At 35.7% G+C, this 72,089-nt stretch overlaps 1 protein-coding gene across 2 annotated transcripts; it reads right to left on the bottom strand.

Annotated features, from left to right (window-relative positions):
* Positions 1-25,535: 25,535 nt before the first annotated feature.
* LOC135076296 (octopamine receptor) lies at positions 25,536-67,907 on the bottom strand. Of its 2 annotated transcripts, none has more exons than XM_063970781.1 (3): positions 67,676-67,907; positions 27,365-27,440; positions 25,536-27,263 (listed from the first exon to the last, which is right to left on the bottom strand). In XM_063970781.1, the coding sequence occupies exon 3, from the start codon at positions 27,098-27,100 to the stop codon at positions 25,664-25,666; it is 1,437 nt and encodes a 478-aa protein (XP_063826851.1). In that variant the 5' UTR covers positions 27,101-27,263; positions 27,365-27,440; positions 67,676-67,907; the 3' UTR covers positions 25,536-25,663. The 2 variants fall into 2 exon arrangements, with proteins under 2 accessions (XP_063826851.1, XP_063826852.1); XM_063970782.1 differs by lacking the exon at positions 67,676-67,907 and adding an exon at positions 32,899-32,949.
* Positions 67,908-72,089: the final 4,182 nt, after the last annotated feature.

Here is a 72,089-nt window from a genome sequence, read left to right as displayed (position 1 = left end):
TTTTTTTTAGTCGCTCGTTTTATAATTCCCCATTTAAAAGTCGTTCAAAAGCCATCCTTTTGGTAAGTACAATATTTTTTCTCCTTTAGTGACTATAAATATAACAGTCATTAAGTCCCAGCTTCAATCATTTATGAGTACCGTAATTTGTCAAGTTACTATACAAATGATTATTGAGTTTCACGTCTTTTGTTCTTTGGACGAATATTTTCCAGGTGTCCAAACATCGGGTGATTAATTGACAGCTGTCAAACTTTTGTGAGCTCCGCTAAAGCTTGCAATCCACCACTATTGTTTTCTGAACAATTATTTGAGAATGTTCTTGAAGAGTTTTTAATATTTTTATTGTGTATTCAATTTTCAGTTAACGCCTGAATTGTAACTAAATATTTGGAAAAAAAAAAGTGTTATAATGTTCTTTTCTATGTGAGTATAGACTAGCTAGATCATTTTATTTGTATCGGAACAAAGAGCTGCTCTATCAAATGTTCTAGTGTCGGTGTCACCCTTTCACGAAGCAAACGTCGTACATTTTACCTGTATTTTACCATTCGTAAGAACGTTACATTACATAGACATGCTCTAGTCTATACTCACCTTAACAATTATAACTATTTTAGTGTCCCTACATTTACATACATACATTAATTCAGCGCCCCAGCCCCCCTAGACAAAACGCACTTTTTGATCGAATCGAAAATCGAATCCGTCAAAACTCCATACAAAAAAGGGGCTTTTCGACCACTTTTCGACTGGTTTGCGATTATAATTTGCACTTTGTCTAGACCCACAGTTCTATGTTTGTTAATATGTTTAATATACTTAATCTTGATGTGTTGTTTTATGACAAAATCAAATAATCTGGAAAAAAACCGATTAAATCGTTCGAGTGTGAACGCTCGTAGTAAACATTAATGTCTACGTATCAGTGGTAGTAAAATAAAAGTTTATCGCAGACTGCGTGATTCTAGCGAAATCGACAATTTAGATCGATATGAGTTAGATTAAATCGTCATCTCAACCCCTTATGTTCATAGTTTCAAATCATTCTCACGAAACCCCTCTTTAAGTAGGTATTTACGAAAATAAAAATAAAGAAAGTAGGTAGGTATTACTAGGTGAGGATAAAGTTTCATATACTGTTTAAATAAGTATTATCATGGCTAGAGATTGCAATCCGGATTATTCGAAATTCGAAAATATCTAAAAAATCCGGATTTTGAGGCTATAAAAAAATCCGGATTTTGACTTTGAAATCCGGTTTTTTCGAATATTTTACCCCAAAAATTTTATCATAAAATCATAAACCAAAATATCTATTGAATGCAACATGGATGCAAAACAAGCGAAGTTTTGATTGAACGCACCCGCACTTCGTCGCACAATAACGCGTTATGCCGCATGCGTAAGTGAATTCGCTAGTCGGCCAGTGAGTTTTATACGAGACGCTGATTCTGAAACACCATATCGCTGAGTTTTAGAGAGCAGCTAAATCGGCAAATATCCCTTGCAAGTGTAAGTCATCATCATCATCATCATCTCAGCCATAGGACGTCCACTGCTGAACATAGGCCCCCCCAATGCTTTTCATGTTGCCTGGTTGGTAGCGACCTGCGTCCAGCGCCTTCCTGCTACCTTCATGATGTTATCGGTCCACCTTGTGGGTGGACGTCCCACGCTGCGTTTTCCGGTACGCGGCCTCCACTCCAAATTCAAATTATTTATTGCATGTCACTCCAGAACCTTGCTGCCCCATCGGCCGTCAGTTCTGCGTACTATGTGCCCTGCCCATTGCCACTTAAGCTTGTATCCGTCGGGCTAGTATGTCAGCGACTTTAGTTCGTTTACGGATCTCCTCATTTCTGATTCGATCTCGTAAAGAAACACCGAGCATAGCCCTCTCCATAGCACGCTGTGCAATTTGAGCTTCTGTATAAGGCCTATAGTGAGAGGCCACGTTTCCGAACCATAAGTCATCACTGGTAACACACATTGGTTGTAGACCTTAGTCTTCAGGCACTGAGGTATTTTGGACTAAAAGATGTTGCGTCGTTTCCCAAACGCTGGCCAGCCGAGTTGGATTCGACGATTGACCTCTTTCTCGAAATTGGACCTACCCAGCTGAATCGTTTGTCCGAGGTAGATATACTTGTCAACAATCTCGAGAATTGAGCTCCCAACCGAAACTGGGTAGGGCGCAACATGGACATTGGACATAAGCTTTGTTTTCTCCATAATCATCCGCAGGCCAAGTGTAAGTAGAGATCTTCAACCTCGCCCAGCGGATTCGATTTGCTTACATTAATTTCATCTCGAAATGTGAATATGAGAATGGGGGTAATTGTGGAGAAATCCTTAAAAGAGTTCTAAACAGGTTGTTGGCTATACCGCCGACCATTTAGCTGGGTTGATGATGGAGTCAAGAGGTGACCATAGGAACTCTTAAACGAAACGGCGGAATCGCATCGAACTTGGGTTCGTTGGATTTGTCTTTTCGAGCACTTTAGTGCTAGATGATGCCCAGGGTCCTGATGATGGATTCGGGAGGTGGCCATAGGAACTCCTAAACGAAACGGTGGAAACTCATCGAATTTGGGTTTGTTGGATTTGTCTTTTCAAGCACTTAAGTGCTAGATGATGTTCAGGGTCCTGATGATGAAGTCAGGATGTGGCCATAGGAACTCTTAACCGAAACGGCAGAAACTTATAGAGTTTGAGTTCGTTGGATTCGTCTTCCCGAGCACTTTGGTCGTAAATAATGACCAAGGCCCTGAGATTGAAATACAACTTAAAAGTGTAAAATAAAATTATAATAAAAAAATTAGCTCCCCTAGCCTACCTGGAAATCTTTATAGACTTCGGACAGGTCTGCCGTAGTAAGGACAATCTGTTCAGGTGTCAGTTGGGGATTGTTGGATGGATCAAACTTGGAGTGCAAGTGTGGTTTTGTTCCCCAGTCGACGAAGCACATGATGTCGTGCCCTGTGTGCCCAAACAACTGCAAGCAGGAAGATTTAATGAAGGCTACTGACAACGCCACTCTTGTGGCGGAGTTTTGGGCTGACGCTGTGTAGGTTTGTTGTCGACACGACAAGAAGAATAAAAAAATATTTTATAGGTACAAGCAAGTTTTTATTCTGAAATGCAGTTGTACTAAAACGAAAAAACTAATGCAAAGTTCAAATAATTTCGAAAGCTTGTAGCGCAAACCGAAAAAAAGAGGAATAAATTCCATGCGCGATAATAAAATAAAACGCTTTTCTTCAAATACTTACATCTTTTTGAAAAAAACTACGTTTTATTTAAATTAAATTGATGGTTTAAAAAAAATACCCAATATTCGAAAAATCCGGATAATCCGGATTTGTACGTAACACAAATCCGGAAAACCGGATTTAAGAAAAATCCGGATTTTGCAATCTCTCGTAACCCGCCTGCTATTTTTGTTTTGTGACCCTTAGATCCCCATGAAAATACAACACAAAAGGGATGTTTCCTGGGTCAAAAAGCAAGAGTTTTAATTAGTCCGTCAGTTAACTTATCAAAAAATACTCTACACGTATTTTTCACTTCTTCAAACTAATGAAAATTTAAGGAGATAAAGCGCGCCAAAGTTCATAAGAAGAGGCCCGTGACGTCAATGCGTGACGTCACGGGCCTCGTGACGTCGTGCGAAACTTCAACGCACCATAACTATGTAATTATTTGTCTACACTTCTACACTAATATTATAAAGAGGAAAACTTTGTTTGTTTGTTTGTTTAGTTGTAATGGATAGGCTCAAAAACTACTGGACCGATTTTAAAAATTCTTTCACCATTCGAAAGCTACATAACTCACGAGTAACATAGGATAAATTTTATTTTGGAAAAAAATAGGGTCCCGTAAAATATTTGGGATTTTCATAAGACGTGGAAAAGCGCCATCTATCGTCATTGGTTAAAATCTTCTTGCGCCTGACAAAAATTTTTCAGGTACGTAAATATTCATGAAGGCAAAGCTGTCAAACGCCATCTATCGACATCATTAGTAAATTAGTAACTAAATATTACATGTACTATGAATAGCGCTGTTCGTAAATAATATTGAAAATTTAATAAATAAAGATATTTTATGTAACTGAACCATTCACTGTATGTACCTATTTGAATCATTCACTGTGTTTAAGCGAGCAAATCAAAGTGTTAATTAGTGACTTTTTACAAACTTCCTTGCAAATTCTTACTATGTGCCGCCATCTACCGAGATGAATATTAGGGTACGGTTCAGCGGCGGACAAATGGGATGGGCGCGTGGGCGATTGTAGTTAAATATGATAAGAATTACCTACTTCGTTTTTATTTTCTGTATGTAATTTGTTAATTTTTTGGTAGGGTCTTTATTTTAATTACTTAGGTTGGTAGGTACTTACTTATTTGATTTTAATGATAATTACTATAGGTACGTATAATTTTAGTAGAAAGAAAGGTCATTGAATGACTAAGTGACTCACTCACTCATCACAAAGTCTCAGAAACTACAAGTCTCAAAAGAGTTCTCAGGGGTTAATGGTCTATTCCACCTGGCTTTGATCACCAAGATGATCAAAGTGGACTCCAGTTAAATTATATTTTTAGTGTTCTTTGATCACCATAAATAAATCATACCTCTGAATTGTCACATACATGTCCAATTTGTTTATTGCGGTTTTTAGAAAATATCAAAAATGTTACAAAACAAAATATGTAGTACAACAATTGGACATGTGACTATTCAGAGGAGGTGTGATTTGTTTGTAGATGATCAAAGGACACTAAAATAATAATTTAACTAGAGTCCACTTGGCTCACCCAGGTCATCGTATCCGTGGGTGATCAAAGGCACAGAATAAATTCAAAGGACACTAAATTGTCGCTGTAAGTCCACTTTGATCACCTGGCTAATCAAAGCCAGGTGATCAAAGTGGAATACACCTCCTTTTAGAACGTAGGTAGTCACTAAGACGAAATTTTGCAAAATTCAACCCTTATGGGAGTTAAAAAGGGGGTTAGTTTGTATTGCAGTCCTCGGTTTTTAAAGTAAGAGACTTGAAAGTTACAGTGTATGCTCACTATGATCTCTAGATATTGTGGAGGTGTACATATACTGTTCGGTACACTGTGGTACTGTGTACACATCGGTTTGCCGACGATATTATGGTCATGGCAGAATCGTTGGAAGATCTTGGAACAATGCTCGAAGACCTTAATCGATTTTCCCAACAGGTAGGCCTGAGGATGAACATGGACAAAACGAAGCTTATGTCGAATGTCCATGTTGCGCCCTACCCAGTTTCAGTTGGGAGCTCAATTCTCGAGATTGTCGACAAGTAGGTATGTCTACCTCGGATAAACGATCCAGCTAGGTAGGTCCAATTTCGAGAAGGAGGTCAATCGTCGAATCCAACTCGGCTGGGCAGCGTTCGGGAAACTACGCAACATATTTTTGTCCAAAATACCTCAATGCCTGAAGACTAGAGTGTATAACCAATGTGTGTTACCAGTGATAACTTATGGCTCGGAAACGTGGCCTCTCACTATAGGCCTTATACAAAAGCTCAGTTGCACAGCGTGCTATGGAGAGGGCTATGCTTGGTGTTTCTTTGCGAGATCGAATCAGAAATGTGGAGATCCGTAAACGAACCAAAGTCGCTGACATAGCCCAACGGATTACCAGGCTGAAGTGGCAATGGGCAGGGCACATAGTACGCAGAACTGATGGCCGATGGGACAGAATAGTTCTGGAATGGAGGCCGCGTACCGGAAAACGTAGCGTGGGACTTCCACCTACAAGGCGGACCGACGACATCGTAAAGGTAGCAGGGAAGCGCTGGACGCAGGCCGTTTCCAATCGATCAACATGGAAAGCATTGGGGGAGGCCTATGTTCAGCAGTGGACGTCCTATGGCTGAAATGGTGGTGGTGGTGGTGGTACATATACTGAAATAGTATCATTAGAAATCAACTACGGGGGCTAAGGAGATAAAAGGAGGGTTGGAAGTTTATATTATGAAAGTCCTATGTGTTTAAAGTAAGAGAGTTGAAATTTTAAATGTATGCGCTATAGATGCTAAGAGCGGATTTTACGAAACTCCACCCCTAATGGAGTAAAACGAGGTCCACGCGTACGAAGTCGCGGGCGGCCGCTAGTTAGATTGACAAATAAAAATATAAGTGTCCAATATTTTTTGATATTAAACATGACGGACTAAAAAATTTTTTTTAGGAAACTAGCCTATTACAGGTATTTGACCGCAATCGCACCTGATGTCAAGTGTCAATTTTCTCTGACTGCTGCTGAATTGAGTCTAATTCCCGCCACTGCTGAAATCCAAGCTCGAACGTTTGGAACTCGTTTAGGTGGCAATAAATCAAAATTCTCATTTCACCGATTTGGCTCGCTGGATAAATCATAGCAATAAGGGATCCACCTCTGATCCAGCTCCGTTCGGTTCATTGACTCCGTATCTAATGATTCTTTAACCTTATTATGACTTGCTTCTTGAACTGAGCTTGAAGTATCCTTTCTGCAATCTTGCACTAACATAATCTTGTCAGGCGTTTCGTGACCTACTTGTAGTGGATTTTGTAATGTAATCTACATCTCATATTAATTGGGACCGAAGTGTTAGATCCGAAAAATATGGGAGTTATGGAGTCCCAAGCAAATTTTGACCGGGGCAAAATGCGTTTAGTGTAAAATACTACACGAAAAATGAGCCAATTTAATTAAAAGCTAGCGAAAAACGGCGTCAAGTAACTATAAGATTCTACTGAAACGTTAGTTTTAGGTCAAGTACGATTCAGTGAATCACAACAAGAAATGTATGCTTAATGTATAGTGTTTTGTTCAGTAATACCACTTGAAGCATAAAAATTTTCAATATTATCTTGTAGCCAAGATATTGCATCATATAAACAGACTTCTACTAATCCTAGTGAAAACCTATACATGGTGGAATTTTGTAATGCCACCTGGGGGGAAAGTACTCTAAATACTGTAGATAGAAAATTTTACTGGAAGAAAACATTCCTCTATTTTTGAAAAGAAAGAGAACTGCTTTGAAAGATTTTCGAATTTTTTTCGAAAATTCTCTACCATACCATACAATTTCCTGTAATAATTAAAATAATGTAAGATTTCATGGTTTTCCTTTCATTTGATTTATCAAGTTTGTTAGAGAGATTTCATCCTTATACTTAACCCTAACGATCAATGCAATAAAAAAACAGGGTGTAATTTTTATAAAATTACACGTTTGTCTCAACAGTGCTGCAGTGATTGGAATAAAATGATGACTGAATTTCAAACACGTTAAGTTGACAGCTGAAAGATAGAAAGCACTTAACTAATCGTCAGTTTAGAAGAAACAACGTGAAACAAAAGGCTTTCGAATTTGAGAAACCAATAAAGACGGTGCAGCTCCTGTTTGAAATGTAAAATACTGCGCCACTTCAGTTTCAATATCGGCATTCCAACGGAGTGAAATATAAATTTAACAGTGTTACCTTTGAGTTTTAATACGGAAAATGCAATGCGTTTTCATGGATCTTGTTTATACTGTAATACTGTAGGCCTATTATATTTTAAAATATTTTTATTATACAGAGTGTTTCGTGTAAGATGTCAAGCGAAAGGCAGAATCTGAGGGCTAGACCTGTCAATTTCACTTCCATGTACCTATGCTTAACGATTTTTATAGGTCATAATTAAAATTAAAAAAAGTCATAAAATTAACAAACATGACTCAGAGCCGAGGATTTCAAGCGAGATTAAAGCGTGCGTGAACTTTTGAATACGGATTATTTTGCAACAAAATCTATTATTTTCTTAGACACTGTCATATCTCACATCATTGTTTACGACCGCCATTTCTTTGCCACGGGAATTCTGGATATTCATTTTAATAAATCAGTGCCATCCATTTCCGGTTGCTTGTTTTTGCGACGTGGAATTGATGCGACGTTGAGATATAGTCTGCCAGGAAATTGATCTTTTTGTTGTATCAATAACAGTATTTACCTAACAAAAATGGTAAAAATGTATACCGGAAACAGCACGCGAAATACGGGGTATATGATGTAAAAGTTGTGTATCCAATACAGGGTGTAATTGACGAGTTGGTTGGTATCAAATAGCGAACTCGGATTACTTACACTAACTCTGCTGAACTTGATGATTGTATCCCAAAAACAAAAGCCGAACGATTTTCATTATTTTTTTATTTTCATTTTTTTTCTGTTGTGACGGAGTAACCGTGTAAGCCGTGTAACATGTAATGTATCAGATACTGTATCAAGTGAGTACATAGGCACGAGCCCGCTGCGAGCTGCTCGCGCGTGGTTCGCAGGGAGATCGTGACCCGCCGAGTGGCGGTATCACTGCGAGCACAAAGGCGGCTCCCAGTAGGATTCAGGAGCTCGCAGCCAGATACGCGATGACCGTGGACGAGCCGTACTCACTTGAAGGTTGGTTACGTTACATGCTACGTTACGTGCTACATGGCAGGTGAGTACCCTGCCTTAGAGGCATAGTCGACAGCACATCAGACTATACACTTTTGTTGCAAAATGGCCTGTATTAAAACAAGATAAGCACCATTATGTTTAGCTTGCTGTGCTGTCGTAGATAACTAGGTACCTAATAAGAAGTTGCACCATCTTATTTTGACTTTGACAAACGTCAAAAATCTGTCAAACTCCATACAAAAAGCACCGATTATTGTTATTGTTACGGTTAAAATAAGTTGGCCCTCAGCCTAAGGCTGGGTTGCACCATCTTACTTTGACTTTGACAAACGTCAAAAATCTGTCAAACTCCATACAAAACGCACCGGTTATCGTCATAGTTAGATAGTTACCGTTAAAGTTAGGTGGTGCAACTCAGCCTAAGGCCCAGTTTTTTGATTCATGGTTAAAATAACTAATTGTTAAATTTTGCTACTAATGGTTAAATATTAACAAAATGTAAACTAATAGTTAAAAAATGTACTAAAAGTGAAGTTAACCATTGTTCGAAAAACATTTTTTTCTGATATTTAACCACTAGTCATTTGACATCTGTCAAATTTGACCATTGGTTATTTTAACAACTGGTTATCTTTACAAATCAAAAAACCGGGCCTAAGTGTTCAAAAAAGTTAGTTACTATCTGGGGGCACGGCAGTGCCCCCACCAAGTCGAGCAAAAAAGCGGCACGGCCGTACCATCCTTTTCTCGAAGCAATTCAGGCCATTTTCGACCGCCTGTAACTTCGTTGTGGATAAAACTAGAAGGCTGAATTTTCATTAGCTATGCAGGCATTGTAAAGACACGGTATATTTAAAATTTCATTCAATTTGTACCAGTAGTTTAAGAATTATAACGGGTCAAAGTTACTTAATTTTGTCACTCACTGACTCACTGACTGACTCACCGATCATCAAAACTCTAAGGCACTTCTAGCAGACCTAGAAGCTTCAAATTTGGAATATAAGTAGTGTTTGGTGTATGAATCAAGGAAAAACTAAAATATTTGGGGGCACGGTAGTGCAACCGCCAAGTCGAGTAAAATTTTTCAATTTCGGTCCAGTTTTCTAGATACATAACTGCTGTCTACAAAATACAAAAAGAAATGAGATCCCATCAAAAACAATACTTGTCAAAAAAACCAAGTCTCGCAACTCAGTTGTTCTACGGTAAAAAGTTGTGAGATCCATGTAATACCAAGTCCAGGCCAGGAAATCTTTAACGTTTTACATAAATATATTGACTTGGCCATCGCATGAAAACACGTGTAAATTAAATTATTTAGTGCGATGGCCAAGTCAATAATTTATGTAAAACGTTAAAGATTTCCTGGCCTGGACTTGGTATTACATGGATCTCACAACTTTTTACCGTAGAACAACTGAGTTGCGAGACTTGGTTTTTTTGACAAGTATTGTTTTTGATGGGATTTACTATTTCAGAAACTGTGAAACCTGTGAAAATAGTTCTAATTCAAATTACGTAAACGATTCATCAGCAAAGAGGCTGAGGTTAACCCAACTTTAATTCAAGTAAGCCCACTTCAAACGAATCTCGATATATAGCGCGGTTTGTTTTTGTTAAAGGCTCTTTGAAACAGTTTTCCCTAATTCTGCGATGTGTGAATTAGCTTAAAACGACAGAAATAAAACGCTTTAGCACGGTGCCTTTACGACTTTTTCATTTTAATTCGTCAATCAAGGGCCATGGCATGGCACAAACGTTGATAGTTTCCCCCCAAAAAAGATTCAAATCCCAAATTACAAAATACATTATCGATATTCGATTGTTTAAACACTACATTGACTTGAGATTGACATTATTCGTATGTTACAAATTAACCCTTTAGATGAGCTACAGCCTAGCTCATAATCATTAGGTATGCGTATAATAAACACGAGGTTAATATTCGCGAATGTGAAAAACGTTTATTCGGAACTGTTTTATTTCAGCATTTGTTCAGCATAATACCTAATGGCCTTTTTACACATGAAATGGAACGGAGTATTAGTTTAAGTAGACACTTATGAGTCAAAAGAATATTTTGTTGCTATACCTAGTAAATGACAAAGCATAGATATTATAGCCAGTACAAGTGTAAGAAAATATAAATGAGCCTCCTTGGTAAACTTTGAATGCGTAGTTCCCCCATTGATAGTTGATATTGGTAATCACTGTCTAACTTACGCTATTGACAGTTATCATCAAATGTTATGGGCACCCTTCTGTGTACTACACTATCCATGGAAATTTCAATTGTTAACTGTTACTGAATACATTGTTGGGGGAGAAATGGCCAATACCAAAATATACATACAGGGTGGAAACGATAAGTGATCTCACACGATTATTTCTAAACTATACGAGATATCGAAAAACTGGTTACTGATCCTGAAAGTGCTTCACGAGCTCTTTCAAACGGTATCAGTAATAGGTTACAGAATTAACTGGATCTATCCGAAAATTCAATGTTTTTAGCCTCCATACTAAATGTATGACAGCCACACAATATTAGAAGTGTTAATTTTTTTATTAAATAATAAACACCTAAATTGAACTCCAACTTGCATTCTTATGTTAAATTATTCATGGAAATCATTGGTTTTAAACTTTACTTGCTATAATATTATCAAGTCATGAGTGCCATGACTGTAGCAGTACTAAATGTATGGAAGATGGAAACATTGAATTTTTGGATAGATCCAGTTTATTTTGTAACCTATTATTGGTACCGTTGGATAGAGCTCATGAAGCACTTTCAAGATCAGTAACCAGTTTTTGGATATCTTGTATAGTTTTTAATATTATGTGGTTTTACTAAATGTATGGAAGCTGGAATAATTCAATTTTCGCATAGATCCAGTTTATTTTATAACCTATTTATTGATACCGTTGGATAGAGCTCGTGAAGTACTTTCAGGATCAATAACCAGTTTTTGGATATCTTAGGTAGTTTAGAAATAATCGAGTGAGATCACTTATCGTTTCCACCCTGTATAGTTCAAAGACATTGAATGAAATGAAATGTCCACCCACAAGGTGGACCGACGACCTGATAAAGGTAGCAGGAAGGCTCTCGATGCAGGCCGCTACTAACCGTGCGATGTGGAAGTCATAGGGAGGCCTATGATCAGCAGTGGACGTCCTATGGCTGAAATGATGATGATTTAATGAAATTATAGTTAATTGACATTTTGTCTTTTTTAATTTAATTACAAATTATACAAATTGATTAACTATTATTGTTTTCGTAGCCAGACTATCGAATTACTATAGTTAATTGGAAACTAATCGCGTTTTCAAGGTATTAGAATGAAGTGTTCTTTTAGGTATTGGTATTTTAGTAATGGAATGACTGAAGTCAAATCGCCAAGGGAAATATTAATGAACGTTTGTAACGTAATAGCTTAAACAAATGCCCTAAAGCTTTGTTGTCTTTAAATATATCACTAACATGATAACGTGGAAAATTCAAATACTCGTACCTAGCTACTGTATCGAGAAAGTCTACACATTCGTATCTCTTATACAAAAGCAATCCGCTTTATTTCACTTACTTTTTTGTTATTCCAACAACCTGGATCGTCCAGGCCTTCCCGGAGTTCACGGTTCGCTATACATACTCGTACATCCATTTGTTGAGCTTACCCAGAAGGATTTTTAACCCGATTTTTTCAACTGAGAGAACAATAAATAAAAACATTCCATACTGAAAAAGTTTTTGTAGCAAAGTGATTTTTATGAGATGGGAAAAATATTTTATGGCTAGTTTTAACGGTGATTGAGGGTTAAAATAAAAATACTGTGACGAATATGAACAAACTACACCTTAAGGAGGCATACCTTTTGCGTTGTGTAGCGTATGCGTATTTTTTACGTACCGTAAAATATAATAGAAAGCTAAAAGTTGATTGACAGTCATTTATTGACCCTTGAAATATTTAATCAGTACAATATTATTAAGGCTTTAAAAATAAAAGACTTATGCCCGTTTTCACCATCAATCCCTAATTTTTAAGTGATCCTTATAACACGGGTAACACATAACAGGAATTTTGTTTTCATAGGGGTCACTTAAAAATTAGGGATTGATGGTGAAAACGGGCATCAATCGCACATTTTGTGGCCGTAAAAGTCAGAAACACTTGGAATGTTCCACGCTTACTATTCGATATACTTACCGTCCGTTTGCTTAGTGCGGAGTTAACCCTAAAATGTTTATCTTTACAGAGCCATTGCTTTCTTCGGAGCTAGTGCGAAACATTGGGCGGCTGATTTTGTGGAGTGCCTTCTATTTGCGAGATTGAGTGTGTGAAGGTTAGATGGATTCTTTATTTATCTGTATTGGTTTTGTACTGACTTACTGCAAAGGTTGTTGTTATGCGTGTCTACACGAAAACTAACGTTTTTCACCATTAATTTGAGCTTTACATTTTTGTTATGATTTTCATTTCAGGTGACTTTTCTGTATTTTCAGATTTTGTTCTGTTGGTAAGTCATAAACACTTATACATACATACGTATTAAAATCTTATTGTTTGTCATGAAGCCAAAAAAATAATTTTCAGTTATTTTTTACACAAGAATGCCTCTGGTGAGTGAGAGGCTTTACAATGATTATGCTTTCTTTGAAATATGTATTAAAAACTTTCCAAGAGTAAAAATTAATTTATTTTATTTCAGACCCCAAAAAACTGGCACCATTAACCCAGCTCCGAGGATGTTAAATTGCACTCAAGTTTGGTGCGCTCGATTTATTTTTATGGTCTCGTAATATCTTGATAATCAAGAGCTACTGAAGGTGAGAAGGACCTTTTAATAAATTTTCATTAAGTTGGATACCAAAACATTAATTATGTTTTCAATGAAATTTACCTGAGCTTTATTTGCACCACCTATCACCAAAATCATTATTACATTCTAAGAACTTCATAGCTTTGAAATAAGCAGACGTTGGTAGACAGCACAAAATGTTTAATTTTAACATTGAATTTAAGTTATTACATAGCTCTGATTTGATTTTACAGTGACGACAAGGGATAAATAAATTCTGAAATAGGAACATTCAATCTGAATAATACTAACCCATCATGATTCCAGATAAAATAATTTATGTATTCTCCAGGTCCGCATAGCGGTGCTTCCTGCGACTTTCAGCAAATCGTCGACCACCAAGTCACCAAAGCAGCCTGCCAACACTACGTCTTCTCGGTTTACCTTGAATATAATTAATAAGAAATATGTAGAGCTAAAATCATAATATTGTTCCAATGACCCTTTGCGTACAACGCTTCATCTTTAAAAATCTATTGATATATTTTCTAAAGGAACAGAAGGCAATTAAGTTAGTGTTTCGGTTCACGAAGTTCGGGATCGCTGCTGGCCCGCGAGGCTCTTAACGAGAAGTCTATGGCGCGAAAAACTTATTTCTGGTTCAAGTATGAAGAGATAGCGAAAACTTTACCTTTAGAAAAGAGTTAATAAACATAACTTTATTTTAGACTAGCGGCCGCCCGCGTCTTCGTACGCGTGGACCTCGTTTTACTCCATTAGGGGTGGAGTTTCGTAAAATCCGCTCTTAGCATCTATAGCGCATACATTTAAAATTTCAACTCTCTTACTTTAAACACATAGGACTTTCATAATATAAACTTCCAACCCTCCTTTTATCTCCTTAGCCCCCGTAGTTGATTTCTAATGATACATTTTCAGTATACAGTGTGAGTCACGTTAAAGTGTACATATGAAAATAGATGAAACTAGACCTATTTTTATCGACAAAAAAGTGGTCAAAAAATATTTGAGATTTTTTTTTAATTTTTTATAGATTTTTTTTTCTTTCAAGTACTTATTGTAAAGAAAACGTAATAACTTTTAAACTAAGAGGTATATCCTGATAAAATAAAAACACTAATAATGCTAAATAACAGACGATACTAAAAAAATACATAAAATACTCAGAAAATGCCAACAAATAATAAAAAATGATACTTTTTGAAAAAAATCTGCTTAAAAATTCGTGTTTTTTTGGTTATTTGATAAATTTCTCCAAAAAATGCCCCTATAAAAGGTGGTTTTTATTACTTTGAATTATTTTCTATCGTATTACCTTTGTAAAACCAAAAATCGCATGTCTCTATCCCTATCACAACATTTGCTATGATCGTTTGAACTAAGCCTCTCCGGGCACGCCATTCAACGCTTCGTTAACCACGAAACTGAAAATGGCTCTAGATTTGTAATTTTGATAAAGACAAGTTAGATTTCAAGTAAAAACAAAAGATTTCGAAGTAAAATAAGCATTTTAGTTAAAATTAAAATTGTCCCTACCTGTAGAGGAGAATAATGTTGTGATAGGCCTTTGTTCAAACTATCATAGCAAATGTTGTGATAGGGATAGAGACATGCAATTTTTGGTTTTACAAAGGTAATACGACAGAGAATAATACAAAACAATAAAAACCACATGTTATAGGGGCATTTTTTGGAGAAATTTATCAAATAACCAAAAAAACACGAATTTTTAAGCAGATTTTTTTCAAAAAGTATCATTTTTTATTATTTTTTGGCATTTTTTGTGTATTTTATGTATTTTTTTACTATTGCCTGTTATTTAGCATTATTACTGTTTTTATTTTATCAGGATATACCGCTTAGTTTAAAAGTTATTACGTTTTCTTTACAATAAGTAATTGGAAGAAAAAAAATTCTATAAAAAATTAAAAAAAAATCTTAAAAATATTTTGACCTCTTTTTTGTCGATAAAAATAGGTCTAGTTTCATCTATTTTCATATGTACACTTTAACGTGACTCACACTGTATGTACCACCACCACCACCACCACCATTTCAGCCATAGGACGTCCACTGCTGAACATAGGCCTCCCCCAATGCTTTCCATGTTGATCGATTGGAAGCGGCCTGCGTCCAGCGCTTCCCTGCTACCTTTACGATGTCGTCGGTCCACCTTGTAGGTGGAAGTCCCACGCTACGTTTTCCGGTACGCGGCCTCCATTCCAGAACCATTCTGCCCCATCGGCCATCAGTTCTGCGTACTATGTGCCCTGCCCATTGCCACTTCAGCTTGCTAATCCGTCGGGCTATGTCAGCGACTTTGGTTCGTTTACGGATCTCCTCATTTCTGATTCGATCTCGCAAAGAAACACCAAGCATAGCCCTCTCCATAGCACGCTGTGCAGCTGAGCTTCTGTATAAGGCCTATAGTGAGAGGCCACGTTTCCGAGCCATAAGTTATCACTGGTAACACACATTGGTTATACACTCTAGTCTTCAGGCATTGAGGTATTTTGGACGAAAAGATGTTGCGTAGTTTCCCGAACGCTGCCCAGCCGAGTTGGATTCGACGATTGACCTCCTTCTCGAAATTGGACCTACCTAGCTGGATCGTTTGTCCGAGGTAGACATACCTACTTGTCGACAATCTCGAGAATTGAGCTCCCAACTGAAACTGGGTAGGGCGCAACATGGACATTCGGCATAAGCTTCGTTTTGTCCATGTTCATCCTCAGGCCTACCTGTTGGGAAAATCGATTAAGGTCTTCGAGCATTGTGCCAAGATCTTCCAACGATTCTGCCATGACCACAAATATCGTCGGCAAACCGATGTGTACACAGTACCACAGTGTACCGAACAGTATATGTACACCTCCACAATATCTAGAGATCATAGTGAGCATACACTTTAACTTTCAAGTCTCTTACTTTAAAAACCGAGGACTGCAATACAAACTTCTAACCCCCTTTTTAACTCCCATAAGGGTTGAATTTTGCAAAATTTCGTCTTAGTGACTACCTACGTTCTAAAAGGAGGTGTATTCCACTTTGATCACCTGGCTTTGATTAGCCAGGTGATCAAAGTGGACTTACAGCGACAATTTAGTGTCCTTTGAATTTATTCTGTGCCTTTGATCACCCACGGATACGATGACCTGGGTGAGCCAAGTGGACTCTAGTTAAATTATTATTTTAGTGTCCTTTGATCATCTACAAACAAATCACACCTCCTCTGAATAGTCACATGTCCAATTGTTGTACTACATATTTTGTTGTGTAACATTTTTGATATTTTCTAAAAACCGCAATAAACAAATTGGACATGTATAATATGACAATTCAGAGGTATGATTTATTTATGGTGATCAAAGAACACTAAAAATATAATTTAACTGGAGTCCACTTTGATCATCTTGGTGATCAAAGCCAGGTGGAATAGACCATTAACCCCTGAGAACTCTTTTGAGACTTGTAGTTTCTGAGACTTCGTGATGAGTGAGTGAGTCACTTAGTCATTTAATGACCTTTCTTTCTACTAAAATTATACGTACCTATAGTAATTATCATTAAAATCAAATAAGTAAGTATGTACCTACCAACCTAAGTAATTAAAATAAAGACCCTACCAAAAAATTAACAAATTACATACAGAAAATAAAAACGAAGTAGGTAATTCTTATCCTATTTAACTACAATCGCCCACGCGCCCATCCCATTTGTCTGCCGCTGAACCGTACCCTAATATTCATCTCGGTAGATGGCGGCACATAGTAAGAATTTGCAAGGAAGTTTGTAAAAAGTCACTAATTAACACTTTGATTTGCTCGTTTAAACACAGTGAATGATTCAAATAGGTACATACAGTGAATGGTTCAGTTACATAAAAAATCTTTATTTATTAAATTTTTAATATTATTTACGAACAGCGCTATTCATAGTACATGTAATATTTAGTTACTAATTTACTAATGATGTCGATAGATGGCGTTTGACAGCTTTGCCTTCATGAATATTTACGTACCTCAAAAATTTTTGTCAGGCGCAAGAAGATTTTAACCAATGGCGATAGATGGCGCTTTTCCACGTCTTATGAAAATCCCAAATATTTTACGGGACCCTATTTTTTTCCAAAATAAAATTTAGCCTATGTTACTCGTGAGTTATGTAGCTTTCGAATGGTGAAAGAATTTTTAAAATCGGTCCAGTAGTTTTTGAGCCTATCCATTACAACTAAACAAACAAACAAACAAACAAAGTTTTCCTCTTTATAATATTAGTGTAGACTAGCGGCCGCCCGCGACTTCGTACGCGTGGATCCCGTTTTACCCCCTTCATCTATCTTACGCGGTTTAGATTTTTTCATACAAATGGTTTTTCCCGCTAACTCCCGTTCCCTTTGGAATTTCGCAATATCCTGTTGTAACTAAGCTTTAAGTTTACTAAGGGACCTGCATGCCAAATTTCAAGCGTCTAACTTAAGCGGTTTAGATTTTTCATACAAAAAGACTTTCCCGGTAATTCCTGTTCCTGTGGGAATTTCGGGAATTCCTTTCTTAGTGCACCTCTACGGTACCTAAGCTACGTCCCTTATAAATTTCAAGTGCCTACGTTTAGCCGTTTAGGCTGTGCGTGGGTATGTCAGTGAGTCAGTCATATAAAAGGAATTTCCCGCTAATTCCAGTTCCCGTGGAAATTTTGCAATATCCTGTTGTAACTAAGCTTTAAGTTTACTAAGGTACCTGCATGCCAAATTTTAAGCGTCTAACTTACGCGGTTTAGATTTTTTCATACAAATGTTTTTTTCCGCTAACTCCCGTTCCCGTGAGAATTTTGCAATATCCTGTTGTAACTAAGCTTTAAATTTACTAAGGTACCTGCATGCCAAATTTCAAGCGTCTATCTTACGTGGCTTAGATTTTTTCATACAAATGTTTATTCTCGCTAATTCCCGTTCCCGTAAGAATTTTGCAATATCCTGTTATAACTAAGCTTTAAGTTTACTAAGGTACCTGCTTGCCAAATTTCAAGCGTCTAACTTAAGCGGTTTAGATTTTTCATACAAAAGGATTTTCCTGCTAATGCCCGTTCCCGTGGGAATTCCTAAGTATCCTATAACCTGCCCAGGAGTATAAAGAATAATTGTACCAAGTTTCGTTAAAATCCGTCGAGTAGTTTTTGTTTCTATAAGGAACATACAGACAGACAGACAGACAGACAGACAGACAGACAAAAATTTTACTGATTGCATTTTTGGCATCAGTATCGATCACTAATCACCCCCTGATAGTTATTTTGAAAATATATTTCATGTACAGAATTGACCTCTCTACAGATTTATTATAAGTATAGATAAAAATGTAGAGCAGGTTTTTAATTTCAGTCTCATTAGGTACCTAATTGGTCTAAGTGTTTTTTATCTTGCCTCATCTTTCTTTTCGGACAAACAGGTCAATAACTCAAGCTAGGGGAGACTGGCCCAAAGCGGGCACTCCGCCTAAAGCGGGCACCCCCCTCTAAATTTACACTCATTTGCTCGACTTGTTGTCTTGTCTTGTTAACGTTATCCCCCCGCCCCGCCGCTCCCGCGGAAGTCGTATGCGCCACCTCCGAGTGACAACAACACGCGTGGACAGCGATGAACGAAATTCGTCAATTTTATTTGAAAAAACAAAGGTATGTTCGTTGTGTTTTGGATTAAACTGAGTGACGTACGTTATTATCAATGTATGCGTAATGTGTTGCACCTACTTTACCGTGTTTTAAGGCTATTTGCTTGAAAATTATTTAAAAGGAATTATAGTTTATGTTTTATGAAACGTGGTGTGGCGCAAAAGGCAAAGTGAGCAGGGCAAAATGAGCATGCTCACTTTAACCTCTTCATAGCCATATAAACTAACTTGCTTTTATTGTTAGTCCTCTATATTTATCGTGTAGGTATAGTCCGTTTTTCTTTGCTAGTCGAACAATGTAAACAATCTTTTTATAAATTTTAAAGTAATATCTGTGAAAAAAAAAAAAAATTATATGAAAAGATATCGGTGTTCAACGATGACTTACCTATGAAGGTTGTGAGCTTTATGTTTATCTTATTTTAAAACGAATTATTTCGTCAAAAAGAAATATTAAGATTGTTTACAATATTGGACAAGCAAAGAAAAACAGACTTTAGTGTAGACATTAATCTCTTATTATTTGACTTTTTAGATGGTAAATAAATCTAAAAGAAAATCACAAGGTTCTTGGAGTGAAGCTGTAATACTTCAGCTCAAAAGCTTCAAAATACTAGAAGATAATGATTCAAGACTGCATTATTCAAAGAGAGTTCCTTCTGATTAGTTTTATGTATTAATTTTTATGTTGTTTGATGAATTTTTATGTCTAGAATCTATTTTTTGGCAATAAAGAAAGTATGATTCTCATTCTGTGTTTGAATAGAGACATTCCTTATTATTCAAAGGTCAACATTACATAGTACAAATAAAAAAAAACTATTGCCCTCTGCATGCCCGTTTTGCCCGTGTGCCGGTGCTCGCTTTAGGCCACCCCCTCGGGCAAAGTGAGCAAGTGATAGTGTTTCGTATTTGAGTGTCTACTTTTTATATATTAGACAAATGAATTATTTGAAAACGCCATGTCAAACTACAATAAATGTAGTAACTGATCACGATAAAAACTTATTCCGTTTTGCTTATTCTGTGTGTTTTTTTCCTACTTTACCTTAAGGTGCCCGCTTTGGGCCAGTCTCCCCTACAACGTCCTTATCCTTACCAAATAAGGACTAAATACAGTGGATTACACTTAAGTCACCACCATGGAGAATACGTCTCGACAAATGAAGTTCTCGATGGGCTGCTCGTTGGACTCATGATCACAAGATGAAAGCTGGCTTCTGCCAGTTTTACTGGCTAGATGGTGGCGAGAACTTGTTCTTTGTTTGGCTACCTGGGGGGAGAGTTACTCCAAATAGTGGACTGGTAGGTTGAAATGATTGTACAATGCATCACTTTGGGAGTCGAACCCAGAATCTTCAACTCGAGATAATTGACAGGATCACTGAGGCCTGATTTCTTTCTCATCATCATCATCATCTCAGCCTTAGGACGTCCACTGCTGAACATAGGCCTCTTCCAATGCTTTTCATGTTGCCCGGTTGGTAGCGGCCTGCGTCCAGCGCCTTCCTGCTCGCTATCAGCGACTTTAGTTCTCCTTTCTTACTTACGCTAAATCCTGTTCTTTGCAACCAATCTCATTGATCAGCCCGACTAGGAAACAGTTCAGGAAGTCACTTAGCAAATTTCTGTCGTTTTCTCAATTAGATGGCTTTCCTTTTAACAGATTATTATCTTTTATTGGGCTATTTTTGATGGAAAAATACCTCAAAAAGTGTGCTTTGAAGTCGACGTTTTGTGTTTGATCCTTATTACGCTCTCGTGATACAAAATGTGTTTTTTTTGTGTCTATCAAGTTTTCTTTGATGTGAAAACATAGACGCTTTATAAAGGTAGATCTAATTAAGGAAACTTTTAGGTTACAAGATATCTATTCAAGGCTTCACTTATTACGATTACGTTAGATTAGATAAATATTTTTAAGGATAAGTACCACGCAATTTTGTAGACGTAGAATCTATCCAAATCAAATATCAATCGAGATAAGACCCTCGATATTTTATAACGGAGCTTGAGCTTTATAGTGTAGGTCAGGAGATACAGTCCACAAAACTACTCGTTACAGTCCACAAAACTACTCGTATGCATCATAAATTGAGTGAGGAAGATATACTTGATTGCATCGATTCTGACCCGGATTGTTCTCAAATATCAGAAGATATTAATCCTGACCATTGGCGTTGTCAGAATGTTGGTCAGATTATTATGTAAATGATATCCTTACTTTTTGTTTGAGATTAACTTCCCTTACTTATTAACTTACCTAAGTACTTGCTAATTCAGCACAAATTCATTTTTCTTAACCCATTTAGCCCTACCGTACCCTATGTGGTACGGTATCTTTTTGAAAATATTTCGAAGTACCAAACTGTTATTAATTTGTAAAAATGATTGTGACAGTAAGCTAAAAGTGATTATCTACACTAATATTATAAAGAGGAAAACTTTGTTTGTTTGTTTGTTTGTTTGTTTGTTTGTTTGTTTGTTTAGTTGTAATGGATAGGCTCAAAAACTACTGGACCGATTTTAAAAATTCTTTCACCATTCGAAAGCTACATAACTCACGAGTAACATAGGCTAAATTTTATTTTGGAAAAAAATAGGGTCCCGTAAAATATTTGGGATTTTCATAAGACGTGGAAAAGCGCCATCTATCGTCATTGCTTAAAATCTTCTTGCGCCTGACAAACATTTTTGAGGTACGTAAATATTCATGGAGGCAAAGCTGTCAAACGCCATCTATCGACATCATTAGTAAATTAGTAACTAAATAATATTACATGTACTATGAATAGCGCTGTTCGTAAATAATATTGAAAATTTAATAAATAAAGATATTTTATGTAACTGAACCATTCACTGTATGTACCTATTTGATTCATTCACTGTGTTTAAACGAGCAAATCAAAGTGTTAATTATTAGTGACTTTTTACAAACTTCCTTGCAAATTCTTCCTTACTATGTGCCGCCATCTACCGAGATGAATATTAGGGTACGGTTCAGCGGTGGACAAATGGGATAGGCGCGTGGGCGATTGTAGTTAAATAGGATAAGAATTACCTACTTCGTTTTTATTTTCTGTATGTAATTTGTTAATTTTTTGGTAGGGTCTTTATTTTAATTACTTAGGTTGGTAGGTACTTACTTATTTGATTTTAATGATAATTACTATAGGTACGTATAATTTTAGTAGAAAGAAAGGTCATTGAATGACTAAGTGACTCACTCACTCATCACGAAGTCTCAGAAACTACAAGTCTCAAAAGAGTTCTCAGGGGTTAATGGTCTATTCCACCTGGCTTTGATCACCAAGATGATCAAAGTGGACTCCAGTTAAATTATATTTTTAGTGTTCTTTGATCACCATAAATAAATCATACCTCTGAATTGTCACATACATGTCCAATTTGTTTATTGCGGTTTTTAGAAAATATCAAAAATGTTACAAAACAAAATATGTAGTACAACAATTGGACATGTGACTATTCAGAGGAGGTGTGATTTGTTTGTAGATGATCAAAGGACACTAAAATAATAATTTAACTAGAGTCCACTTGGCTCACCCAGGTCATCGTATCCGTGGGTGATCAAAGGCACAGAATAAATTCAAAGGACACTAAATTGTCGCTGTAAGTCCACTTTGATCACCTGGTAGTCACTAAGGAACGTAGGAACGTAGGTAGTCACTAAGACGAAATTTTGCAAAATTCAACCCTTATGGGAGTTAAAAAGGGGGTTAGAAGTTTGTATTACAGTCCTCGGTTTTTAAAGTGTATGCTCACTATGATCTCTAGATATTGTGGAGGTGTACATATACTGTTCGGTACACTGTGGTACTGTGTACACATCGGTTTGCCGACGATATTGTGGTCATGGCAGAATCGTTGGAAGATCTTGGCACAATGCTCGAAGACCTTAATCGATTTTCCCAACAGGTAGGCCTGAGGATGAACATGGACAAAACGAAGCTTATGCCGAATGTCCATGTTGCGCCCTACCCAGTTTCAGTTGGGAGCTCAATTCTCGAGATTGTCGACAAGTAGGTATGTCTACCTCGGACAAACGATCCAGCTAGGTAGGTCCAATTTCGAGAAGGAGGTCAATCGTCGAATCCAACTCGGCTGGGCAGCGTTCGGGAAACTACGCAACATCTTTTCGTCCAAAATACCTCAATGCCTGAAGACTAGAGTGTATAACCAATGTGTGTTACCAGTGATAACTTATGGCTCGGAAACGTGGCCTCTCACTATAGGCCTTATACAGAAGCTCAGCTGCACAGCGTGCTATGGAGAGGGCTATGCTTGGTGTTTCTTTGCGAGATCGAATCAGAAATGAGGAGATCCGTAAACGAACCAAAGTCGCTGACATAGCCCGACGGATTAGCAAGCTGAATTGGCAATGGGCAGGGCACATAGTACGCAGAACTGATGGCCGATGGGGCAGAATGGTTCTGGAATGGAGGCCGCATACCGGGAAACGTAGCGTGGGACTTCCACCTACAAGGTGGACCGACGACATCGTAAAGGTAGCAGGGAAGCGCTGGACGCAGGCCGCTTCCAATCGATCAACATGGAAAGCATTGGGGGAGGCTGAAATGGTGGTGGTGGTGGTGGTACATATACTGAAAATGTATCATTAGAAATCAACTACGGGGGCTAAGGAGATAAAAGGAGGGTTGGAAGTTTATATTATGAAAGTCCTATGTGTTTAAAGTAAGAGAGTTGAAATTTTAAATGTATGCGCTATAGATGCTAAGAGCGGATTTTACGAAACTCCACCCCTAATGGAGTAAACGAGGTCCACGCGTACGAAGTCGCGGGCGGCCGCTAGTTTTACATAAAAATATTCAAAAATATGTTTTAACAAGTGGTTTCGGAAATATTTATGAAATTCCTCGACAGAAAACAAAAAAAATATTTACAATGTATTTAAGAAGGTATAATTTCTTATTATTCATGGTAAATTATGTTATTTATCAATTTTATTTTAAAAATAGAGTACAATAGATATCATGACTACAAAAAAAAAATTATTGAGATTATTTTTATACGGTTTATTCCAGTCTAAAATAGGTGTACCATATAAGGTACAGTAGGTCTATGCATGAGCAAATCGTGTGAAAAAATATAATTAATTTTTTATTATTTTTATTTGTTTTAGGCAATTGATGCTTCACTTTATTGCCACAAATCATGAAAAACTTGATAATTTCAGCAAACATAAAGCAATTTTGGTATTTTTCTACTGCTGTCTTGTCAGATGACCGCTAATGATGATCAGACTGACGAAGATTTAGGCGATAAAGATAGTGTCAATGTAAATAATAACCCTCAGAGTTTTCTTCGATGAGTTTGCTAAATTTCCATCGTCGTGTTGCTAAATGCGATTATGGATAGCACTAAACGTAACAAATCAGAAGAAGCCAGGTCTTCTTCAGCTATCCTCACTAACTTCGGAGAAGGTAGGAAAAAAGAACTAAATGTGGTTAGTATCACAGAAAACGTCTTACAAGATATGCCAAGTGTGATACTAGTGATTATACGATTTTATTTTTATTTTATATCATACAAAAATAAATAAAAATCTTCTTTGAACAACAACTACGTTTTGCTTGCTTATAGACCTAATGTACCCTATATGGTACGGGCTCCTCACGGCCCCCTATTTATGGATTATTTTTTAAAATATTTTTTTCATGATTTTTAGGCTTCCCTTTGTAAGTTTTTGCTGAAAAATCAATTTTTATTTACAAAAATAATTATCGGTCTAAATGGGTTAATTACTTCTCTTAATTATTAAAAGTTGGTGGGTCATTCTAATTAATTTTAATGCTTTCTAAAACAACAGCAGTAATTTTGAATATGAGAAATGTTCGACTTATCTCTTTGCATACAAATGGAGGCATGTTTTAAACATGGCGGCGGGACGTGACGGCAAAGGTGTTCCATTAAACAAACAAACCAACAAACAGTTGAGTACTTTATTACAGTCCAGGAGAAACAACGAAACCGCAGAAATACTAATATCCCTTTTCAATAAGGGCTCAAATTATTTCAAAGGGATATAATACTTGAAAATGAACTACGTAAAAAAAATCTTAGTCTTATTTCTATTACGGTCGCCATTATAAACATTTCAGATTAGTATTTGACTTATTGTATGACTAGTAACTTTATACAAACATTCTATAATTTATTTACAACGGACAAAGATATGTATGTACATGTAAGTTTTAATTTATCGTCACAATCAGCGACTTTCGTTGGTACTATACTCGTTATCATTAAATTCGGTATCACGAAATCCATTATTTACAGATAATAAATACATGAACTCTAACTACTGTGCTATGCACGATGTAACCGTTAAATATTTACAGAATACAATAAAACTTGTAGTGCTACGATGTTCACTCTAATATTAAATGCTTTCACGAGTTACATAATGACGATATTTTATATACAACCACACTACATAAGCTTAAAACTTTTAAGACAGTCATTGAAATACATACATAGGTATTTATCTTAATAATTATCACTGATAAATTCACATAATCATATAACTACTAATGTTTCAAAACTTTAATTTGAGCAAATCAGCGGCTTTTGATAACTATACTCGAAGCACAAAACTAATTAATTTTACAGTCTTTGGCACACAACACATGCTTATTACGGTTTTATACAGAGCAGTTTCTTGAACGCGCGTCTAAAGTCCATATTAAATATGGTGTATATTAGAGGGTTAAGCGCGGAGTTCACGTATCCAAGCCAGGTAATGAAGTTGATGAATTTATTGGATAAGCAGCAGCTGGCGCAGAAGGGAATCACGAGGTAAATTACGAAAAAAGGTAGCCAACACACGACAAACACGCCCATTATGATCCCAAGGGTCCTGGCCGCGCGTCGCTCGCGCGTTAACGAGATACGTTGTTTTTCTTCGATGAACTGATAAACAGCGTTAGGTTGGTTCGGTTTTGCCCGCTTTTGGGGTTTCACCACCGGTTCTGCGGCTTCCAATAACTCGTCATCGTGTGTCTCCTTCGAATTACTCTCGGAAGACGTATTCCTATTCTCCATGTTATCTACCACATCTGTCACAGAATTCTCGTTGGACAAAATCGGTATGATTAATTTATTTTGTGACTTATCGTCCTTACTCCAATATCGCTTCTTTTGCTTTTTCTTAGGGGTCAATTTTCTCGTCCTCTTTTTCTTTTCATTATCGGAAACTAAACGTGTAACGCCTTGATGCTCGTTGTGGTTCGCTTCCGAGCTAACGGAGTCTTGGTCGTTCTGATCGCACTCTTTAGCGGTGAACCTATTCTGGCCGCTTGATATCGTACTGATTTTTGTTGCCTTGGCCCGGTCTCTTAACCTTTTCTTTGTGGCCAGATAAATTTCGAAGTACACTACTGTCATAATAACTAATGGTATGTAAAATGATCCAGATGATGAGAAAACTACGAAACCGGGTTGGGAAGTCAATCTACAGGGCGTATCAGGTTCGAACACGTCAGGCCAGTCGTTCCATCCGAGCAGCGGAGGGGAACTAATAACCAATGAAAGACCCCATACAATACCAATCATTAGGAGTACCCTTTCAAGTGTTCTCTTTTGTGCGTAATTTATGGGGTCCGTAATGGCCCAGTACCGGTCGAGAGCGATCGCGCACAGATTCAAGATGGACGACGTACAACACATTATGTCGCACGTTAGCCACATTTTGCACATATAAATCCCGAAGACCCATTGTCCTAAAATGGAGTAGGCTACGTTGAGAGGCAGTACTAATATAGCTACAGTCAAATCCGCAACAGCCAGCGAGACTATGAAGAAGTTTTGCACGATCCTAAGCGGTTTGTATGTAAATACGCTGAGGATTACTAGGATGTTCCCGACGATAGTGGAGATTATTATGAGTGTAAGTACTATGGCTGTGCAAATAGCCTCCCATTCGGGCACGGCTAGCGTGACGCCAAAGCTGCTCGGGTATTTGGGCTCGTCAGCGACGGCGCACGCGTCCTTATCATCGGCGATGACGTCATAAATCTCCGAAAAATTCACCAGAGTGAAGTTTGTATCAACGTGCGTGTGTGTCTGCCCCATTTTGCCGCAGTTTATGGCTACATTTCACGTGGCGTTATTTGCGAACACATTAAAGTTTAACGCGGTTCTTGTTTCCGAATACTTAGCCGGAGCATGCCCATAATATTTCTTCGTTTGAGCAGACGTGATATCTTGATGTTTCATCCTCTCACATGCCATTTTTCTGTAACAAAAACAAATTACCCTTTCATGTGTAATCGAGAAATATTGTGGAGGTTTCGTTGGAGTTTCGCATCGTATTATGATGAATTGCGTTATTATTACCGTCTGTTTGATTTCTTTTCCAAGAGCTCCCATTTACGTAGATGTGCTGTGTTCATTTTTCAGAGGGCGGTCGAATCTGTAACAAAAGTTGACAGCCGTTAGAATGGGTTGAGTATTGTAATAAAAAGTTGTTTGAATCGTTTTGATGTCGCACTTTTTGGCTTTTGATGAAACATTGTTCGTATGTACTCGCGCGGATGGTTTTGTTAATAGCTTTGGTTGCTGGGGGTCATAATAAAAACAAGTCCCTATGTGCAGTTGACAGGGAAGGGTCATGATGAGGGCAAACGTGACGGACATTCCAAGCAGCGACCGTCTGGTTTCATTCAACGCCGTACAATAACTTTTGAAAAAACCGATAATTTACAATTTGTATTTAGAGTGACGTATAAGTATTTTTACATGCCTAAATTGCTTACTATCTTCCTATTGCACTTTTTAAAATAACTACTTCTATTTTGTTATAAAAAAATACTAATATTCTAACTACCAACCCGGAACGACTGTAAGAAGGTTTAAATCATTTTAAGATAACCTACGACTTTTAAACATTTTGAAAAGCTTTACAGGCTTAGTTCCAAATCCAGAAGAGGATAATGCTTTTTAAATCTCGAAGCGTTGAGTCAAGGTAAAAGCTTTCAAAGGAAACGGAAACACGAAAGTATCGGTCACTTGGTGCTTGTTGGTCAAAAGCTAGAGAAATTTGTAGCTTCAGGTGAAAGCTTACAACTGTTAAACTCACCGTAAGTTGAGATTTCTTTTTTAAAGCAGCTTTGGAATTTATCTAATATTTATAAACTACGTAAAGTATGGTTTGAATTTTGTATTCGAATACGAGTTTAATAACGTTTAAAACCTTTACAGCTTGAAATACGTTTGACTTTTACATTAGTTCGACATCCAGCGTTGAAATTGCTTCAGAAGTTTTGCATTTCATCAAGTATTTAACAAGTCGTTGAACTTTCAATACATACTATACATATTACTTGAAGGGTAAAGTTAGGATTACACTGGCTAAAGAAATGATATAATTTGGCAAAAGTTGCAGGCCTGCCGAGATATCAATGTTATTCTGTATTACATCGACGTTGTCACCGTTTGTATTATGTGCAGTTGAATCCGACCTATTGTAAAATGTGAATAGGTAATAATCCTGTCTGTACAATTCGCTGAACTTTTAGTGCTAATCATAACAAAATAATTACAAAATATCTATAAGAAGGTTAATTATTTTCGCAACAATTAATGTTAAAAGTTATGAATTGTGGAATTAAACGTTGCATGAAAATTCCATAATTTCTCATGTTAGCGATAAATGTTTACCGAAGTAGGTATTTACTTAGGGAACACCAAGAGCAGAAGATAGTATAAAATATTTTAAAAGGTCAACTTAATACCAGCTTCCATTTTGAACTTAAAGCTTGAAGCTCACTGAGACGTGGCATTCTTCCATGCAACTAACTCCCATTCAACGTTGCAGTGCACTCAGTGTCATACTCGCTTCGGGAATACCAATACTAATAAACCAAGCACAATATGGGTTTATACTTTAAAAATACCTTCTTGAAATGCAGTTAAACCATGAAAAACGGAACAGTAAACCATCTTTAAAGCTTCTTATCAGAATTAAAAACTTTTTCAAACTAAGCTTTACCACCATCTGTCAAACTCCATACAAAAAGTACCGGTTAATGTTACGGTTAAAATAAGATGGTGCAACTCAGCCTTAATAACAGGAATGTACGAAACATGAAAAATAAAATTTATTTATTGTGATTTAGTAGGTACCATAAAACATTCACTAACGAAGGTGCCTGAGTACTCGTTTTGGAGACACGTTGAACTATAATAATTTTGATGGTATAGAAAAAATTCCTTTATACAGAAAATATTTTTTCCGAGTAAGCCAAAACATTATTTTTCCAAACATTCATATTTTTCTTTGTTGGGTGTCACGGAGATGTTTCTGGGAAAGCCGGAAACTGTTTTTTGTACTGTTTGCGTACGTGAATGTGTTACATATTTGTACGTGCTACATTGACCTTAGACTACCTACATACATTTTGCTCTGTGTGGATAATAGAAAAGACTTGTCTTGAATTAGGGGAGACCAAGGTGAGTTGTAAAGGTGAGTTGTGACATTGACGATTTTTGAAAACCTATTAGCTCGCAACAGCGCGCATTTGTAAGCTCGAGACTTGAACAGAAATCTACTATATCACAACTCTACTCTGTTACAACTCACCTCGGTCTCCCTTACTTATGTTGAAAGAAACAGTAGATTAGTGCCCGTTTTCACCATCAATCCCTAATTTTTAAGTGACCCCTATGTAAACAAAATTCCTGTTATTTGTTATCATAGGGGTCACTAAAAATTTAGGGCTAGAAAACAGGCATAGGTCTACTGTTTCTTTCAACTTTCTTAACAAGAAAAATTTAATGAACAAAATTGGAGAACAAACTACAAGCTTACAATGACATATTATTATGGAAAATCAACATTTCACACCCGATCTGAAACGAGAATGCCGTGAATTGTTTATACTTTATTTATTTATTCGAATGGTACTTGAAAAACAAAATGAAATTTGTTGGCGGTGACAGACTAGTACGTTATACAGGAAGGTTAATCGAGTCTACATATTTTATGTAGAGATAGTTCCTACCGTAACGTTATTCGTTTCAACGTTTTCGAATGCCTAAAAAAATATATTCCGTCATAAAAAGATTGGTAGAGAAATAAAACATTTCCTGTGATGCCCTTTCAACACTGAACGATAGAGTCGGAAATTCAGTAAAGCAATTCTAAATATTATTTTGAGGTTTCCCTATTTTTACTGAAATATTAGTATCCAAAAGCTCACATTTCTCGCAAACATGTGGTAACTGTTTTCTAGTGCTCGATCCTATCGTTACACACTTTTAAAAACTTTTAACTACTTATTAACTGCAAAACTCGAGTGGAGTGCTTTGCTTTCTGTATAACGATTCTGTGTGCCTACCATGAGTTTACTTTAGGTGTGCTCGCTAGCGACTGCGTAAAAAAATGACATTAATTGTATGACATATTGTGCAGCGCCCCTAGCGGCTACTTTCAAGAAACAAAATCTTCATAGAGATTTTTTACGTACTCGCTAGCGAGCACACCTAACGTAAACTCATGGTAGGTACACTGATTTTAACCTAATTACGTATTTGTTTTTAATTTACTGAATAGATTGTGCTGAAGTTTGGCACGCAGAAACGCAGATATAGTTCCAAAATACTGGACTGTCCTGTCGATGACATTGACAGTGGGGCGCCACCGTCAATACCGGATCGCTGGTTCAGATTTTTGCCATGTGGAAACCATATAGTTGAACGATGTTAGCGCCCCCCTGTCATTGAGTTTGGTGGGACAGTTCAGCGTGGGTCATCTATAGTTATTAGGACGTAAAGATCCAATGAGAAAGCATTTTCCAAAGTTCAAACTTTAATGTGGGCGAAACCACGGGCAAAAGTTAGTGCACAAAAAGTTACTGACATTAAAATGTGTAGTAGCTCACAAAATATTTAAGACAAAAACCAATTTGTCTATTACATTTTCTGCTTTCATTATCAATTTAGTCTTTCTAAATAGAATTAGTTATTCAAGCAATTGGCATATCAGTGGTTGAAATGATATTTACTCTGTGAATGTACAGTCCAACGCACCTACAATAGAATATAGTCCAATGCACATAATACAATATGAACTAGTATGAATAGTTTTGAACACAATTATTTGCTGAAATATGGAGCTGATAATGTCAGATAAATATTCGAGTAATTAATTAATTAACCTCACAGCAATAATGCGGGTACAAAATTGCTGCAAACTATGTTTTGGTTAGCCGAAATACCTTTATTGTTCACGTACTTCTGCCCGAGGTTTTGCCCACCCAAAATTATTCAGTCAGAGACAGAATGTTTTTTTTATAAACTAGCGGCCGCCCGCAACTTCGTACACGTGGATCCCCTTTTACCCCCTTCATCAATCTTACGCGGTTTACATTTTTTCATACAAATGTTTTTTCCCGCTAACTCCCGTTCCCGTGGAAATTTTGCAATATCCTGTTGTAACTAAGCTTTAAGTTTACTAAGGTACCTGCATTCCAAATTTCAAGCGTCTATCTTACGCGGTTTAGATTTTTTCATACAAATGTTTTTTCCCGCTAACTCCCGTTTCCGTGAGAATTTTGCAATATCCTGTTGTAACTAAGCTTTAAGTTTACTAAGGTACCTGCATGACAAATTTCAAGCGTCTAACTTAAGCGGTTTTGATTTTTCATACAAAAGGATTTTCCCGCTAACTCCCGTTCCCATGGGAATTTTGCAATATCCTGTTGTAACTAAGCTTTAAGCTTACTAAGGTACCTGCATGCCAAATTTCAAGCGTCTAACTTAAGCGGTTTAGATTTTTCATACAAAAGAATTTTCCCGCTAATTCCCGTTCCCGTGGGATATTCCTAAGTATACTATAACCTGCCCAGGAGTATGAAGAATAATTGTACCAAATTTCGTTAAAATCCGTCGAGTAATTTTTGTTTCTATAAGGAACATACAGACGGACAGACAGACAAAAATTTTACTGATTGCATTTTACTGGTATCGATCACTAATCACCCCCTGATAGTTATTTTGAAAATATATTTCATGTACAGAATTGACCTCTCTACAGATTTATTATAAGTATACATAGATTTCCGTATTTTTTACCACGAGAAGTGACAGATTATCCATTGATACGATGTCCGAATTAATTTGCAAGATTCAATCTCTCATTTTAAAAAATCACTAAAATATTTCCGATGTAATAAGGCTCATCAATATTTGTAGTCATTTTTAATTTCAGTGATTATCAGGTGCGATTACGGTCAAATACCGTACATAAAAAATATTTAAGTCTAGCTTTTGATAGTTGCTTAGTCAGTAGGTATAACCTTAAATATTTACTACTAGTAGGTATTTATGGTAAACTGCCATTAGACGAGCTCCATCAGAAGTCGATAGCGTTTAAATTTTCAACGAATATGCTAATCGAAACACTCGATCCACTGGGTGAACTGAAATAACATTATTTTGCTCGGCGAATACATTACGCAAAATAAAATACACCGTCGGAATAAGAAATTGTGGAAACCGTCAAAAAAGCTGTTGTTGAATAAAATACGACCTTTTATTGTTTATGTTGCAAATTTATGAGACGCGTCGCTTATATCATCCGTCGTTACTTTAAAAAGAGTCGTTTTTATCGAGCACCCATCGTTGAGAGATCAATTATTCAAAGTACATTTAATTTTTGCCTTCAATTGTTTAACATAGGAATCGATAGATCGCAGACACGAGTTTGATCTCAAATTGAGAACGGACATCTTGGATAGTTTAGGCATGATTCTCGGTATTTTCGACAACTTCAAAATTTCCAGTAAATTCAAATTAATTATAATCAGATCAAATTTATTGACAAATTGGAAACACGAATAATTCACTTCACTTCAAAAACATCGATATACCTGTCTATAAATCCACGAACAACACTAAAGTAACCAAGTAAAATCCACAGTCTAGCCATTTGTTCTAAAATCTAAATGAATATCGACACTTCACTTGGTCTGTGGCCACAAGACACCAACTTAGTCACTCACATGATTGGATTCGTCACTCCTCACTCCTCGGACCTGGCTCAATTGGCTTAAACGGCAGGGCAATTCAACAATACATGTTGAATCTTTATACTATGAAACTATTATAAATTATGTACTATGAAATGGTAGGTAGAGTTTATTTTTTTAAGTGATGGGTTCAAGGACTTACAATTACTTAGGAATATTTTACCATTGCACCATTAGGGTTAAAAAACCTACTTAGATAATTATAATTCCGTTACAAGTAAAATATTATGATCGATTGTTAAAATTATACAAAGCTTAATTTATCTGTTCTGACATCGCACTTGGTATGAAGCCTAATATTTAAAGCTTGAAAAAGCACATTGTAATTCGCTTAAATTGTGTTAAAAAATTGACCTGCTGGTTCAAAAATAAGCAACATGTATATACCTACTTCTTTTCTGCATTTATCTATATAAATGACCCATAAATGGACAGTCGGCCCAACCGGCAGCAATCTTCTCCATAATAGAGAAGTCGATAATCGCCATTTAGGTTGAGGTCGCAGGGACGAGTTCCGAACATTCCAGAACAAGATTGGTGGCCCTACGCTTGTCAGATCTTTAATAGTATTTTTATAAAATTACTATTTGTAGTCAGGTACATGAAATAGTAAATTCACTTTAAACGTACCTACCACCAATGGGATAGGCAACAGTGATAGTTTTCTTTGGAATTCTGAAATCTTTTGAAAAATAAAATCTTTATTACACTGTCTTCAGGTTCGGACTTGTAGTCAAGGACTCAAGGTTTAGACGTTTGGTAGGTATTAAAAATAATGAAAGTAGCTTTCTTTTAGTGAATGTCCTACTTACTTATAATAATTGTCAGAAATAGTAAGTATTCAGAGATTCCTAATATCATGACCCTTTTATAACAATGAAGGTATTTAACCTTTTTTGACCCTTTCTTTTCATAAGAATGCAAATGTGGGAGAATAAACATTATTTGCTTAGTACTTACAATATAATAGTTTGTTCATAAAATGAGTCCTTATGTTTAAGGAATGACTAAGTAAAATGCTTATTTGACGTTTATCTTAAATAGAAAGTAGACCTACTTACTATGGAGAAAATAGAAAAGAAAATTAAAGAAAATAGGCTTCTCAAACCTAATTTGGTGGAACAAGTCAGCAGTTTCTCTTAGGCTCGTTTGTTTCAGTGATAATATTCGCTATTATCACAATGTCTACAAAATTATCTCCAGGCTTAGCCAAGATGGGCGAATGGCCTAACCTAATTTATCATCATGGATGTAGCAAAGCTTTTAATGGAGGTCAGCATTATGATTATCTGAATCAGAATAGAGCATGATTTAGCAGACATACAAAGGAGGTTGAAAGATACCGATGAAAAGAACATTAGGCATAATCGAGTCCTATGATGAGACTAGATTCTAGCCAGTCACTATAGAAAAGGTTAGATTTGTTATTTACACGGTGAATGGTAATTTCAATAAACGATTCTTAACTGAAGCAGACCGCTAATATTTTTTTCCGGAAACATCAGCAGGTATTTGATTGCAACTACAAATAAACCAAACCGTCTTCAGGGGAAAAAATAATTGACTTTACCATAAGAATCTAGAAGTCCATTGCTGAATAAAATGCCTCTCCCTTAGATAGTTAGTGGGTTTGAGCTTTCCAAGAGCTTACATTCAGAGGTTATCCGCTAAGGACCTCCCAAGTTCAGCGACCATGGAGGTAGCCACTCAAGAACAAACAGTGTCGGTTCTACATCCTATATTGCCTACCTAATGATCTTTATAATTTGAATTACGATTAAATTACTGTCTTGTGATACAGACCTTGTTTTTATTACCATCGCAATTTTTTGCGTACCTAAATATAAGTTGTATGGAACAAAAAAAAAGCCTGAATAGAGTATGACTTGACATAAATTTGTTTCTTATCGTCTCAGCCCGAAACCTAAGCAATAAAAAAGAACTCAAAGAAGAAATATACACTTTTTATTGAGACGAACAGGATGCTAGCACATTTTATTATCTGGCTATTTTTATTCACTTTGATCGTTATTTTTACGGGGGAAAATATCGTTGTCGTTTGTCACACATGTAATATCACCTTGTCACGGTTCAAAGGTCTCGCCTCGGTTGCTCATTACAAGTATTTTCATTTCCGAGGTGAAAAGTGACATGTCATTAAATTTTACGCGACCGATTTTTTGCCTGTCGCGTATTTGGTTCGGAAGAAATGAGGACAGGAAGTATAATGATGCGGTTTTCGTGTTACATTTCATCATTATCGTTTCGGACCATAAACTTCCATTGCGGAACATAATCGTACGTTAAAGGGGTGATGGTGACTTTATCAGTCGATTGCGAAAACGAATGAGATGATAAATATCGATGCTTAAGTAACCTTTCTTTTTTAACCCGTAAGTAACACCGTGGGGTAATTTTTAGAATTCTGTTCTGTTGGATAACTTCATTTCTAGTTCTGTCTATGTTGAAGATCTCAAGAATTCATTTGTATTTATCTAGGTATTGTTCTAAATAAACATTTAATTAATTCATTAATGGTACTCCTACTAGTGAGAGGTTATTGTACACTGTACAGTCCCTACCTGTGCAACAGGCATTTCTTTCGAATCTTAGATTCGAATTAATGCCACTAATATAGACTGAAATGCAGGTATGTGACATAAAAACTTCAACTGATGTCATTTCATCCACAATCATCATAAATAAAATATCCCACCAAATTGACGAACAAAAGCTCATTATTCATACGTAATGCATTCTGTCACCGCTTTGATTATGACTGTAAACTTGTTTTAACACGTAACATTATTAATTAATGCGGCCATTTTGTCGGCTCATGAATATTAATCTCTCATCAGTAACTAGTAGAGGATAGATGACATCAATTTTAATTTCAACCGCTTTAATTTAACGGTGATTGGCATTTTTATGGCACACCCATTTATGACCATAATTAACTATGGTTCATCCAGTGTCTAAGTAGCTCAGATGGAAGAGCAGTCACCCGACAAGCGAAAGGTCGTGGATTCGATTCCCGCCTTAGGCAATTCGATTTTTTCAAGTTATTTACAATAATCCAGCATCGCGTTATTTTGTCAGCAGTACAGTAGGTAAATTGAAAATGTTGCCTCAATTGTTTGCGTGTTAACTTACTCTTTTTCGATAAAACATCAAATCAATCAGCTGTCATAAGTCCATTATTGCACGAAGGCATACAATTAAAATTAGATTGTCTGTCCATCCGATACCTGACATAAAAATAAATTTCATATCTATAGGCACAACAAACAACAGCATTTTCCTTTTACCTCGCCGATGAATTGTGTTATTTTTTGGGTAAAAGCACAACGTTTACTTTCCCCATACTTTCCCGGAATGAAATGAAAGATCGATCTGAAGAAATTTGAATTCATGGTAAAAGAAATTGACATCTGTCTTATTAACGTGGGAGAAATATTCCATCGTCGAAAATTATTCACTTTTCCAATATTCGTTGTACCTTATCGGTAATATTAAATAAAATACTTGATATCAATTGCGATCGACTTATATTAAACTCTTGAGCAAAGTAGGTACATATGTTCCTATCTTAAACGTGTATTTAAAACCACCAAGGAACCCAAAACTTCTCTTATTCCAGTTACAGTAGTCAAGAACTAAAGGTAAAACGGAATTTCGACGTATCAGCGACATGCGACCGGTCCTGCGCTGCCCGCATCCAGGTTCTTCCCGCGACCTTCACCAGATCGTCGGTCCACCTAGTGGGAGACCTGCCAACGCTACGTCTTCCGGTCCGTGGTCGCCATTTGAGAACTTTTCCGCCCGAACGACCATCGTCTCTACGAGCTATGTGCCCCGCCCACTGCCACTTGATTTTAGCAATTCTGCGGGCTATGTCGGTCACTTTGGTTCTTCTATGGTTACCATTACTTAATGTATGAACCAATTCCGTTCTGATGCGTCACACAACACGTCTGACAAATATAAATCCGCCTTTATTTGGCGTAATGCTAAAATTAAATTCGTTTCGTTTCTACAGCTCTACAAGAATAAGTTCGGAGCTAAGATCGATGTTGAGTGAAGATTCAATTTGTTCGCGGTCGCGGCCATTACATCGGTTCCGATTGAGGCGCCTGCGATCAATTAGGGAGGTCACATCTTTACTATCGGGTGAATCTTAACGTGGTAGAGATTTTTCATTTGCAACCGACCTTAGCACAAGTCAATAAGGTTTAAAATAATGATCTACTAATAGTAGCAGTAGCAGTTGTTGACATGTAAATGCTAATGAGATACAGTCTGTATTGTTATGTGGGAATTTGATCTCAAAATAATTCAATTAGCCTCTATTATAAACATTTTTGAACCAAGAATTCGCAAGTCGTAAATAAGTAGGACCTATTTAGGTAGTAAGTAGTAGGTAAGAACTATTTCGGCAAAAATGTTTTAGAAAAATACTTCTACTATTACACTATTACTCAAAAGAAAGCTTAACATAAACTATTAAAAACAAGAGAATCATTAGCCTAGAAAAAACGTACGTCTACCTACGTAGAAACAGTGATCGATTTTGATGGTAGTAATATTTAGTACTATTTTGTATTCCATAGCATTAGGTAGTAATTGTATAATCGATGGTCTCAGGATTATTATCTACCCATCTATAAAGGTTGTATGTAAGCACACAAAATTAGGTTTTACGGTCATGGCCGTCTGTATTCATGTGAGATACGGATCTATTTTCTAAATAACACAATTTTTGTTTCAGAAAAATAATGTCGTGTTTATTGAAAAACATATTTCTTATTCCTTTGTGTTTTGAGGGCGTATCCATTCGCCAGGCAGTATTAATTGGAATAGCAGTAACTATGGTTGGCAGTAATTAGTAATTAGAACTTGAGGACCCCTGGATATCACGTACAACGTACGTACATGTTTGAAAAATCTAAGTAAAAGTACCCATTCACATTAATTTTATCATGATACGCTATCACTGATTTAATACTTTCCTAACTCTTTAATTCATCAAAAATTATACTTACAATGTACATTATAACAACACACTTTTTAAACTCAACCACGAAATCTAAAACTACAATATGTTATTCTTGTCCATGTAATCCCAGAATTAATTTTAAAATTTGACTTAGTGGAAGTAGGCAAACTGTAATACAAGTTTTCATAGAACTGATTTCTCTTGGGAACGAGTCACATAGTTTCTATAGATGAAACAATAAAACTTCCAGATTTAATCAAAAATACTTTAAAACTTTTTGAAGAGTGAATTCACATACGAAAGGAATACTAATAAAATACTAACATTCATTATTTCACATCGTTCGTTCGTTCGTTTCAGCCAAATGACGTCCACTGCTGGACAAAGGCCTCCTCCAAGGTTTTCCACAATGCACGGTCCTGCGCTGCCCGCATCTAGGCTCTTCCCGCGACCTTTACCAGATTTCACATAACATGATTAAAGTTTTAATGAATCAAACACAACAAAAATGCTTCTTCTTTCTGATGAAATATAGGTGATATTAACTTTGACTGATAAATGAATATTATATTATATAACAATGAGGAAAAATGCTGAATATAGTTATGCAAAGAAAAAACCTGACCAAAGCATAATTGTTATTAATAGGATGATGACTTATGGGATTAATAGAGTAGCCATCCGAATTGATTTATTATGATGTTGTCTTACGCAATGTATTACTATCCTGTGTTTTTGAGGTCGGTATATTAATTGATATTATGACCACAATAGAATGTCTAATAGAATAATTCTTGGTTATTTTCTTCATTACGTCATTGGTGATCTTACTATTAAAAGTCCTTTGAGGGACCAGCGTTAGAACGTGCTTCAAATTCTTGAAGCACTGCCTGCATTTAGGCACTTCCCTTCGCCAGACCGGAGGTCCATCGAGTGGAAAATCTGCTTACACCCCTTTACCTATACTATAGCACGTTCTGGGGGCGTAGTGTGAGTTTACGTCAAACGCATTCGATATCGACTGCGTTAAAAAAATATAAATATGAAGATTTTAGACCTTGAAAGTTTCCGCTATGTCACTTTTTTTACGCAGTCGATAAATTAATGCGTTTGACGTAAACTTACACTACGCTCGAGCTCCCTGTGCTATTTTTCACACGTGATCGACTAACCCGTCCTTCAGTTTCTTTCCTTTCAGCGTCTAGTCAATGACCATAGCCATCTTCTAACTAGAGGATTATTGATGCGTTGTTAAGTGGGTATACTGGATATACCTTCACTGTAATATAACCCCAGCACTAATGGAGTAATGGACTGATCCGGTATCAACTATCATGTTTTGCCAACATTTGTTACGTCTGCCAAAGATGATTTTGGCAAGCTCCGGACCATATCGACTTAGTTCAGGAGCTGTCTGTTAGTTTTAGATTACGATAGGGGAAATATTGTATATTTACCAAGGAACTACAATGATATCTGTGCCGAAAAAGCCTTTTTTTACACGTGTACAGAAGAATATTTATTATTAATTATTGCTGTTTATTTTGTTTATTTATTTTCCTGTGTAATATCTAAGGCTCGTTTAATGAGAGGAAAAAGGTAAGGGAAAAGTATTATGCATTTATTATTATGAGACTGAAAAGCTTGTTTAAAAGAAAAAGAAATTATCAACGTTTCTCAAAGGCAAGGTTAAGACTAATTTAGTTGATTAGAACGTGTTACGTCTATTCTCAGATCAAAAGAAGTAAATCGATAATTTAAAAACTTTAAATTGAGAGCAAGCTAGCAAGAAACTCGTTAGAAAAGTTAAGAAAAAGAATTAAGTAGCCTATTAAAAGTTATCTTGATATTGTTTTACTAAGACAAAGTGTTTTCACTACTGATTTTTCGGTAATAAAAGGAAGCAAAGTAAAACTGTGACGCAAGTTTTACTTTATAACTCCATTTAAAATTACATGCTACGAGTACTCTTTAACAAATTATCTGTGAAAGAGAATCTTTAAACCATTTAATAAAATTAATATGTAATTAATTACTAACTATGGCGATAGAGAGGTAACGAAAACTTTCAAGTTTAAGTCAAAGTGATCCTTCATCAAAAAATAAGGCTTAACATCCAATTTATATTAAACTGAATCTTTTCATTTTCTCGGTACACAAGGGCAAGACAAGGAATCATCTTTTTATCTTTCATTCAAAGAGATGCCCTAACTATTGTTTCCTGCTAAGAGATTGGTAATGAACCGTTGTCTGTCTACTTCAAAGGGTTGGCGTCAGAAAGCTTTTAGATACGCATTATCCACAGCTTGGGTTATTTTTCTTGTGTATTCTTTCGCTTCGTGTTACGTCATAACAACTTGTTGGGTAAAAGAAAACAAGGTAGAAAATACAGTTTGTATTCAAATAACAGATTTTCAATGTTTTTGAAGTTTGGGAGTTGGGACATTATTTTATTACGTGAACTTTACTCTCATTATTATCCGCAGAAGTTCAAACTATGAATGAACTGCTGGATGAAGGCCTACCCCAAGTCCCCAAGGGACTTTATCTTCTTGAGGTGCTTGATCTATCAAGCAGAATGGCATCTTACTCTCCATTTGCTGTATTCGTTCAAGAACCTCTGTTGACTCTTCTGACTCCTGTCGCAGAAACAACATAGCTACCAACTCTATAATCCTACGTATCTTTGAAACTACAGATATGTTCAGAATATTTTTTCACGTTTATTATGCTACACAACAATATTTTTTGTGACAAATGGACAGTCTTACAAAAGGTGCAAAATGTTTATTTACCATCTATATTTTAAAACTCGTTTGCACTGAAACTAGAAAAACTTAACTTATGTTATTCCCCAACCATAAAACTTGTGAGTCTTGCAACGATTGCATCATAAACTTGAAAGAATTTTTAATTAAACCACGGGCTGCGAGTATGCTTCATGGCAATACCAAGCCTTTTTTATTTGGCAATAGATTGTTGACTTTTACTTCAGGCTTTCTCATGAAACATTTAATTTTAAAATTAGGTCATTTTTTTGGCCTCCTGGCCTAGTTGTCTTCTCAAGAAATAATATCTTCATTGACTAGGTATGTTTTGTATAGATTTTTTTTCTCTACAAATACTTCCGAAATTAGGTGTACTATCTAGTATTCTACTTCTGATCTACCTCCCTACAACTACCACAATTCAAATTTGTCAGCGTCAGCAGCAATAATTCAAATGAACATAATCTGGGTGCTAGTTCCGGAATTAATCAAACCCGGGGCTGGGATTCCAAACCTCGGTTCATATACCTTCCGTGCAAATTAGCATTAATATAAACCCTGTTTAATTAACAAATAGTTAATCTGGCAGGATTGTTGCCTGACTGAACAATACGCAGCCTTGAGACTGTCACACGTGCCGGAACATTTAAGCCGCGTGGTTGGTAGAATCACCAGTTCGTTTGATTATAAAATGATAAGTAGGTCAGAGGTCATATTTGCCCAGCCTCCTTTGTCTCATTTTACCTACTTCCTAATTTTAATCTCACAGGAATAGCTGTCAAGGCTATTGTTAGGAATGTGTGGGGATATCTAAAGTAGAATGTCGAATAGGTACTCAAGTCTGTATTTCTTCGGAGTTGTAAGAAAATCAGGCTTCATAAAAATCTCATAAAACTCATTTATTTTTGCAAATAGGATTTTAAAAAGCACTTTCACACGTATATTAAACTCTACCACTGCTTCGGGACAATAAATGGGCTGGGTTTACAGTGTTTAAAATATAGATAGTCATAAATATTGATGCGAGCTAGGCAGTTAAACTTCTAAGTATCAATAACACTTTAAGCTACAATTTTAGACCTTTTCTAATTAAATAAAATTCAAGTTTTCAATGTTTCAGATATTTAACAGGGAACACCATCATCGGTGTTAAAAAAAGGGTCAAACCTGAAATTAAAGACCGTATAAATACCATGTAAAATTATTTGACCAAATTAAGTTATTTTTCACTGTTTTATTAAAAAAATATTATGGGTTTTAGACTTCTTTATATATCGGGAAAATAAGCAATTTACAAAGGATAAAAACTTTGCGGGAGAATCCAAAATCTATGCATGTGGATGCGCGGGCCAACCTAGTTTCATACTTTGATTATAGTGTGGCGCTGTAATAACTTTACGAAAGCCTATTCTCTCGGAAACAATATATCGGCTGAAACTTTGTCACCGGCCCTAACTTCTAACGGATAATTTAGGTTATGACTCAAACTTGTTAAATTATTAAATATCAAGTGATAACTTTTCGTGTGATCCTTCATTAAGTAATGAAGAGCCTTTAGTAAATTATGCGGAACTTATTGAGAAAGAAAATATTAGGAAAATAACTATTACATTTAAGTGGTACAAAGATTGCGATTTCACCCATTGAGTGAGAATTCCCTGAAGTTGAACAATTATTTCAGGAAAAAATTGTAATTTACATAATTTATTCATATATCAACAGAATATTTTATTTATTACAAAAGATAACATGCGAAAAGGTAAATCATTTGATGATGATGTAAATGATAATTTTACGCATTAATAAATTATGTGATTTGGCGCACGATAATATTTGGCCAAAATAATATGAACGAGTATTTTAAGAATTTTACGTAAACTAAGTACCTACCTACTCAATACTCAATTTTTATTGCGCCCATAATGTTACAGAGGTACAAAAAAGTACAAATTTTGTAATGCTTCAAACACGTTTTTTTTCTTATTACCCGACTGCGCCAGAAGAGGGGGGTTAATTTTTTCAATAAATATAATTTAAATCCGTATGGTGGCAGTGAATAGATCACTCTTCCTTTGGATTTCCTGAAAGTCACACCGCAATGGAAAGGAAGTGAATAACTTGATGTATTATTAGTTTATTCAACATAGCTTTCCGCCCGCGGATTCGCGCGCGTAGACGCCTGAACCCTATTTTTTTCCACAATATAATTTAGCCTATGTTACTCGTGGATAATGTAGCTTTCGAATGGTGAAAGAATTTTTAAAAACGGTCCAGTAGTTTTTGAGCCTATTCATTACAACCAAACAAACAAACAAACAAAGTTTCCCTCTTTATAATTTAGTATTAAGTATTATATAGATTGATTGATTATTTTGTTTTGGAACTTAAATAATTAATACCTACACGTATTATTTTAGCCAACCTTGATAACCCAAAGCTCGTTAGTATACTACTACTACGATTTTATCGTTTAGTATTTGATAGTCCTGTTGCGTGTATAGAATGATTTTCTGAATACTGTTTTTGTTGTAATTAGACGCGTCTGTATTACTAGCAGAACATAGATGTATAGTCCTTGCAACTCACTAAGGCGAGTGAGCTTTACTTGTGTGTGTACATGTACATGCATATAACGATAGCGTAATATCTATCAAAACTTATGAAAAACGAACAGTAGCGAGCCACCACACATGTAAAGCTCACTCGCCTTCGTGAATTGCAACAACTATGTCATATTTAACCTAGTTTTGAGGATATCCTACATATTTTGACTGAGGTGAGTTAAGGCGTGTAGCGTAGAGTTAGAAGCTTAGGTCTACATGAGATCTGGTAGCTTTTTACGGAGCCAGCCATTCGGTTCGTCTTGGCAACATTTTACCAAAAAGATTTTTTGATGACAAGGAGAACTTACTTATTGATCTTATGACATGGACGATTCTCAACCATATTAACGAATAAACTGGTAAAAAAAAAACAAATTTCTGTAACAAGTACGTTAATGCTACCCATGAATACAATCCTAAAGCTAACGCGATGATTTATTACACAGCCCAGACGAAGCTAAATTCAATAAACTTCATTAGTGAATGAGACCGTTACTTAAGCGCTAATCACTCATTAGTACATAAATGCAGGTAGTTTAATCAAGTTACTCTCATTACGCCCGGAAAATGCTTGTACGCAAATTAAACTGTAACTTGGATAATTATGAGGCTGAAGTAAAGCAAATGTGGATAATTAATCATTAGTTTGTGCGTCTTTGAGGAGATAAATACGCGGTAAACGAGAATTTGTATAGCTTTACATTGTTTACTTACTGCCGAGGTAATGATGCTTATTTATTGGGACATTTAATTAAAATGTAAATTTACTTGGGTGTCGGTTCTTCTTTCAGCAAAACATTGCTGGATTGTTTTGATCAAAGTGCCAGAAAATACGATTTGGTGCTTTGGAAAGCCCGTTAAAATAGTCTTCTCTAAAACCTAGGAAAATGTCAAATGCGCAGAAACTATAGAACTATAGAAGAAAATTATATTGTGCTCTCTATGTAACGCGTAACTTTTAAATATTAAACGATTAGCACATTTCTACAATTCAAAAGAGCGCTTAAAATGTGAAGTGGCTGATTTTAGGTTCATAGAAAAGGATTTAATCGTCCACATTGACTCGTTTTAGTAGGTCTACTCCGTATACAAACGTACATTTGTAGGCAAACCAACATTATGAGTAAAATCACTAATGAGGGTCGGCGCTAAGCGAAAACGCTTAGAGTTAGAATACTGCTAATTTATGTTCTATCATTGTTTGATAGCGCGTATCATTAATTTAATATTGTTGGATGTTTTAGGTTTATTAATCTGTCAAAAAGTTCGCTCGTTTCAGGATAATGCTTTCCGCTACTGAATATAGGCTTTCCTTACGGATTTCCGCAACGATCTTTGCTGCCTGCATTCAAGTGCTTCAGCGACCTTCACCACCACCAGAAGGAAGAGAATGAATTACCAATTTTTAAAATCATCATCATCATGATCAGCAGCCCTTTACAGTCCACTGCTGGACTATGAGCCTCGTCTACTATAGGATTTTTAATATCGCTTTTATACAATTATATTGTGCTTCATACAGAAACTCGACTCTCTTTAGTATACCAGAGCTCCTCGCGCTAGCCAGACGGGTTGGGGAGGCCTGACGCTCGCCTTTTAATCAAATTTTTCAACATTCACGTGCACTGCGCTCATTTTAGCTTAGAAAAACACATCACAAGCTTTGAGAATTTGATTCTCTGTCCAATATCGAGTGACATGACACAACATCACTCGCACACTAAGTAGGCATCGTCACCCTTTGAGCACAAAGAGAGGCGAATAATCAAACGTTGCGTTTCGTATAGGGGCGCAATTTTGGCAATAGAATCGTTATTTCGTCGAATTGATGTGTTGTGTTTGTGAATGGGGAGTCTAATTGTTTCCAGTAGGTACGTAGGTACCTACCTACCTTTAGTGTCGCGAACGCCAAAGACTTAAGTAAGTAGTAATGATTTTGTTTGAAGTACCATCAGCCAGTATCTAAAGCATAATACAATGTAGATAAAAAATGAAGTGTTGAATTGTGACGCTGTTAACGAAAAGTAACTTAATCGCTATAAATTGCCAATATAACCGACTGATTACAATAAATACAAATCCTTAGTCTCGCCATGCCTAGTAACAATGTATGAAGGAAAACTGAATAATAAAACTCATATAATAGATGAAGCTCCATTTAGAAAATGAGGCTATCATTTAACGTACATATCCTAACCAAAAAAAAAGTTACTACCCACATTATGATAAGTGAATAACCAACTTAGAAAGGCAATGGCTATCGCATGCATGGCTCTATTAACCTTTTTGTGAATGTATTAACTGAATGTACTAATGCCCGTAAGAACCGTGCCCTAATATTTCTTCCTAATTTTCCGGTATATCATGGTCATGGCCAGTGTATTTTATAGAAGCTATCTTATACGAAAAGTTGTATCATTAATCAATATCGGGCAAGTTCTAGATGCTTCTTAACGTCAAGGAAACTCCCAAGTATAAGAAAAACCGAAGGATTGATGTATATCCGCCTTAGGCTCTAAGGACTGGATAAAAGAGCTTTTAACAATGACGTAACAACTTATGGAGAAACTACTGTTTTTTTGTGTATTATGAACAGTGATTTCCGTCACAATATTTTTTAATTATTACGATTAAAAACACCCAAATTATAATAAAACTCTCTTTATTTCTTGCCGAAATAATTTTCATAGTCTAATAAAATTGAAAGAAAGAAGAAATGTTTATTCAGTATCATCGACAATACAGTTAACTTACAACAATACTTAAAAATTATTTAACGAGTAGGTAATTACAATAATACTGAAAAGGTATCCACTCAGCATGGTGTCGTAGCATCTCAATAGATAATGCCACTACGTAGTCTCAGTAGATAATTGGTAAGCTTACAATACAAGTTAAAATCAATTTAACATAATTTAAAATACTTCTTTATGTAGTTATTATCATATTAAATTTATGAATGTTTTAAATTTATGAATGTACTACATAGTATAAAACTCATATCGATACCTACCACAATTTATATTTTGTCCGAAACATATCTACAGCAAATTATCAACTTTGCTCTTAAAACTTTTCTATTCCAAAAATACCAGACACGAATGAATAAAAGTTACGAACTGTATAAGTGGCAGCGGTCTATTGAAGTACAAAGTATCCTTACCTACTTCCCACCGAAATGAAAGCCCAGATTGAATTTTAATCGCATTGTAATGGACGACGTTATGAAAATTCCCTTATCTGAATAATTTTGATATAACAAATTACTGCTCTTTAAATAATGACGTTTATTTTTCTTATTTCTAACTCTCACTGAAACCAAAAGCTTATTATAGTTTTTTTATGCAAGACAAGGCAGGTATTTGACCACAATCGCACCTGATGTTAAGTGAGATGCAGTCTAGGATGATATTTTTGTCCAAAATTACACTTTAAACAAACGCTATCAAAGAAAAATTAAAAAAGTCCAGCCCTCCAACTTCAAACTACTACCCCAAAGCGTTGTGTATTCCCTGAAAATAATTTACAAAGATAATTTAACTGAATTCAATACCTACGTTATAAAAACGGGATCGCATCTCTGGCAGATAATTGCAAAGGCACTCGATAGGAACAAACAGCCCAGATAGAATTGATGCTTGATCCCGGGCGGGATCTTCGTCTAATAGAATAGGGCGGTGTCGGCTCCAGATTGTTTATTTGAACGGGGATGCGAGGTTGTTCACACCGACTATTAGTGAATATTCATGGTTTTATTTATAAGTTTCAATATTCATTGACAATAAATCCCAATTAAAACATAATATAGGAGAGTTTTGTATCGAGTGATATGTATCTTAGGTAAAACATTTATAATGTCTTACGGTTTCTCAAACTATAACCTGGAGTGCAACTGTATTTTAAACAAGTTCATAATATTATGACCCCTTTAGTAGAGCTTTGAAGTACTTTATGTTCAAGCAGGTAAAGTTTCGCAGCGTGCTAAAACAAAGGCTTATTATAGGCTTCTTTATACCCATTATTGATGTATGATGGCAACTTATAACATTGTACGTAGGTACATACATTTTTAATTAATAAAAAGAGACATTACATTTTACTTCGCTTATAAATGTTATATTTGGCTAAGAAAAAGGATATCGTTGTTTTTAGCACAGTAGTAAGTTTTTTAAACTTTAAGGCCCAGAACAGACAGTGAAACGCAACTGCAAGTTTCTGATGATTCTTATGAATGAAACTGAAACTGAAAGTTTCAAACTGGTTGCGTCATGTGTGGTCTCTCAACGGACGCTATGGCAGAAACTTAGATGCAACTCAAAAGTAACTAGCAGTTGCAGTTTCGTTGCAGTTGCGTTTCACCGTCTGTTCTGGGCCTAAGCTAAATGTTCATAAAGGAACCATTGTCCCACAATTTGGCAACCGACTCACCTTCATACATTTCTAATTTTAGCTTACCCTGAAATATTGTTTCGCCATAAAATAAAGTTATGGGTTACCTCTACTTCATATCTCTTGCAGAACTGTTATCGCAGCACATAAACTATGAATAAATATAACGCGGTGGCCAAATACATTTCTAATAATATAAGAAGCTGGCTCTATTCCAAGCCTGCACGCCGGTGATAAAATAAACAAAAAGTTTACAAAACTTTAAAACTTAAAGCTTAGCAAGCTCAACTTTATCTCTAGACAAGCAAACTTTCTTAGTCAATTGATTTCTTGAAGTAGTTTGTAAAATGCAAGTTTCAAATATAAAAAGCTACCGATCTATGTACAGCAATTTTAATATTTATTTAACTTAAAACCTAAGCAGTGCTCTAACGACACGGGTGGGCAGTCGTTGAGATGACAGCGCGAAAATCGTCGGTATCCACTAATTATGACCCTTACCTATATACTACTATATTGACAAAGTTCTCCGTCTTAGTACGCGATATTGGAAATTTGGCATCTACAATCGGCAGAATAACATCTACTATCGGCAGAATGACAGTAGGAACCTCCTGGCTTTGATATTCAATTTTCAACTGTATTACCTTGTCAATCAGTTTAAAATTGATTACTAAGAATTATTTGACAGACGATTTCTACTGTCGACAAAATTAAATGCATTTGAATTAGCCTACAGTTTCCTCTAGCAAAGGGGTCTCCAAAGGAACCATAGATCATTGTAAGCAAAATTAAAAGTCAATATTTTGTCTGCAATTCTTTATGTTGAATAAAATAAATGGATAATCCCTCAATGAACATTGCAATCTGTTATGGAAACATTTAATATTTAGCAGTTGTCACCTCCTTTCTCAGATTTCACCCTGAGCAATATTGCAAGTAAAATCATGTACTTATTGTGCAATCTACTTATCTCATACATAAAGTTATCTTTGTTTCTGTCGTTCCTGTGGGAACTAGCGCAAGGACATTTGGCAATAACATTAAGGCGTTAGCTGTATCAATTTATTGAGGTATGCTTTTACTGCACTGGATATTGGATACTGGGTAATACTGGGTATTTGGATAAGAAAATTTTGTCACACCATTTGAGGAAATCACTATGAATACTTTAATGGACATTATCGAGTAGATTTTCAAAGTGGGATTTTGGATTTTACTTGTGGAATTTATGAATAAAAATATTTTACTGTATCACGATTTTGTTGTTAATAGTAAGGCGACTAGCACACTTAACCGCGTTCCGCGTGGCGACATATTATAACGAATCCCGTGCGCAAACGCGTTGTCAGTGTGTTGTGCCGCGCGTGTTTTCTATACAAACTGAGGTACTTGCATATAATGATTAAATCTGTCGTCCCGTGTACTGCGGTGGAGCGTGGTGCAGTGTGATAATCGCCTAGGTTCCGTTTTTTTTTATGTGTCAGGAGGCAAACGAGCAGACGGATCACCTGATGGTAAGTGATTACCGTCGCCCATAGACACCCGCACACCCAGGGGCGTTACAGGTGCGTTGCCGTTTGTAAAAATGATCACATCCATAAGCATGTTTTTAATTACTTCTTTGTATTATGGGGGCTATGGGGAGGCCTTTGTCGAGCCGTGAACTTCATTTGGCTGAAACGAGCGAACGAACGAATAATATTATGTGGGCGTCACGTTACGTTATGTCGCATAAAATTAAACGGTTTTTTCAAACATCCTCGCCCATTTGCATTTATTAAAAATCTCAGACATAACCGCAAAGTTCACTTGTTTAAGGATATCATTACCGTTAACACGGGATCTCCAAACGCCTCTCGTTTATTAATGTTCGCTTAATTCCCTTAATGTGTGTATGTGTTGATAAAATTCACACGCTCTACTAAATTGTAGTCGTTAAAGGAAAGCCGAGGTTATGATTACGGTTGTGAATTAGTATGCCATATAACATCTGAGCGTCTCAGACAGTACATACATAGCTTTAACTAGAAATGCGTGCTAGTTTGATCACAGATTGAACATTGAGTGAGATGAATTTGTGATCATCTTGTGGGTGAGATCGTTCTCTTAGGCCCAGAACAGACGGTGAAACGCAACTGCAACGAAACTGCAACTTTCTGATGATTCTTATGAATGAAACTGAAAGTTTCAAACTGATCGCGTCATGTGTGGTCTCTCAACGGACGCTATAGCAGAAACTTTGATGCACCTCAAAAGTAACTAGCAGTTGCAGTTTCGTTACAGTTGCGTTTCACCGTCTGTTCTGAGCCTTAATCTATTTGAAATACATATCTAAAGAAATGATATGGGTATGTGGCAGCATGTAAACAGCCTAAAGATAATTACGAGTACGTTCCGAACGAATCAGAGAGAAGGTCTATGTATCTAGGAGCATGTGCAGCAGAGGATTTCTTAAAAGAATGAAAGGATATAACATGCGGCAGACTAAGGATGAGTTGCACCACCTAACTTTAACGGTAACGATGACGATAACCGGTGTATTTTGTATGGAGTTTGACAAATTTTTGACGTTTGTTACAGATGAAGTAAGATGGTGCAACCCAGCCTAAGAAATACCCCGACACTTTCTTTCCCTTTCTTTATAAATTAAAATGGAATTGTCACTAAGGGCATAAAAAGCTCTTCCACTATTTATGAAGCTCTTCCAAAGGAATCCGTGCGCTCCGTGCTCACGTTTTGTTTCACATCCCGGTTGTAATAAATTAAAAACTCTGCACTGGCAAGATTTAGAGCAGGTACGGAGATTTACATTCCTTCCGGAAGTTCGGAAGTTCCCCTTTCAGAGTACGTGAAGATCCGTGTTGGGGGGAAGCGGAAGTGCGACGCAAAACGCGATGTGCGCGGCAAGCCTTTCGCACGTTTTGCCTCTGAAAAGTTTTGAAAGCTACATTGTGTCTGCCTTTATCATTTTGTGCCAAATAACGTTATATTGACTTTTTTATTTTCCTTCCTCGACAAGTTATCAGTATCGGCCTACTTACTGTGACGTAATGATTATAAATGGCGTACGAAAGTTTCGATGCTTCGGGCGATATTAAAAGTGTTGAATCAAAACTTATTGGCATGATCTAGTAAAAAGTTTTTAAAAGGTTTAGTATGTTTTGGTTATTATACATTACTATTGTACGCAAATGGAAAAGTCTAAGATGGTGATGATGAACTCATTAATAATATTAATGAATTCTCCAAACTATTTCGAAAATTAATTATCATAACATCAATACTGCGACATCTCAGCTACCTAATACAGAGAATTCTATTTTCTCCATACTATCTCATTAAGTAAATATTTTAGACCAGTTTTTATTCCTAAACCAGTAGTTAGCAAGATATAAATAGGTATAATTGACGTCAGGAGAATATACCTGGAAAGTAAATAGGTAATCATAGCACCAACCGGCTATTGTGGAAATCATTGGGGCCTATGATCAGCAGTGGACGTCCTATGGCTGAAATGATGATAATGATGAAATGGGTAGTCGTGTTCGTTGGTAAAAAGGCAAAATTACATTCACTAAACTGCCATTTCAGGGGCTCACTCTACTAATTTAAATAACTCAAACTTCCCATCCCATCACAAGTTTCACATACCCGCAAGCGCATCACATCCATCTCCTTGCCTTATCAAGTTGCACTCGGCGGCTTTAAATTACTTTAAGCACACTGCAGCCTTAATTAATGTCACCGTGCACTCTTCCAGGATTAGGGAGGGTGCACAAAGCTTTTGATCCCTTTAGTTAATACTTTTGCACCTAGTTTGTTGTAGGTGAGCTGGAAATTTTAATTACTTACACTTTTAATCTGGAAGATAAACCTCTTTGTATTTTTACACGAAGCAAGTGAAATTTCTTATGACTCACCTGTTGAAACATTTACCTGCTTTATTTTGATTCACTTATGAGAAAGGAGCTTTTATTAAACTTAAATTTTCGTCACTACGTGAGTGACATTTTGATTATAATTTATACGAATACCAAATTCTTCTCATAAACAAAATGCTTCTGATTCTGTATTAAAATACAAAATAAAATCATCAGTGAATTCTCGGCCTTATTCACTCTAAGTTGAGTAAATTATGGCGCGCTACTCTCATCAAGCACATCGCGCGGTCAAAAGAGACAAGACCCGACGTTGTAAACATTGGGTCCATATTCGGTTGCATAAAAAATATTGTCATAATTTAAGAGTGCATAAAGTTTTTTGGCATACTCATCATTTCGCATAACGTTCATACAGCATAAATCATAAGGCATATATTTTTTTGCCATAACCACTTTTATTATAATAATATTTTAGTATATATTTTTTCTGTATTCCCGTTTTTTTAATAACGATTTCTAGGCATAACATTTATTGGCATCTAAACCAATGCCATAAATATTACCATTCATAACATACAAAATACCATAATGTTAAGAAATATAAATAGACAAGCAAGCATGCAAACAAGCATGAAAGCAAGCAGCAAGCATGCAATCAAACAGCAAGCATGCAAGCAAGCTGCAAGCTGCAAGGAAGCATGTAAGCATGCATGCAAGCAAGGATGCAAACAAGCAAGCCTGCAAGCAAGCAGCAAGCAAGCATGCAAGCAAGCAGCAAGCATGCAATCAAGCAGCAAGCACGCAAGCATGCAAGCAAGCAGCAAGCAAGCATGCAAGCAAGCAGCAAGCAAGCATGCAAGCAAGCAGCAAGGAAGCATGCATGCAAGCAAGGATGCAAGCAAGCAAGCATGCAAGCAAGCATTAGGATTGCCTTATCTCCGGCGCTGCGGGAAGTGCGGTCCTTCCGCTCTAGCGTAACATATACCCGGCATGCCATGCTCCCTCCGCGCCTCCGGCTTTTAAATTACACTCTAGTATAGGGCAGACTAGTACCACGTGGAAGAGACCACGGCCAGTCGGGATCAACATAATTTCAGACCAGGCAAGCTTAATGTTTGTAAAAGAAATGTGGACTGTATAATATGTGCGTTATAATAGATAAGAGGGATTCGAGATCAAACAGAATGTAATTTCACGAGCTTAAGTTTTCTAAGAGACAGGTCAAAAATTAAGAACAAAAATGACAATGATACAGAGAATTTAGTTTTTGCAAATCTATAGGCCGAAAGAGTATAAAGGTGGAAGGAGGATCGTTCGCAACATCACAAATACATAATTATTTACTCTTCAATGTCGGTTGCTCTTATAGATAATATTTATGACTTTAAATGTTATAAATAATTACATTATGTTTATAGTATTTTATTAAAAACAAACTTTATGTATATAAAAATTATGTTCTTTACATTTATGATTATTTAAATTATGGTATTGAAAATTAGAGAAAGTTATTATTATGCCTAAGAAATCATTATGCATTTAGAAAACTATGCATATCAAAGTTTATGCGAAAAAACTTTATGCAAATACTGTTATGCCAAACTAAATTATGATGAAAAATGTTATGCGTCTGAGAGGGCACCCGTAAACATTAGCAAAGTACAATTAATAAACAGTTAAAATAAAACTTACAGTAGATAAAACGTACATAAAAAAAAGTAATATAAATGTATTATGTTACTCGTTTTTTAAAACAAAGTGCACAAACAAAACGAGTCAATTACTACTCGTATACGACAACTTTAACTGCGAAATCAACATGTCATTTAATTAGTGCAAAAATGTAGGTGAAACTAAAAAATGCGCAGTTAAATTTTATGTGCAAAAGTTATCAGGGAAAGGCAAACATGAATTTTAATTTGCAAAAACATACACTGAAAAAAATATGACATACGAGTAATTGAGAAAAATAAACAAAAATATTTCCATACAAACTGATGCTGAAAGCTGCGTATAAAACAGAACATCAGACTGAACATTTTAGTTAAAAATAACGCCTTGTTCAACTACACAAGTAGTATTAAGTAGTAGTAGGCAGTATTCACACCGTAGTATTTGATTTGATGAGCCTCGTGCCCACAAAATACGTGCACAGCAGTTTATAAGCTGTACGTCGAATACGTACAAATTATAAGTTCATCGCCCTTTTTAGTTGGTGATTTGGTTTCAACAAATCTGTGCCGACTGTGCAAGTTTTAAGCAAATTGTATCTTGTAAACTTTGGCAATAAAATAATGACGCTGTTTGTACACAGTTGTAGTGTTTATATTCCTTACAAGGCCAGTCAAAAAGATTTGTATTCATGTGATATTGCCTGAACCCAGCTTTAGCAAGCAATTTATTTGACGCCCCAGCCGTATAAAGCTGAAACGCCATGCGGCCATCGAGCATCGGGTAAATGGTGATAGATACCCACATACTAAGAGCATGGGAGTTCTGGGTAACGCCTCTGGAAATTCCAGCGACTTTTTTGTGGGAAGATCCCTCGAGGCGTTTATATCGCATTCCAATTTAGCCAGAATCGAGCCTATTTCTGTCAGCATTCGGAAAAATCTCTACTATAATCGTTACTGGAATTAATTCTGGTTGGATAGTCAATTGCCGAATAAGTGCTTCAAAAATAGCTAGAGGGTCCTAATTTATTTCTTAGAAAACGACGGATATGATTTATTCTCATGTCATATTATGTATGTCTCATGTATTTATTATGTATTTATGGTTCTCAAAGTAATACTCTTACATCTAACACGCATAGCTTTCATTTACTCAATATCGTTCAAGTTTATTTCACAAAAGAAATTTGATGCTACAAACTTTAAGCATCTTAAATTAAGTTGGAAAACGAGACTCAAAGGGAAGGAAGTCCAGAAAACCTATTAGTTTACCTTGTAATTACTTGTGCATTGCTTACTTTGACAGCGAATGATATTAAACTAGCCTTTGATCTTCAACGTGCTACAAAATTTAGTTTACTTTCTCTAACTCATTCGGGAGGTTATTTAAACGAGGCTTTGGTGACAAATAAACCAAAAAAGTAAATAAAATGTTAGTTCGTAAAAGGTAATTTTGAAACATCTTTGAAAAGGAATAGCTCTCTGTCTCTACGAGAAGGACAATGTATGTTTTTTTGTTCTGCCCTATAACAGCCCTGTGCAGTGTGCATATAAGTATACAGCAATACATCATCTATACTTATAATAAATCTGTAGAGAGGTCAATTCTGTACATGAAATATATTTTCAAAATAACTATCAGGGGGTGATAAGTGATCGATACTTAATGGAGCAGACCTATTTGTCGTTATCTATGTTGATGATATATTAATTGCTTCACGCAAGAGAGAAACCATAAATAAATTCAAGCAGGAACTGGCAAAGAGGTTTGAACTAAAGGACTTTGGTCAAGCAACCTTTTGTCTAGGGATCGACATAAAGAAAAATGGTAATGAATATCACATGTCACAGGAGAGATATATAAAGACCATTTTGAAGAGATTTAACATGGAGGACTGTAGTCCTGTACAAACTCCAATGGAGATGGGAAAGATAGCTATGAGTGGCAAAGAGAAGGATGAAGGAGGAAAGTCTTTTCCGTTCCGAGAACTCATAGGGGCACTTATGTTCTTGAGCGTAGCGACTAGACCAGATATCGCAAACGCGACGGCAAAACTCGCACAATTTTCAGATAATCCTCAGGAAACTCATTGGAGAGCTGCAAAGCGGATCCTTAGGTACCTAAAAGGTACGATTACTCAGGGTTTAACATTTAAACCGATGGGTAAGTGCATTCAAGGTTATGCGGATGCAGATTGGGGTAACTGTGAAACAGATAGACGATCTTTTACCGGCTATGTTTTCATTTTAGGCGGAGCAGGTATCTCATGGGCATCACAAAAGCAACGCATCGTTGCGACGTCGACTTGTGAGGCTGAATTTGTAAGTTTAGCGGAAGCTATGAAAGAAGCAGTGTATTTGAATGGCTTACTGAAGGAACTTGGTCTTCACCATTGGTCTAAGGTAAGCATGCATGCTGATAACTTGGCTGCTATCTGTCTAGCTGAAGATCACGGTGTTTATCACGCGAAAAGTAAGCACATCGACATTAGGCATTTCTTTATAAGGGATGTGCTGCGTGACAATAAGTCGATAACTTTAGAACATTTGGCAACTGAAAATATGCTGGCAGATATTTTCACCAAACCTTTGCCTCGTATAAGGCATCACTTGCTGAGTAAAGGGTTAGGGTTGCGCGTACTCTAGTGCCTTGTATAAAGCATGAGTTGAGGGGGTGTGTTGATGAGCACCTTCATGCTGTATAACGTAGAGCTGGCTAGCTGGAACCGCTATGATAGAACTGTCATTTATATTCAAATGTGATGTTGTCTTTAGCTGTGTAATGGCTGTGCCGAACTCTCTATTGTAAATATTCTACGTGTGCTTTGATATCAATATATTTATTATGTTACTACCAACCACTGTGTTTATTGCTCTGTAGCGGACTTAATATATCCCTAACAATACTGATGCCAAAAATGCAATCAGTAAAATTTTTGTCTGTCTGTCTGTCTGTCTGTCCGTCTGTATGTTCCTTATAGAAACAAAAACTACTCGACGGATTTTAACGAAACTTAGTACAATTATTCTCCGTACTCCTGGGCAGGTTATAGTATACTTAGGAATTCCCACGGGAACGGGAATTAGCGGGAAAATCCTTTTGTATGAAAAATCTAAACCGCTTAAGTTAGACGCTTAAAATTTGGCATGCAGGTACCTTAGTAAACTTAAAGCTTAGTTACAACAGGATATTGCAAAATTCCTACGGGAACGGGAGTTAGCGGGAAAAAACATTTGTATGAAAAAATCTAAACCGCGTAAGATAGATGAAGGGGGTAAAACGGGATCCACGCGTACGAAGTCGCGGGCGGCCGCTAGTGTTGGAATAAAGACTGATTCTTGTAGCGTGTGTGTCGTTTCGTGTTTTATACATTCCTTTTACGCTTGTTTTTTTAAAGCTTTAGGTGTTTTTAATAGCTGTAAACCATATTTAATGTTATTTAGATATAATAACACACCTAAATATTTTAATATATTGGTGTGTTATCATACTTATTACCTTGGAGACTAAATCAGTACCTTTTGTTTACGTTGTTTTTGTTGATTGACACGCATACCTATTTCCGCAAATATGTCACACATTGGGAACAACACCCTGCGTAGATACTTAACATAAATATCCCAAGCACTCAGCCCAACGAATAACACGCCGGTCAATATTCCAACGAAAACAATGCTTGTTTGCAAAGGTTTGTGGACATAATTTTCGCGTGTTACCAAAGCTTTACATGTTACAGTCAAAAACTCATAATCGGCCTAAACCACTTTTGACTCCAAAAAAAAAACTGTGTCCTCATTTTGTATGCACAAATCACATAAACGTAACTCTTAAAATAGTTTTGTAACACATTATTGATGATTTACCAGTAATTTTCACTAATCGTAATATACTAATCAGTTGGGTTTTTATTGGCGGTCAAGCTGTAGATCCTGGCAACACAGGAGTTGCAGTGGTGGGAAAGAGAGGTGGGAATAGTCCCGTTAATCGTAATATTGTATGAATTCTGACTGATTGGTAAAATTTTAAATCGGGCGAAAGCACTTTTGACTGATTGTTTGCAGTCAAAAGTGGTTATGACTAACGTCGTTGGTCAAAAAACCACTTTTGACTGGAAAAATCAGTCAAAAGTGATATTGACCAAGGGCGTCGATAAGAACCAATTTTGACCTATTATAAATTTTGACTGTAACTTAAACACTTGACAAAATATTTCACCAGCCTCGCCCTTAATAGGCATCCCACAGGTGCGGCTTTAGAGGGAAATTGTTCACACTATTATAGTTTCAATCTTAATTATAATATACGGAGTAAAATTGTCGAATAGTTGCCGGTTATTTATAGAGGAAGTGTGATCCATTTATTGTTTTACAACAGGCATCTTTGTAAATTGATAATCTTCTTTTTTTTCTCCTAGCCCTTATTTGGAAATAATTAAAAAAATCTTATACCTATGTAGATATTATTATTTCCAAGTCTCGAGAAGGCAGCCGACAACGCAGTGGTTAAAAACCACTGCGTTGTCGGGACAAATAAATTCAAACTTTTGTCATAAAAGTGGTCCAAAATTAAGTACATACCTACTTAGGTATTATTATTTGTTTTAGTTTATTGCACACTACCTAAGCACACGAGAAAACTTGCAGCTAAACATTATTGTATTTATATTGTATACAAACTAAATTTTAAATTAAAACTTGAAAAAGTCGAACTGCCTAAGGCGGGAATCGAACCCACGACCTTTCGCTTGCCGGGCGACTGCTCTCCCTAATACAAAATGCATATACAAACTATTTGTAAAGAACAACACATGCTGTAGAAACTTAGTTCTCATGTTCATATCAAAGCATTTATCAAATTACGTAAATGATGTCGAAATTATCAACGTCTTCCACACTCCGGCAGTAGTTTTACAAGGATACTCCCTAAAGTTAAGGAGACATGGATCATAAACTCTTGAACTTCACCGTCAGCCGAAAGTGACAAGTGACGGACGATTTGGGTCGACTACCGAAGTCAGGTTATTTATCAGTTAGGTATTAATTTAATAATTACCTTTAATAATTACCTACACCTGACCTCTCGATACTTTGCTTCTTATATTAAGAATAACTGGGTTCGCTTATGGTTTTTTGTACGTTTTTATCTTTACCTTTTTTATAATAATCCCTTAATATAGTCCAGTCATTTGGTACAAATTAACGTGGTTACCTGGAAAGTTTTTCGGCAGTTTTGAAAATTGGTATTTCTATGGATTTTGATGTGCTCTTTCCGAATTTCAACTTTGCGACCTCGTACGGACTCCCGGAAAACTTTCCAGGTAAAACTATGAAATGACTGGACTATTATTATAATTTAAAGATTGTTTGAGAGATAAGCTTGGCAACAAACCAAAAATTATTATGAGGTGGACATAATTACAAAACTGAATGTTTTGCTAAAATAACCCTCGCTGTGTGAAAATGACATGCAACGTTCGTGCGTCACGTGATTCTGTCAAGCAATGACTGACTCCATAACTGTCAACTTTACACGTAAAGGTCACCCTGCACCTCATTCGTCATGACAGCGGAACAGTGGCAAAGTACTAATGTGTAAAACGAGAAGCCAAACTGAAAGCCTCTGCAATGTCGTATCAGTTGAGAATTTAAATGTCTTCATAATAATTATCAAAGCATTATGCCCGTTTTCACCATTACTCCCAAATGAAAACAAAACTCCTGTTATATGTAACCATAGAGGTCATTTAAAATTAGGGATTGATGGTGAAAACGGGCATTAGTCTAACTAAATAAGCAGTTAGCCCATTAAACCCAAAGTCTCGGTTTACGGGACTTGAAGGGCTACGGTACCATAACTTTAAAATTGAAGACATACGGAACTGTTTTTCTGTAGTACAGAGGTAACACAAGGAAATAACTAGCTACCTTATGAACGCAGTTCTTGTCAACTACACCATACACCGGAACCTCATTGTGTGGATGTCCTCACGGCTCTAAGGGCTAATTTCCTGTCCAGCCCCACAGCCACAAGATCGATGCCTCTACTTTCTCTGACCCATTTCCCAGGCGTGAGCAATTCTTTCACGCCATAACAGACCTTAAATATGGCATGAGATTGCACTTGGGGCGACGAATTTTTGCCGGGAAATGCTTTAGAAAAAGACCCACCGGAAAAGCTTAAGTACCTTTATTAAACGACAATGCAGTAGGGTCAGAAACATTCATAAATTTTCAATGCACCGTAAATTATTTTTCTAATCTAGCAGCAGCATTTGCTGCTTCTAAAACAAAACAAACTATAAAGTATTTTTCAGTTACTGAATATTGACTTTGTTAAAAGTGGTAAAAATATGTTAATATATATTTTTTATTATAAAAATGTCAGATTTTCAATAAAACTTATCAAAATATTTCGGATATTTTTTTTTTATTTTTTTTATTTTTATTTATTAATTTTTTTATTGGGCTATCAACATGAGATTTAGACAGTATTAAACACAATTAAAAAATTAAGCCAAAGGTCTCTAGCTAACTGCTCCCACACAAACGATAACCACAGCATGCATAATATTATAATGTAAGCAACCCGTGAACTTTACACAATACATTAACATATGCATGCATATGCTTATGTCTCTCCGCGTTGGAAAAAACGAAGATCTTACAATTTGCACATGCAAATCATTAACCGTATCTTTTGTGTTAATGTTATTTCCAAAATCACCGCCACGACCTCTAGTGTCAGCTTACTGACTATATCTTTTTTATGACTAAGGTCCTTTCCAGTTAATGAGCTCTATTGTTTGTTGATCACGTACGTAATTCGTTTTCGTCATAAAAAGCGTTATTCCTGTTCTAAGCTGTCCTTTGTTTTTGTGAAAGACGTGTCCTTAATTTAATCTTTGTCGTTACTATATTTTATTTCAAAATCATTTAACAAGGTTCGTCTTAGAGAGCATTTCTGTCGAGTTGTAAATTGAATAATAGCTAAGAAGAAAATTGAATCTTATTGTTTAGAGATTTATAGCCCGATGTATCTTCTAAATAATCTCTAAAACAACTATAACCAAGTTGTCTGTAAAAGCATGGATAAGGCTGCCTAAATGTAATTAAGTACATACGTAAAATGTCAAAATCTTTATAAATTCATAAATCTTTTTGTCTGTGAATATTTAAATATACATAAAAACGGATAATACAATTTATTTTATACAAAAATCTTCAAGTGACCACTCGAAAAATTTTAATTCATCTTATTTTTTATTTTTCGCGAAAAAGTCACGCGTCCTCACCCCAAGTTCAAACTTAGAACGTTGAATAATTAATCACATTTCCCACAAAAATATGAATGGCCACCTCGATTCGCATATTTTGTGTACAAAAGCCTTTGTCCCGATCCTTGGGGACCACGACTTGAGGCCCGGCTGTTTTCTGAGTCAGCAATATTTGCATTTTAAGCAAAATCAATTCGTATTTTGGACGCGAGGTTGTTTCTTTTGTCGAAGTGTTTTTTTAGGGTTAGGCGCTTGTAAGATGTGATTTGCTCCTTTTATGGAAAGTCGCTATTGACTTTTTACGCAACGACAAGAGAATAAAAGGTTTATTAAAAATTCATTCTCTTTTAAACCCTTTATTTGTGAAAAAATGAAAATGAAATGTGTATTTGGCAGATACTTTAAAACTCGGATATTTTTTACGAAACTCCAAACAAATCGGTAATGCGAGTACCTATATTCGCAGTGAAATTTAATATTTGCCTGACTTTTCCCTCAAAACATCATTAATTAAAGCTAAGCAAGCGAGAATTTATTTCAAATCAACATGCCATTTGTTCGCTGAAAACATAACGTCCATTGTAGAAATATGGTCAAAGTTTTTCCCCGACCTCTTCGATTATCTGCGAACCTTCGGGGTCTCACCGGCCCCCATCCATCTCTGTCGCGTCTTCCAATTTTGAATGCCAATAATTTAGCGTTCAACCCGTCGAGGTTTCGGTCTACCCACATTTTACGCTCCTCCGCGTGTCACGTAACGGCTTTTTCGTGGTCTAATCGGCCGAAATGTGTATCGTTACGTTTTGCAACGTTCGATATTACAACCTTTCGGGTGTAACAGCGTGTTTTAACGCAATTCTATTGGCTATTTCCCTTAATGGCTACGTATTATCCGCTTTTATAAAGTCGATGTAGGTAAGTAGGTAGTTTGAATATTGCGAACGGGATTCCCAAAATACAAATACATAATTTATTTATTTAACACAAGTTATAACAAAAGGAGGAATTTACTATCAATATTTGACATTCAAAATTATTTGCGAAATACGAACGAGATAAAGTTTCAATACTATCACGTATCAAACAATATCTGCCGTGAGAATAAATTCACTCCAAAATATTCCTTTTCCATTGAAAAAGTCCAGATATAGGTAAGTACAAATTACACAAATATAAATTAACTATGATGGACTAAATGTAAAGTTTCGTCTACTCTCATAATATATCTTCTATACTCAACATCAAATAAACCGCACCTTCCGCGACGCGAACTTTAACGATTTTCTTCTGACACAATCATAATAGTGCCCCAACAATATTGGTGTTATTTGAAAGCCCAATAAATATCCTTAAAGAAAATCACATTTAATTTCTTAATAAATGATTAACATATACCACAAATGTGACTTGAAAAAATACCTCACTTTGGGCCCACCTATGGGATCAATTAGACCAATTTTTATGGTTATAAAACCAAATAATGATCTCACGTGTCCTCTTTAACAGATGGATAGCGATTAATCCCAACTTAACAGTTTTATAGCCATAAAAGTTGGCTCTAGCGTAACTACCTATTTTTTGAAGAATTGACTCTGGATCCTTCTAAAGATACATTTTTGGGGTAAAAACCTTTCCTTTAATGAAATGAAGGTTAGAACTAGGCTTTCAAATGGTGCCAATATTGGTGGGAAGTGGGGAAGCATACGTTTCAAAATGCTTGTCGCGGGAGGTGCGATTTATTTGATGTCGAGTGTATTTCTAATGCCAGAATTAATCACAACGGTTTCAATTATTTTACAAAAGGAGTGAAATAGTAACTCACCAACAGAGTAACTTTCCCTAAAGTGAGTACCACTCACAAGTGATAAAACGATCAAAAAAAGTCGCTGATAGCTCTCCTACCTGGATATTATAAAGCGGTCGTCTGTCCTTCTAAACGTCATCTCGGCATACCTACGTCAGCGCCCGGAAGGCTTTATACACGCAATTTTTCATCCTACTAGTCAACATTCCAGATCTAGAAACTCCTCACGTACGTTTTATTATATAAATGGGGGTGTTTTCTGTTTGCGTAGTTTATATTTGCGGTCGGCAGGGGATTTTTATATCTGCATAATGGCCAGTCGTTTTAGTCAGTATCTCTGTTTGTTGATTTTCCGGCTGTATGGAGATCTTGTAAGCTTAACTTATTTAGATTGTTTCACTAAGGCTTTAGAGATATACGTTTCCTTCTTAATATTCATTTAGGCCAACAAAACCAATGAAAACAAGTAATGGAAATTCGTATAATGTCTCATCGTCTAACCAGGGGAATTGCTTTGGACGTCATCCAACAAGACTAGTTCAATATATCGGTATTGTTTCGTGGCAAGGCGACGCAATCTCCCCGGGCAATGGTCCAGAACTTACAATTTCGCTACTTATGCTAAGTTCACCGTATGTTAATATACCTATAGTTATTCTATAGTTGATCTTTATTTACTAAGGACAACTAACAAAGCTGTTTTCTCGATTTAAAAGCATTTCATTTACATTCTTAGATGTTTTCTTATAGTCGTAATGCCTTTACATTCACAAGAACGTGTCGTGGAACAGAAACTTGAAAAGTGACTTTATCAACTTGAAACATCAAGCCTATAATTATAACTTTAACTTTGTAAGAAAGAAACTATTTGTTTAGTTAGAGCATAGTAAAATTTGACAAAATTACTTCTTTGTAAAACCACTATATTAGTATACTATTTTGGTTATAGTTAGACTTTTCACTTGTTCTGCATATTAAAATCATGCTAATATGAATTTCATCTCAATATCTAATTTATTGATGTTCATCATCTACATACGCAATATTTGAAGTATGCGACGCACCCAAGCGAATCAAAAGTCGATTCTACGGTGAATCGATTGATCCAATAAAGACCTTTACCGACCCAATCCACCAAACCCCGTAGAAGCAGGCGTAAGTAGCCAATTACATTGTCTGAATCCAAAAGAATTGCACCTTTACCCCGTAAAGCGATTTCCGTATTTCGTCTCTATACGTCCCACTTACTCGCCTAATGGTGTCAATGGGCGAAAGAGATACATAAATCTTAATTTAGAGATATCGTTTAGTCTAATAGGTCCTCCAATACAATGTGGTATTACGGGGTTAGATTTAAGCTGTCCTCAAAACGATATGAAGTCATTACATGGGATTAACAGTTCTGTTTGCTGTGTCTGTGATTGATTAAACCCGTATTTAAATTGCTGGTGCGTGGTGTAATCAAGTAGGCAATTGTTTGTTAGTTTTGAACCCTATATCAATTTAAACTTATTCAACTATCATGATATTTGGTAGCAAATACTTGGAACGTATTGTGATCTACACGTGTACGATCCAGTTAACACATTTCAGAAATAGGTTAGACACAGAGTACGATTTGATTTGAGTGACTCTACATTATGTTTAAAATTTATGTAATGAATTGTTCAGATATACAAAAAAAGCTGCAGACAGCATTGAAAAAGTAATAATTTTCCCAAGAAACATGGAACAAAACCTTAAAAAGAATTCGCGAGTCACATACTTAAATGATCAAAGGTTTGCTTAGAGGTAAAATGGGATTGTGAAATATATTGTCTGATTCCCCTTTTCTTCGGAAAAACGTTGACTTTGATACAAAATTTCTTCAATGGTGGAAATTTTTCTTGATTTTATAAAGTTAACTTAGCACCCGAAAACGTACCTAAACTGTGATAACTACCCTGAAACCTTAAACTATTTAATCATCCTTTGTTCAAGCTTTAATTGTTAATTGAATCCCATTTGACTTTAAACTTCGACCTTTGCGCCGGTTAAAACCTTAAAGCAATTAATTTCCTTCGTACTAAAGCATAAAAGATTTTAGAATAACGTTTAATTAATCATTTTGTTAGAGGTAATACAATTTTCATTAGGAACATGAACTTGACCTTTTGTTAAATCGGTTTAAGCGATACAGGTAATGTGACATTTTAGCTTTTATAATTTCGTTAATTCGCTAACATAAGTATATTAGTTATGACATAAAATGAAGACAAAAGGCAGAAAGGTCTTGATGTTGACATTTATCCAAATTAAATTCTACGAAATTTTAGTTCTGAAAACTGCGCTTGTTACATTCCCAACAACTCGTATTTGTCATTTTGTATCGTTTTTACTCATTTTCAATATTGATTTGCAAGCGCGCTGTTACTAAACAGTAAATAAAGTTAGCAACAAATATTTAGTAATCCGAGTTTTTTATTTACAAATTATTAAAATAAACAGATATTTTTACAACAAACGCAAATTTTTCGAATTGCATAACCAAAGCAATAGGTACCTACTACTACTATTAAAATCCATTATGTTGCGTAGAACTGTTATTGACAGGCCATGCAATTTTCCTCTATATGTAATGGTGACTCAGCCGTCGTGTGGTGGATTTTGCGATTTCGGTGGCTGTGTTTGTTCCGTTGCAATATTGGAATCAAGTGACTTGATGGCTACTGGCATTTCTGTACGGATTGGGAACTTCGCCCGGGATATTGATGATTCGAAAGGCTAGAAGTCGGTATTGATTGGTGTTGGATCATTGTATAAAATAAGCTAATGTTAAATCATAAACATAACGCTATTTGTGCTAATTTAACAAAGCGCTGGCTAAGCTATTTAAGCGAATGTGTTTGATACTTTGTTTCGATTGCCAGATTGCCGAGAAAGCCATTGTAGATGTTTTCAAACTTTTAAGAAAAAATGTTCTAAAAGGTATATTTTGTTGTTGAATGTTTACCCTAAACTATGATATCAACATCACTTAATAACAGCAAACATTTACGCCCATAAACTGAGTGTGATGTAATAACCAAATCATTTACCTCAATAAATCGTCATTAGGAGGGACGCGGTCACGACCATAAGTCATAGTGCGGACGTCAGCACATCAAGCTTACCACTGTGGCATCTTATTTAGTACGTAACAGGAGCTATTTCGCAACAAAAAAATATACTATGATATGCCGCCTGTACCAAATTCTCGCCGTCAATTCTTGTTATTATGATTGATAAATGAATATTATTATTTGCGTGCGAATTTCTTCGGATGTTCATAAAGTTGTCGATTCAGAAGTTACAAGGAATTGTGAAACTTTTACCTATAAAGCCAGGAAGCAAGGTTTGACGTTATGGGAGTTGTTGTGTGTCATCAAACAAGATTTGTGCGTACATAATTTTCCGTGTACGTACATCTTTTATGAGCCGATAAGTTTATTTATTAAGGCTGGGTTGCACCATCTTATTTTAACATTAAAACACGTAAAAAATCTGTCCAACTCCATACAAAAAGCACCGTTCTCGTTATAGTTACGGTTAAAGTTAGATGGTGCAACTCAACTTATGAGATACAAAATAATTTTGACCAACAAGAACTTTTTATTGTGATATCTTTTTTCGTAACTACTTATTAAAATTTATTTTAAATAATATGACTTTGAGTTATTACGTTTACATTATTTAAGAACCTTAAATTAAAAGCTTTTAATTACTGCGGCTTTTGACTCTGCGTTTGTTTTTAGTAAATCGGCATCAAACTTCGGTTTTAATTTATTCTTAGAGTTTATTCTGTTCACAAAATATTTTTAATGAAAACACCAAGTACCTAAGTAATAAGTTGAAAAGAAAATTGGAACAAGTAAAATTAATAATATTGGCTCAAAATAGTATTGAGTTTAAATTTCCAATTAAGATCAAAACAACTTTTATGATTGTTGTCGTCCACAGGTTTATCGTTAAGTCTTTTATGAGTATTAAAATTATCTTAATCTAGTTCTTTATTTTAGAGACATTTTATGGAAGCCATTTTGATTTTTATTCTTATTTAAACTTTAATACTTCTTGTATGGGGTGGAGGGTTAATATCCTGAGCAACAGGAATTTTCCTAATTCAGGTATTACTGTCACAATTTGTTTATTATTATTATTCTTAATAAAGTATAAAAAAAGACCAATGAAATGGTTATTAATGTGCACAGAAATATAATCTTTCTGGTAACCTTTAAAACTAGTCCTATTGAGTAATATAGTCTGCGCTAGTAAAAACTATCAATAAGTTTAATATGATAAATATAGACTCAATCAGAGTTTTCGTCTCTATTATCATCAACAATATTTATTATGAAAAAAAAATACATTTTACTGTTTGGAACACTAGTTTTAGTACGACTAATCGTTAAAATCACTTGGCACGTAAAATCAATCCGAAGCTTAGTAGCTTGTAATGTTAGTACATTATAATAGCAACAGAAAACAAGTACCTGTGTACAAATATTTGCGACAATAACAGCGCCATTAGCGGTGAAATATTACAATGCTTTTTGTTGGACTTAAGCAGAGTCGAGAACCGTTTCAGACGACCTACTGAGCTGAAATGGAGGCCTAGTTTTCAAACGAAGTGGCTTTTTTCCTTTGGGCACTATTTTCTTTTACTTTAAAATGTTTGAGGCGCTTGAATTACTAAAAGTCAAAATTTTTGTCGAATAAATATTATGTTAGTTTTACTCCATTTGTTTGTCCATGAGACATAAGGCGCATTCAAAATTAAAATCGTTGACTTTTCAAATCACCATATAATATCACTTCACCAGTATCACTTCATCAAGTCTTTATTAACCTAAGAAGTTTTAATCATGAACGTTTTTGCTATAAAATTAAAAACTGTGAATAAAATTTCATTAAATATTTTTAGTCTTAGTAACTTCCCGAATGAAAATTAAAACCCTAAACGACATTCTTGAATAATGACGACTCTTTAAAAATGGTAGCCTAAAATAAATACTCTAAAAAACATGTACATAAAATAAGATTGTAGCTTTACGTAGTATTAAATTCCATTGCAAAAAATATTTATAAATAGCTCCATCTATTTTTAATCTGCACAAACGTTTGCCCTCATCGACCACTCATATTTTTTTAGTTTACTTTATAAGATTTACGAACAGAAAATTATTTTTAAACTAAACAATACACTTACCCACACACTTCTATCAGCTTGTGAAGACTTTCTCTCATGTTTTCCCAATTTTTCCAATTTTATGCTCACAAAAATATCACATAAATCCAAAATTGTTCCTAATGCTTAGATAATAACTACAAATATTTTTCATAATAGTATTTTTCTTTAAATAAAAGAAAGTTCCACTTTCACTTCAATACAACATCGTTCGAAGTTGACCTGAGTTCCGTAGCATCGGCTCGTAGTCGCGTAGCGGGCGCCCGTCGTAGCGGCCAGCCATCTACTGGTGCTACAGCTACGAGCTACGCCGTAGTACGCGCGAGCCAAACTTGTCTGTAATGCATCTTATCTCAAAGCAATAAGAACTATTATAAAAGAGTAACATAAAGAATGATGGTGGGAATTCCTTTTTTCTTAATTTTTGTGATATTTCACTCGCTCGGTTAGTCGCCGTGACATTCCTATTACGCATTTTCATTGAAATAATTTATCAGTTTATCCTCATGAATATGTGCTGCTTTGTATTTAATTTGATACTTACATATCTATTCTCATAATAACTACAGTCACTACGACGGAAAGGTGATAATAACGAAACGATGTCAGAGTCGGCTGCCGATTCAAGGGTCGGTAGTTTGATATCTGTTAACCGCTGGTGAATTATGTTGAACCTATTCTTAACACGACCATAATACACATATTTATCTGAGTTAGAGGGGCTAATGGAAATATTGATTGTAATACATATCTACCAATTACTAATGTTCTTTGAAATTAAAAACATACATACAATTTATGTTTACGCCTCTTGAAGGCAGAGGGAAAAAATCTATATTTTATCTTATGAATAATAAATTGAAAAGGATTTATCATTCCGGTATGTCAATCCAATTAATTTATATCGAGCTCATTGGTTCGCTATATAAAATCCATGCGTACAACATTGCTTACACACGATTAAACACGCGCTTAACTAATTAATTTTTGATGTAATAAATTTCGACGTGACGTATTTTCAGAACAGAATGACGTCAATTCAGATTAGTCGGTCAGATTGGAGTCACTGCCTATAAGATATTAATAGTTATAAAATAAAAAAAATATCCAAAATATCAATGTTTATTCTCAAAAAGCTTCAAATTTTTCCATCCTTCTCACGCAAGCGAGCCAGCATGAGCAAAATTGATAATAGACCCAAATTAGTACGAGAAACTACGCTACGGTTGCTTCACTTGTACATAAAACTATATATTGTATATTCAACTATATTATTAAAACTACATTAGAATAGATTAAATATAATTAACGCTTTCAAAAACAAAAAGCAATCTAATACTACAGTCAAATAGTCTAGTAGAAACCTGTGTAAAAAATGTTTCATCATTTCTCGTAAGCACTACTCACACTTTACAAAGCTTGTTGACAGAGCCTTCCAGTCCTATCTAATCTATATCTAGTCCATTATCCAAGAATAGATGTTAAAATAGATTAAAGTATAAAAAATGACGTCTAGACGTTTTAACTAGAGAACATCTGGCAAATTATCTTTCAATTTTGTCCATTATTTATAAAGTAGGGCTAAAACAGTTTTTTGATAAGGCTGAATTTGGTATTCATGGAATTATTTTTAACGTTAGTTGGGTACTATAATCTTGAAAGAGAGCTGATGTTCGTCGGTTTTATTTGACTGATGTGTTTTTTCAAAATGTGTCTAATGGTGTATACCTATCTTGTTGGTGTTAATAAATAAATAAATAGAAAAAAATATTACATCATAGCTTATGAATTGTATATGAAGGCAAACTTTTAACAGTCAATTTTACTAAAAGTTAAAACTAGGTACACCAACGCGGGTCTACTTGCCTTTGAGTTACTCTATATGAAAATTAAATACATTCACGTCATAATTCAAAATACTCATAAGTATATCTACTTTCAAAGAATTTCACGTCGCTATTCTAAACGATTTAGTGTTAGATTGAGTATATATTTTTACGAAATAGGATTTACATCAATCTTTTTATGTAAATGCGTTCTCATAAGTTTAAATTTAGGAGAATACTTTATTTGCGAAAATGCCAGTAATTCAAATCCCATCGAATTTTATTGGAGTTCAATATTACTTAATCTAAACCCTTTTAACCCTTTACCATTTTGGCCTTTTGGGAGAACCTGTCAATCTGATATTTATATACCTTCATAAATTTCGATAAGGAAATGAAATGCTGCTTTCTATCATATAGAGAGAGAAATTCAACAGAGTGAAAAAATATTACCAACAAGATAAGTATGGGATTAAGTTCAAGGAAAAGAACTCAATTTAGTTGACAGGTCAAAGAATAAAATGAAGACATTACAAATGTACATTATGAAAATGTACAAAATGTAAAAGCACAGCACATTTTTATATTGTAAGTTTATCAGCAGCCTACCTATCAAACATTTCTAAAGAACCAAAAAATTCTGCGAAATAATGAAATCTTTTCAATTCAACGAATTCATTAAGAATACGATAAGAAACATAAGATTACACTTTGTCTTCCCTCATTTCTTTGTGGGTTAAGCAAATATGTATTTCTCAGCGGAAAAACTTTGAAAGAAGTTTTAAATCATGCAAAATTAAATAATAGAAAAGTAACTTTTGTTTGCCGTTGGTATAGAGACTTACTTTAAATCTATATAACATAATCAATAGCTGTTCGTTCCACTAAAACTCAAGAACGGCTTGACCGACTAACCAAGGTTTGTATGGAAAGGAAAATTAGAAAATAATCCCGGAAAATCTTTGAATTCAGAAAAAACTGAACGATTTTTTCTATAGGGCAAATACTGCGTGCAGAAATATAGTTCAATATTGTAAAATTCATTGGGAGAGGCCAATGTTCAGTGGGCGTAGTATGGCTGAAATGATGATGATAATTGTGAAACTCATAGGAAAGGAACTTAATTTCCCGTATAAATCAATGTTTTATAATAGACGCTACATCAACATTTCGATAATAAGTGGTCTCAGTTTCTAAACTGCTTTTGTTCGATTTATTGATATATTATCATTACAATTATGGCCTAACAAATATCAAAACTCATAATTTTGCTAACCCAATAGCTTCACAATCGAAAGACATTTTTACCGACATAAACTGTACGGATTATTAAACCCACACAGCAGGTGCTGTGATCAGTCAATGCACTGTCCCCTCCACCAGTTCCTTGTATGGAATCCTTTCATTCCTCCTGAACAATCTATCACAGTCACCAACGACATACATCAATTCAAAAATGCCATCAGAGATAGGAAAACAGCATTATTTTCTAAAGAAAAACTATCATGGGTGCGGAAAAAATTCACTGTGTCATTTTTTATTAGTAGGTAAAAATCTAAAGCATTTTTCATGCCTTATTTGGTCTAATCTTTGGCTGAAATCAGAAAAATATTCAATCAGAATAATATTATCTAGGTGAGTATGTAAGTACGTACGTGTATGTAAAAATGTTTGAGCCAAATGACAAAACAGCCGTATAAAAGGCATTCCTTACTGTCGCCCATTATATTATTACCAAAGAAATTGGGCAATAAAAACCTCAGTGTAGGCACGGTTAGAATGTTTAAAAAATATGGGCCATGAAACGACGTTGCCTTCATGTGGCACATTCAGGGCTGTCACGTTATCTTTAGGCATGATGAGTATTTAGATAGCCTACACAATATTTTTTACAATTTTACTTGATGCACATTGAACCAGTTGTTCTGCAAAAGTGACTCATAATTCAAGTGCCCGGTTGGTGGCACTGTGGAAATCATTGGGGGAGGCCTATGTTCAGCAGTGGACGTCCTATGGCTGAAATGATGATGATGATGAACCCAAGTAAATGACAACATGTTTTGATGTGCGGTTGAGTGTACTGTTTGAAGTACTAGAAATACGAGTATGTTACGTTTGTTGTTATTTCGAAGTACTATTTAAACCCTTTTACTAAAATGTTTGTAAATAATTTATTATTTTATTTTATTTTCTTTTCTTTGTGTGAACTGTATCAACCCTGGCTATCTGATATGCTTTAATCAGACCGCAGTTTTACGTGCTAATAAGAAGCACGTAATTATAAACTTCTCAACAGTTAATAACGCTTTAAAAAAGGGAAAGATTTGAATATCGTTTCAATTCTAAAAAAAGTTTCAGAAATTTTTAATATTTATACAAATAATATACTTTTATTCTTACAGAACCTACATTCTACCTGTTCTATTTTCTATTTGGTACGATTACAACAACTGGTAACATACCTACCAAGAAAATAATAATACTTATTGCTCACACAATAAACAATGTTTCGTCGAAGACAAAGAAAAACGAGCAACCTACTAAATATAACCTTGAAGAGAAGTTATATCGTTAGATCCAGCTCTTCTAGAGGCCATAATATTGTCTAT

This window comes from Ostrinia nubilalis, chromosome 11 (genome assembly GCF_963855985.1).
Source record: "Ostrinia nubilalis chromosome 11, ilOstNubi1.1, whole genome shotgun sequence".
Lineage (NCBI taxonomy): Eukaryota > Metazoa > Arthropoda > Insecta > Lepidoptera > Crambidae > Ostrinia > Ostrinia nubilalis.
Note: the sequence above shows the minus strand (reverse complement) of the source record. Positions and strands in the feature narration are given on the sequence as shown.

Excerpts from the sequence above, each read along its gene's own strand:
- LOC135076296 (XM_063970781.1), bottom strand. The coding sequence starts at position 27,100 with ATGGGGCAGACACACACGCACGTTGATACAAACTTCACTCTGGTGAAT.